We start from the raw sequence: 72,089 nt of genomic DNA, 5'->3' as shown, positions 1-72,089 counted from the left end.
ATACGTCCTTTTGCACCTGGTTTCAGTCTTTCTTCTTCCATGAATCTTATTCATACTCACTTAGTGTGAATTGCTGGTGTGGAACTTGCCCAGGACAGAAGTGAGAGTGTGGCAGGTAGGATGCACAGCCTGAATTAAGGAAAAGAGGTAGGAGTGTATGGCAGGTAAGGAGAAAAATGAGTGGGTTGGTGTGGCTGGATTATAAAGTAAAGGCTGTGAAGTGGAGAAGAAAAAGGCCAAAAGAATAATTAGGATCAGATTTTTAAGGCCATAAAAACATAATTCTTTTTTTTTGTAGCCACTCAAAGACTATAGCAGAGGAGAAACCCTATCAGATTGGTGCTTTTAGACATGTCACAGGTGGCAACAGGTAGAGGATGGACTGGATGGTGAAGGGGCAATGAAGAGAAGGAAAAGATGTTACAAAGGGACATCAGCTAAGTCAGCAGTTTAGCTAAGAGACAGCAAAGAGAGAGTCTATGTGTCCTAGGAGATAGGGAGAAAGAGCATTTCAGGTAGAAAGAACAGCAGGTACAAGTGCCTTGGGGCAGAAACCTGCTTGACATATTGGAGGAGTGCTAAGGAATCCAATGTGAATGGACCATTAAGAATGAAGTGGAGAGTGGCAAAAAGTGAGGTTAGGAAAATGGAAATGCCAGGATCATAGTATGAAGGCCCATATAAGCCTCTATAAGGATTGAATTGTACTCCCATGTATTTAAGGAAGCCATTGGAGGGTTTTGGGCAATTAATTGAGATGTTCATATTTAAGTTTTCAGAAGCATAACTGTTGTTACTATGTAGAAAACTATAGGCTGGGTGGATAGAGGGACAATTAGGGCTGTCGTGGTAGAAGTTGGAAGAAGGTCTAACAGACAGGATTTGATGATGTGTTAGATGTGGAGTGTGGAAGGAAAAGAGGAATCAAGGATGACCTCAAGAGTGAGCAATTATCATCGACACTGGATAAGGCTATGATGAAAACACCGACGGTAGTGTGAAAGCAAGACATGAGATGTTACTTGTTTGAGTGGTTGCTGAACAACTGAGTGAATGAATGAATGAATGAGTGAGCTGTATGCTTGTTGTCAACTCTACCTTAATTGTAAGAATATGTCTCATACCATTGAATGAATGAATGAATCTTTCCTTAATAGGTAGCCATAGCACCTTCTTTTCCTTGCCTCAGGTTTCCAGAGTATCACATATCTGTTGGTCCTTGAAAGAGCAGCCCCGTACCTTCTCCTTTCTGCCTTGTGCAGAATCTAGGATGATTTATTCCAATGTGCCATGTCTAGGATTCGGCTTCCTTCTGGAGAGCCCTGGACCCTAACCAGAACAAGCTGTGTTGTCTGTTTTCAACCTTAATTTTCTTAAAATAAATGGGTACAGGTGTGTTAAAAGAAGGGCTGGTTGCGTTTTAGCTTTATATTGTCACATACTTGTATTTCAGTAGGAAATGGTTTCCTGAAAGACATAGAGTCTTTTGTTACAAGTTTGAATAGATATTTATCTTTTTTCACTAGTAGATGAGAGCTCTATGTTGCAGCCCGTATCCTGCTGTGCAAGTTTTCAACAGCTGGAAGTATATTAAGCTTCATTTTATGAAAATGAGCTCATTAGTGTTTATGATGCTCAATAAAGTCATAAAGTGCTTCCCTAGGTTTGAGGAGAATTTCATAAAGTTGCATAAAGAAATTTTAAAACAAAATTTTAGGTCTGGCAATATTTTTTTATTGATTGGCTTTAGAGAGAGGAAGGGGGAGAGAGAGAGATTTGTTGTCCCACTTACTTATGCATTCACTGGTCGACTCTTGTACGTGCCGTGACTAAGGATCGAACCCACAACTTTGGCATATGGGGAATATGCTCTAACCAACTGAGCTACCTGGCCAGGTCCAGGTCTGGGAATATTAAAATCAGAACATTTTTTTCTCCCCTTTATTTTGAAGACAGATCTCAAGCTGAGCAAATTATACAGGTTAGGCTATGTGAACATGCTGAAGAAATCCTCAGCTAAATTTAGTATATTATGCATGTAACATTAAAACTAACATTTAAATTAATGTTATGTTTAAAACCAATATTATAAAATAAATCATAAAGCTGAATAATAATCACAGTAGTGATATTTTTATCACGGTAGTTATATTTTTAAGCTTGCCAGACACTGTGGTATCTATTACCTCATTCTTTAAAACATGCATCTTAAATCATGTAGAAAAGTGAGCAAAGTAATGCAATGGGACTTATTATTTTTTTCTTTTTTGCTTTCACTCTAATATTAATATTTCTGTGATGAGATCAAATCTTATCCTTAGGGCTGATTTCACCATATCTTTACAGTAAGTTTTCTTCGCACTACAATTATAGTAAATTAACTTAAAGATGTAAAGCTACTGGAAGCAGAAACAGTGAAAAATCAAATTTAAGTACATCTCAATATTTTTGGTTGAACATTTGAGCCATTTAGGAAATAAGAAGAAATAAAATAATAGAATAAACTTACTAAGTCTTACATTTGAAACTACCCACTTTGTAGTGAACATATTTTCAATCGGCCATTTTTATATTCCTTTGATGTGAATTCCAAAAAAACTCAATGGAGAGACAGCAGACAGCGGACCCCTAATTAAAACAATAATGGCTATGAAATTCAACCTCTAAACTATTTTTAGTGTGAACTTCCCATTGTGGAAACCATAGAAAATCACAAATAACACAGTTGGATTTTGATCAGCTGGGACCTGCTCTAATCAGTTCAAACTCCAATACCGTTGACCAAAGCCCAAGGATTCCACGCACTGTTAATCACCGTGTGCCTCTTTAGCAGATTTATTCACTTGAGGATGTAACCTTTAAATGAATGCCACTTTTGTAAATGCCACTTAAGAGGATCCTTCTAAAAGCCACAGTGAGATGCCACACTGGCCTTCTTGTTAAATTTTCTCAAAGCTGATTTCCTCAGAGGCCATGGGGAGTGCCGTCTGGCATCAAAACCAAAGAGATTCCTGGGGCTGCAATACCAAACTCTACCTCTGACCACATGCAACCTGTAAATTTCCTCTGTGTAAGATTTCACAACTCAGAAGAAGGCTTTATTTATGTGTGCCTTGCAGAGTATAAAGTCGCTTTGTGACAGGATAGCACCTCAGGATATGTGAAGGAAGGGGATTCTTAAATAATTTTGAGCACCATGACTAACTGGCCAGCCCCAACCCTAAGAAAAGATATTATAAATATTATGTTTTAGATTCAGTGTACATTTTATAGGAGTGATTCCTAATCTGGAATATTTTGTTCTGATTCCAGTACAGGGATGCTCTGTGATTCAAAAGAAGGAGTCTTATTATTATCACCTTATTTTACTCTTGATTTATTGAGACATCTGAGTTACTTTTGTGAAGTGAAGTAAATTTAGGCCTCCTCAGAGAAAGCAGGATATGAGAATGTTGAGTTATAAGGACAATATTCACTGTTGTTATGTTGCCTCTGAGAGTAACTTCCAGATACTTTGGGGGAAGTGGGAGAAATTCTCAGACACTGAAAACATTTCAGAACACCTGCACCGGTTTAGATTACGATAACGCAGCAGAAATTTCTTGCTAACCACCACCTGCTGAGATTACTGGCTTGCTAATCAAATCATATCTTTCATTTAGCCTATATGCAGCCATTTTAAAAAAAACTATAGAAAAATCCATTAATGTCTGGTTTAAAGGAAATTTTTCAATTTGGAATGTGAAATATATGCATTTTTCAGAATACTATACGTTATTTTTTACGATCTTCCCTGAAAATTTGGAATCCTAAATCAGCTTGGGAAGATGCTCAGAGACACAGAATTCTCAGCTAATGGTTTCCGGTCATCTGTATTCCCTGAACTTGTTTTATAACCTGGTAGCAGCCATCCTAACATGTGAAACATACAGGATATGGGGAAGAAGCCCACAATCCCCATTCCAAAAACAAAATCCAATCTTTTTGTTGAGTAACAGTAATTATTAATTAAATATGTCTTTATTGGGAACTTACTATATGCCACCAACCCTACTTACTCCAAATGTAGTGTTGAATCAAACAACTGCATTCACAGCTGTCATGGAGCTCAGGGTTCAATGGGAAACGGCGCACAGTCACTGGTTGACTATTAGTGCAACATGTGTAATGATGGAGACATACGGGGCTATGGCAAAGTGCGATGGGCTAGGAGACCTAAACTACCAAAGGGCTGGGGAAAGCAGAAGTCCCTAAGGACTCCTCTGAGGAAAGAACTCCAAGTGAGGCTGAAGCTCCAGTTAGTCAGAGGGAAGAATTGAGAGGAAGAGATGGAGCAGCTGCAGGATGATGGCGGAAGCAAAGGAAGGGGCTGGAGGAAGCCATGGAAGGGATGCACAGGGGTAGGAGGGTATGTGTGTGTATGTATGTGTATGTATATATATATTTGAAATATATACATATTTCATATATATATTTGAAAATCACACAGAAGGGGAAAATACAGGAGAGGACTGGAGTTCATTAGACACAGGACAGTCTGTGAGAAGTCTATTCCAAGAGTCTCGATGAGAAATGCTCGTGGCTTAGTCTAGATGCAAAAATTCCATTTCAAAACATTTAGAAGGGTGTGATTTTTCTCTGAAATAAATTAAATCTTGGGGAGACTAGCAGAAGCAAGAGAGCAAGGAAACAGAAATACCAGCCTACAAGCAAATTCACAAAAATCAGAAGTTGGGGTGTTAGGAAAAACCTCGTCTATTTGTTTTAGTTTCGGCTGAAGTTGGCACTGTTATTAGCACCCTAGCAAAAGAAGAGGAACTTGTTATCTTGACAAAAATTGCCACCCAACATTTTTGATTAAAGAAAGCTGCTTTTATTTTGGTAGAACTTTTCATTTTATTTGTCTTATCTTTGATCTGACTCCTGTCAGAACCTTTCTTTCACAAGAGGTCTTGAATATTACAGGAAGCAACATCTGTAATTTAAAACAAGGTGCTCAAGTTTGGGCTAGTAATTACTTCAGAGTGAATTTCCAAAAGAGGGAAACATCCATGGTAAATGCTATACCCTTGTGCCTTCCTTCCCTGCTCAGCCATCATCCAACCAGCATCCCTTCCCCACAAATTGCCTGATGCCATTCCTAACCTGTAGATGATCAGAATTACTCACAGATAGTAAACAAATTCACTAGAATATAAGCTCTGTAAGGGGTTTTTATGTTTTCTTTTCCCTGTGTATTCCAAAACCTAGACACTTAATAGTCATTGAAATAATGAGGAAAAAATGTTGACATAATTCCAAATATTCCATCTTTTATTCAATACACAAGGCTTACCTCACTTAGAAAGTACATTCTCTTTACCCTGACATTTAGATCTTCCTCAGGAGAGTCCCATTACAATTTTCTTTTACTCTCACCAAACTATATTAGTCTTGACTCTCTCCCCACAAAATAATTTTGTTTTTCTGTTTGCATACCTTTCGTATTTTGTCCCTCAACATTGAATTGGGTTTCTCCCTCCCCCTCCCTGCAGTTCTACTGTCAGTGTGTTCTCTGTCCTTTCAGGTCCGGTTCAAAGACCAGCTCTGTCAAGAAGCCTTTCCAAGTAGCTTCTCACCATACCTAGATGTGCCTGCCCCTCCTCGTAAAAGCCTGAGACACTTTGCCTTCCATTGCATCCCCTCTAGCCTGCCTTTTATTAAAAGAGTAGATGTGCTTATTCTATCCTGTTGTGTAATTCAGGATTTGCTAAGGAAAACCAAACCACTCTTGGTATTTATAATAGAGGGAGTTAAATAGAGGGGATTTATTATATATCTAATAAGAGCAGACAAAGAAGTTCCATGAGGCAGGCCAGAGATTAGCAATAGCAGAAAGCCCTTTTCACACTTGGGGCTGGCGAAACAACTGAAGGAGGTGGTCAAGGTGGCACTGCCAGGGCCCAGCTGGAACCCAGAAGCCAGAGCCCTCTGACCAGAAACATGGTGGGGGCTACCTGGCAGGATGTGGGGTGGAGGGGGGTAACTGTCTCCTGGGAGCTGTAGCAATAGAAGTGACATAGCTGCAGCCAGAATTGTCTCCCAGTTATACCCAGTTCCTCTCCCCTTGACCAAGTCTGCAAAGGCTTCCATTGGCCCAATCTACCATGGGAACCAGTTCAAGGGTCCTGAGAAATGTAGCTCCCTGCTATTCAGAGAAGAGCAGGGAAAAGGAGAGGAAAGAACATGAGAACAAACAGGCAAATAAACTGATCACTGTCTTTTGGGGGAAAAAAAGGCTGTGTGACAATAGAGATACCCTTTAATACCTAGTATTGTACAATGTCTTACACAAAACATTGATTGTGTATCCCACTGCTAAAAGGAGAGAATCATTCTGTACAAAGATGAAAATAAGAATTTATACATGAGATGTTAATTAAATACTAATTCCTTCTGCACATGCACTAACCATCAAAATAATTTTTAAAACCTATGAAGCCTATTTTTTACAATCAAAATGACTTTGGCACTCCACCTCTACTGAGTCCTGTATTTTTCTTTTTCTTCTGAAACTTCCCTAGGTTGTTTGATTCACCAAAGCAGAGGTCCTAGATCTGTTTGGGTCTTGAAACCCTGTGAAAAATCTGATGAAACTGTCAACTGCTGGGAGTGGGGTGGGTGGGGAGAGGGGTGTACATTTGCATATGCATCCAATGCTGCATACAGTTTGAGTGTTTGCATCGCCCAAAGCCTTCCCATTAGCCTCCCACATCACACACAGATGGAAGTCTTGATAGTCACCTATGAATCAAATGAAATGTATAAAATAGCACAAAGCATGCAACTAGTGAACTACTGTCGTTCTCCTCAGTGTGGTCACCTTTAAGTAACCCACACACATGACTGGAGTCTGAAAAGTCATAGTCTAGAGCCTCAGTGTGTTCTCACGGGAGGGTGTGGTGGGGATAAATTTGCCCATCAAAATACAGTAGACAATGTCTGGAGACATTTTCTAAGTTTTATGACTCAGGTGCAGGCACACTCCTGGCATCTAGTGGGTAGAGACCGCGAAGTTGGTATATGTCCTGCAGTGTGCAAGACGGCCCCTGACAAAAAATTATCCAGTCCCAAACTCCAGTAGTGCTGGGTTAAGAGACCCTAACTCTGAGCAAGAGCAATTACATTCTTCTACGGGACTCAAAAAGATGACATTAATTTATAGTGTAAGATACACTTTCCATTTCTTTAAGAAGCTATTATTCTCCAAAAATATAGGCACTTGTATCTTGCTGACATATTTAATTAATCATAGTTCACTTATGTCTCTGAGATCTAAGGTTCTTAATCTTTTATGTCAACTCTGTCACTGTACCTTTGTGACTAGTCTATGGCCTATTAGATGAATGAATTTCTATTATGCTTAGAGAAAACCACTCTCTAGACCAGGAAACCTGGCTTTCAGGGGGGGGGAAATATATATATATATATATATACACATATACACATACATACACCAAATAACATTAAAAGATATACCTAAAATCTTAACTATACAAAGATTAAGAATATGAACTCAATGTATACCCAGAGTATCGGAGTACAAGTCCACTTTGTCCTGCTCCCAGACAGGTATGCATCAAAAGCCCCAGACTAAATACTCCCGGACCTCAGGCCACACTCCAGCAATCCCACATAGACTGGAGTATGTTTCCAAAGCTGTTTCCAGGTAGGCTCCTGCAGCAGGCTGGCCCTCAGAAACCTGTCTGGCCTTCCTTTCCAAAACAGGTTTATACGTCAGGAGTAGGCTGACACTAGGGGAGTGGTTTCTGTGCATCTGATGCCCACCCCCACTGAGTCCAAACTGGGGTCTGTAGATCAGGCAAGAACCACAGGTCTGCGGTACAACCTTCCATGGGCACTTGTCCAGAAAAGAGCCTGGACTGCAACTGAGCTTCTCTTCCAGGGAAGGCCATGAAACAAGATTTCATCAGTATTATGGCAGAACTCTTCCACTTTGGTTATACTTTGGAGACCTCAGAAATTCTAGAGCTGCCAGGCCGTCACCTGCAAATCCCAGGTCCCAGCTGGGCTTCGCTCCAGACCAGTGACAGGGACCCAGGCTTTCGACTCTCTCCAGCATCTGACTGGCTCCCACAGACCCAGCCTCCAAGGCTGACCCCAAGACCCCATGTTACAGGCTCCTCCCAGTGCCAGGCTAGCCTCCGGACCTGCCAGACCAGGCTCCTAACATGTCGCAATACCAGATTGGCCCCATGGACCCAGATGTCTCCAGCACCTAGGTGGTCCCTGTGGATCGAGGGCCCAGGTCAGCACATGGAGACCCAGTCCCTGCGCCAGGCCTACCCTAGTGAACCCAGGCTCCAGGCTCACCCTTCCACTTGTAAAATCCCTTCACTATCCCTCTTGAAGTGCTTGATTGCATAGGTGGAGACCATAGCCTAGCCAAGTTGACACATCCAAAAAGTCATCGCTAAATAAAATGTGACCCCAGTTTTATAAGCAATAAATACAAAAATAAAAACAAACAGAGCTGAGAAAGAAGGCTGAAGAGAAACACCTAAAACTGGTGGAAATGTTTATTTCTGTGTACTAGTAAGATAATGGAAGATTTTATTGTTTCTTGTATCATCCTGCCTTTCTCAACAATGTTAAAGAGATACATAAAATACTGCTATTTTAGGCAGAAAAATATGGTATTTTTAAAATGTTAACAAATTAAGTAATACTCAAGGCCATAAAAGAGAAAAAAGAGACAAAGTAATTACTTAGTTAATCAATACCTCATAGTATATTTATTTAGCTATCAGCTGAATAAACAGTCAGATTGGAAAGCATCCCTCATCATCTCATAGCAATGAATCTCAACACTTGGTAAGCCTCACCCATCACAGGACAGGGCAAAGGGTGGGTTTCCAGTAGCTCCTACAGAAAGGGACATGTGAGGGGCTAGAACTCGATTTGTTTCCCCTAGATACAGGGGTGTCAAACTCATTTTCACCAGGGTCCACATCAGCCTTGCGGTTTCTTTCAAAGGGCCGAATGTAATTTTAGGACTGTATAAATGTAACTACTCCTTAACTAGGGGCAAGGAGCTCAGTGCTGTCACCAGGTAGAAACAAGGTGCCAGGCTGGATAAAACAAGGTGGAGGGCTGGCTTCGGCCCACGGGCCTTGTGTTTGCCATCTGTGCCCTGGAAGGTAACACTTCTCACTTGGTTGATCCCTTATAAACTCGGGGGATGTAAAAGTTTCCAGGTGGTATGGTCTTCAGTTGCTTAACTATTGATATTTTGACAAATTTTAGTTTAGTACCTTTAACGTTGTCCTGTTGTTAGTGTAGTGAAATAAAGGGAGAACAGATTTTCTCTAAACGAAACAAAATATTTTTCTCATAATGTAATTGACTCTCACACAAGCCAACTTCAATTCCTCAGTGAATTTAGATTATAAAAAGTCACAGCTGGACGAAATTTTAGACCAACTCCCTCTGTTGACAGATGAGAAACTGAGGGTATGAAAGGTGAGGTGACTTGCTCAAGGTCACCCAGTGGGTGGGGACAAAGGCAGGACTGTTATCTTGCCCTCTGTGTGTGTTTTTTTTTTAATTTTTTACTGTTGACACTATTACAAATGTCCCCCATTTCCCTCCCTCTCTTTGCCCACCTCCATCCAGCTCCTGCCTCCCCTCCCCTGGCCTTTACCACGCTATTGTGTGTGTCCACAGGCTATGCATATATGTTCTTTAGTTAATCCCTTACTATATCACCCTGCCTTCTTACTTAGTACTTGCTTGTGTCAAAAAAATTATTAACCATCATGAAAGCATAATAAAAAAGACACTAATAATTTTTTTAATTGTAGTCATTTTTTAAATTGTATTCATGTAATTGTATTCAGAACTGTGGCCACCAGATGCATATGGCCAATTTGCACTTCAAATGTGTCTAGTATGACTGAGGAACCACATTTTAAAAATTTAATTTTAATTCAAAATTTAAAACATACTTAATTAAAATTGGAAACTTAGATTTGGGGCAATGTGGATATATGAATCTACTTTTCTAACTGTAAGTTTTATGAAACCTAAATGAAGATCAAGTATTTCCAATGAAAATTGAAATGTACTGTAAATAAAAAATGCACACAGGATTTCAAACACAGTATAAAAACATCATTCATTAATATCTTTATTGATTATATGTTAAAGAGATAATATTTTGGCTATATTGGGTTAAATAAAATGTTATTTGAAAATCATTCATCTGTTTCTTTTTACTTTTTTCAGAGTGACTGTTAGAAAATTTTGAATTACATATGTGGCCTTCATTATGTTTCTATTGCACAGCACCGATATAGAACATCAATTTTTCCCAAGTTTGTAATAAAGTTTATCTAAATAGCTCTTCTGTGCCTTTAATTACATTGGGGTATATAGGACAGACTTCTGCTGCTACTCACACCGGATCCCTCTGTTAGTTTCTGAAACGTATCAATCAGAAATGAACACCTGCAATTTGGAATATTGGCTTTGTGATGTACTCCTGGTGAAAGAGGCACTTGTAGGAAATTTCAGGGATTTGAGAGCAAAGAAGTAGTTGAAGGAAATCATTACTATCTATGTTGCTTCCCTATTATCACACCATGTTGGAATCACTGATGTAAATCCTGAAGATACATTCTTAATAGTGTCTGAGCCCTGGATGTCATTTCACTGATAAAGATTGTGGAGACTCTGAGGCTCCCATAGGACCTTTTCCTCTAAAGCATCTCCGTTAACACCACCTTGCCTTTCCAGTCTGGGTACCTAGCAAACTCCACACATTGAACTAATATTAGGTTTCTTAGCATAATTTCATTTAGGGATCATAACTGAAACCAGTGTTTATGTTCTTGGCCCATGACGTCAGACATATGGTATGTCCCTTCTAATTGGCAGCCACCTGTTTCTCATACTAGGCTTTGGGGTCCCTTTCTGGCAAACCGCAGGCTCCCTCTGGCATGCCATCCCATGTGTACGTCATAAACCTGCATTTCAGGCGCTCCGAAGGGTGTCTTGACTCCCTCCCTTTCTTGGCACTCAGATGTTCTTTAGATTATTTGTTATGGGCTTAATTATGCCACCCCTGCCCCCCAAGTCCATTTGTTGAAGTCCTAACCCCTAGTATCTCAGAATGTGACTGTATTTGAAGATAGGGTCTTTAAAGACATAATTAAAGTAGAATGGCATTATATGGGTGGGCCCCAAGCTGATACGCCCAGTGTCCTTGTAAGGAGAGGAGATTAGGACACAGGCAGTTCACACAGAGGGAAGACCCTGTGAGGACGCAGAGAGAAGGCGGCCACCTGCAAGCCCAGGAGAGAGATCTCAGGAGAGACCAAACCTGTCAACGCCTGCTGGATCTCAGACTGTGAGAAAATAGTGTTCTGTTGTTTAAGCCAGCCAGTCTGTGGTATTGTGTTGTGACAGATTAACATAGCATCTCTTTCCTAGATAACCATCAAAAGCCTTTTTGTTGGATGTCTCTTTTATTTGCCCTTGAAAGAACGTGCGGTACTCCTCAGTTTCCCCCAAAGAAAGTCCATGTTGGCGACACGGTCTACTTTTTAAAGTCAGATCGCCCCGTATGTTCTGTCCAAATTTGATGAAAATCTCTCTAGCCAGTTTCTCATGATGTGCTAGTAAACAAACAGCAAGGTAGTTTAATTTTTATAGAATATGTCTAGAGTCTACCAATTGACCTTAGGGAATTTGGGAAGCAGTGAATGAAACAGGAGGAAGAAGCCTGAGCGGAATAACTGATCCAGGTTGAAATCTGTGTCCTATTCCCTTGGTGGCTTAGGGAAGCTTTGCCATCTTCCTGTTTGAGTCTCTGTTTCCTCATCTTTAAATTAGGGCTATCAGTTTCTACCTTAAAGGACTACTTTGAGAATTAAATGACAACATATGATGGGCCCATGACAAATAGTACCACATAATAAATATTAATCACCTGGCCCTTAAGGGAATGAAAGTTCCTTTGAAATATGACGATAGATTCTTTTTGAAAACAACCACCACCCCAACAAAAGGGCTTCATAGTTAAAGGAGGGGGAAGAAGACCATCTGTTTCTGGTGTCCTTTGGTGAAAGGACATTCGTTTATACTCTAGGGCAATGATATCGCCCTAGTTCTCCAATCACTTGAATGCAATCGGTTGGAAATGCATCATCATTTAGCTTCTCTGGAACCGAAGGGGTCTCTGGTGAGCTCTTGCAGTAAGGCTCTCCGAGCAACCGGGCCCAGATTCTGATTTCACTTTACCACGTGACTGAGCTCTGGCAGACTCGTTTGCTCCTTTTCTTTGTTTCCTGATTGAAATAATAATGGTGATGTTTGTTTTGCATAGGAGAAAATTTAGGCTTAACAATTATATACAGGAAGTTTTAAATATTATACCTAGAATACCCATATTTATGCATTTACACACACACTTACCCACATCTGCCTATCAATAAGAGGTGCCCATTGCAACGGGAAATTTTCCTTTTATATTAGATTCAATTCAACAGACGTGCAGGCACTGGCGGTAGCAAGTTTCTCTCATGCTTCTGAGTGGAGAGGAGACAAATAAATTGGACCCAGTCCTTGCCCTTCAGTCCTGGCTACAATGCCACTATTAAAAATGGAATTTGAGCTCAACACCTCACATGATTTTAAAGTTCATAGAAAGGAGCTGGGTGAACATTAAGTGGCTTGGAACAGCCGCTTGCCCCTCAATCTTGGTTTAGTTAATTGCTGCTGACAAGACTATTTAGTTCCCCCAGTTTGATTGCTCTTGGGAACCTGTCCAGGCCATGAGGACGGTCCCTCGTTAAGCTGCATTCTCCTCACTTCACACTGTGCACCCTGCTGGTGGGACGAAGCCTGGATATTAGAGCCTCCGTGGTCTGTATGTTTTTAATCCATACACTCTTCAGAAAGGAAAATAAACGAGTCTCTCCAGATGTTTTAAACAATAACACGCCAGCAAGGTGATATTCCGCCAACGCAAATGACAGGAACATCAAGTTCATTTATATGTTTTTTTTCCACCGACTTTTCCAAGATTCAAAGGAAACATGACCCCTAAAAGCACAATACCGCTAAAATATAATCCTGTTAAATGTCAATATTTTACATTTCTTCCCTAAAGACATTAGACTAAAATAAAATATTTTTATTAGAAACACCTATTAAAGGTATAACTAAGTGCTAGGGGTGATAACAGAGATATATAAAAGGATTACCGTAGTTGAATTGGTGGGATTGCTTTGTATATTGTCAGTTTGCTCGGGCCCCAATAATGGCGTGCTAAAGGCTGGGTGGCTTAGGCAACAGAAATTTATTTTCTCACCGCTCTGGAAGCCAGAAGTCCAAGATCAGGGGATCAGCAGGTGGAGTTACTTCTGAGGCCTCTCTCTGCAGCTCACCGTGTTCTCTGTGTTCTCATGTGCTCACCCCTAGGTCTCTGTGTGTGCTGCCTCTTCATGTACGAACACAAGTCATATTGGACGAGGGCCCACTCGTCTAGCCTCATTTAACTTAGTTACATCTTTAAGGCTCTGTCTTAAAATACAGTCACATTCTGAAGTACTCGGGGCTATGGTTTCAACATAGGAACTTTGGGGAGACACAATCCAGCCCATAACAAATACACGTTGTTCCCGGAGGTGTTTGTTGTAAACTACAGCATCTTGCAGTATATATTTATATACATTTTGATACAATAGCACACAATTATATGTATTATAAGTAATATATATTATGAATGGTAATATACAGGTACTGTCCTCATTATATATTACATACAGGGGGGCAAAAGCAGGTGCACTGTTGTGAGTACTGGAACAGCTTTCTTGTATTATTTATTTATTATTGTATTATTTGTTTTTTTCTTCTTCTTATTGTTATTACTTTTTATCCTTACTTATGATTTATCTTTTAGGTGATAATGGCTGGTAACTTTGCCCGCAGTATCATGTATAACATATATTACATAACACAATAATACAATTGTATTATATTGTGTATATATGTTGCATTACACATGCAGCGCCACTGCTTTGTCAGGCTCAGCTCTTGTCAGGCGCTGCCTCTTAGCCCAGTGTCTGCTTTGGCTCCTCATTAACTTCCCACCCTCCACCCCTACCAAGCTCTCTTGCTGCTCCCCTTGTAGCTCTAAGAAAACCATTCTTGGCTCCTGGTCAAGGCCTTTTATTATCCATTAATGCTTTGCATCTGTTTTCCTCTTTGCTTTTTATGTTTCCTCAGATTCTACAAATAATCTAGTTCCCGACTGATTGCCTTTACTTGAACCCCAGCCCCAGCTTCCTCTGAACTTAGATGTATTTATTCTTCTGGAGTTTCTATATTTCCCTGGGCTTCTGACCTGCAGTTTTTTCCTAAGCCTCTCTCTCTTCCTTTTGTACTGTCCTGGAAACTTGCTGTGATATAGAAGTCTGATTTGAAGCAATTTTATAATAAATCACTTCCACATATGGGAGAAAGTCAAGAATTTTTGGCTCGGGATTCTTCTCCTTCATGTTCTTCAATCTCCAGATTTTTAATCTGAGTAAAAAATCTCCAAGTCAAAAAATAAAAAATGCCCTGGCTGGTGTGGCTCAGTGGATTGAGTGCTGGCCTGTGAACCAAACAGTCACTGGTTCTATTCCCACTCAGGGCACACTCCTGGGTTGCAGGCCAGGTCCCCAGTAGGGGGCGCTCAAGAAGCAACCACAAATTGACGTTTGTCTTCCTCTCTTTCTCTTTCCCTTCCCCTTTCTAAAAATAAATAAAGAAAATCTTTTTTTAAAAAAGTAACAATATACCTTAGTTTAAGTTTTTTATACTTGGTAATTTTACTTCTTCCTTTTTCATTTAAAACACTGTCCCAGTTCCTCCCAATCCAATGGACCCAACCCAATAATTATCCTCTGGGTCCTCTGTCCTTTGGTTTTATCCATTAACCAAGTACAGGAGGGACAGCTGAGAAATGAAAACATAAAGTCACCAAATCACTGTAACACACAATCACTGCCAGCTATAAATGCCTTAATAACTTCATGGTTTATACGTCTGAAAATTCAGCTGGTTCAATCTTATGTTTTACATAGACATTATTTCCTTTTAGTCATGCTGAAAGCCAAGTTTGGTTTTAGTGCAAGCTATGTTATACTGAAATATTGGAATCATGAAACCAACCTCCAGAAGATCTAAGCGTGTGGACTTGGGGCAGGCTTAATTCAATTAGCCCCACAGTGGTAATCTATCGAAATTCCTCCATAAAAACCACGCAGACATTTGTTTGGTCATTTTTCAAGAACTGAGCTTTTGGCATGAAAAAGACATTCCAAGAATAAGAAATTCAAGTGGCTATTAAGAAAACATCTCACCCCAAACTCTCTTGTAACAGCTTTATACTTTTCCACTGATTGTGAGAAGTGGCAAGGTCCAGGCTCACGCTCAGAGTCAGCGTGCAGACTGCAGAATGGGCCTCAACATCTGGGATGCCCTCTGTCCTTGCCTAGCTGTGCTTCATCTATCCGCGAAAATTTGTGGGTGGTACTCTACTGGCTTACAGTTGAGTCAGAGGACTTTGTCTCCACTGACAAATCTACATTTAACACGGTGGGAAATGCCACTACAATGCAACAGAAGGCAACATGAGCCTTATTCACCTATTAATTTTGATTTCTTTAAAATGTTTTTAAACATTACACAACCCCATTTATATTTTCCCACAAATTACCAAGTAACCATAAAGGGGGCACCTTGTGGTGATTAAGACTGTGGTCCCTGTAGGCAGACCACCTCAGGCCAGTGCTCCTACTTACTTGCTAATTTAACTCTGTGTGTCTCAATTGTTTTCAACTGTAAAATGCAGATCATCCTAATGCTCTCTCTTTTGTTAGTGTGAGGATTAACTGACTTTACACGTGGAGAGTGCTTACAACAGTTTCTGGCACATAATATTAATTGATACAAGTAACTTAATTGACAGCCTGACATTTGAGCTTTAATGAAGAATCTCACTCTCTTATTTTCTTATTGCATTAACATGAAATTACATTCAGACAGCAAATTATCCTCCCATAAACTAAAATTCATTTAAGGGATTAAAGTAGTACATAATGGTTTAATATCCTACATCTGGCCTTCCCAATAACGTAGAACACTTTAACAAAGATACAAAAACTGCAGATTCTAGCACTTGGAGAGTTCTAGCACTTGGGTAGAGAAAGAAAGAGCCAAGGGGAATAAAGGCAATTAAGGACAGTGTTAGTCAGAGGCAACCTACAGTCTCTTGGGGTCTATTTACACAGTAACCTCAAACTACGCCTCCTCAGGTTCCAGGGTACGCTTGGTTTCTCCAAGCTGGATGTTATGAAACCAGCCACTGCAAAGGAACGGAATGACTGTTAGGAGTTGAGGCTAGCGAATAAAATACCAACCTTTGGGGAAACACATTTGGAAAAGACCCTGATTCATAAAATTAGAGAAACCACACTCTGCATATTTATTATTTTAAAGTCTATCCCAGAGGGGAATCAAATCAAAGAGGACTTATTTTTATTAACTAAGATTCCAGGAGTTGTTGCTAATCGGGGGCCTTTAAAAACCAGCCGCAGGATTGAAGGTTCAATTGAACAACTTCTTTCTTTTCTTTTTTTAACTCATTTTCCTAAGCACATGCATTTTGAACCACTCAGATTACATCAACAAGATACTGAAGAAATTTGTTCTCCTTCATCACATAGTTTTTACAGAAAGCAGTTATAATTACTTTTTCAAAATGGATTTGGTGCTGAATGTGCTGAAGGTATAAAGACTATATTGCTGAATTTTTTACAAACTGAATGTTAAGTAGATGCTGTGTAGTAATCAATTAAAAAACTTATTTTTCAGGTAGTAAGATGGTAATCGGCTTCTTCAAAATAAATCATTTTAATAACTGTTTAAATCAAAGATCTCATTGGCAAATTCACAAAGCCAAATAGCTTCCTATTTAACATCAGGCAGAATAAACACCTGGAAAAATACAATTTTTTTTTATTTTGAAATATACCACCCCTGATGCACGACCCTCCTCAGATGCCAAACCAGTGCTTCATGCTTCCCCTCGGAGCCAATCACTAGATGTTGGCATTTGAATAATTCCCTGCTACAGTTTTTTCTTGCCTAGAACAATTATTTCTGTAACCTATTTTATATAACAAAGAATAAAGCTTACAACCTGCTTTGAACTGTTTAAATTAAACAATTTCCTAAGTGCATATTGCTATCATAGAGTATTAGAACATGGAGGGACAGAGGAGGTCCTGATATTGTTTCTGGGCTATTTATCCAGCATAGTCTGTGTACTCTGGTATTTTGGGGGCTTTATTCTTTCTACTCATTCTGGGACAGGAAAATCTGTTTTTTATATAAATAAATATTTATATATTCGTATCCTTTTTTTTTCTCTCTCTAAAGGTGCTAGGATATGGTACCAGGAGAATGTGGGTAGGCAAATTTGGAGGAGCTCAGACCGAATTAAATAAATCTGCGTAACCCATAGACACAGACAACAGTGTGGTGATGGCCAGAGGGAAGGGAGGTGGGGGCTGGGTCAAGCTGGGCAAAGAGGGGGAAAATGGGGACATCTGTAATAGTGTCAACAACAAAAAACTAAAGAAAAAAGGAGAGAGATTGGGAGTTATGCTAAAGAGCTGAGAAGATGGACTGACCTTATCTGGCTGGCAGCAAGAGGGGAGAAAGGTGATTTTGGAAAATATAGGAATAAAGTACAGTGGGAAGTACAATGTAAGCCCCTCTTATCGTTCCCCATAGAAATGTTGAGTAAAGTCCCCCTGCTGAGGTGATACAGTTAGGAGTGGAGTCTTCACTGTGATTGTGAGAGAGGGTGGAGTTGGCCGCTGAGCACAAACAGGCGGTGCACACGACCTCTGCACTTGGACTATCCTAAACAGCTCTGAAGGTTAAGTATTGACCTGACTGCACAGACCAACCCGGGGCTCAGAAAGACTGTGTGATGGTCGGCCAAGTTGGAGTTTGAATCAAATTCTGTCCAGCTTCAAGGTCTGCACTCTTTCTGCTGATTATTTGCTCCCCATCGAGGGACACTGTGCACTAGACGGAGCATTTTTTAATTCCTCTTCTGCTCCCCCAAACCTAACAGCACCTGGCACAAGGTAGATGTTCAGTAAAGTACTTGTCACTGATTATAGGTGCAAGTAATGTATGGCTCCACTAGACCGAAAGCTCCCTCAGTGCTGCGTGGCCCTGCTCTTCTGCGGTCCACTAGCGGTCCGCTACATCCACAGCTCTTAGGCAAGGGCCTGACCCAGAAGAAGTGTCAAGAAGATGTGCGAAGAATGAGTTCGTGGATTACCAGTGTCTTGCCCACAAGATGGTTCAGTTCTTAACCTTTTTTTTTTTTTTTTTGGTAGTCCTTTCTCGAGGCGATAACTTTCTAATGGAATAATCTAGCATGATGACTCTTCAGATTTTTAATAATGTTGCAACTATACTTAGGTTGTAAACATTTTCACCTGCAATCTACCCTCCCTGGTTCCACACTTTGCATCTCATGACAGACCTAATGAATGTCCATGGCTGAATTTAACAGCCATCATCCCCCATCAGCATATCACACAACTTTGGGCATTCTGAGCAAGACAGGCTTAGCAATAGATTTGGAAATTTTCACAATCCAGTTCTTTCAAAAGCACACAGTTGTTTTTTTTTCATGAAGATTATACTTCTAGACCAAGATGTGTGAGTTTTTGCTGGATGCTTCATGGATTCTAACACTGGGCTCTTTCTTTGATTGCATGATTCATTTCAAAGAAAAAAATTTCTGGTTTCAGCTTGTGGCTTACAGCCCTTGATGTTATCTCCAGCATAGACATGTGGAACATCAGTGCCACTTCCAGCATTGTGTAACACAGCACGGCCACAGTACTTGCTGACAAATTAGCTTTCCTAGAAGCAAGACATGAAATGAAATCTTTCCGAACTTAAACTTAAGAGCTAGCTTTGTTTGCCCTTGAGGAGTTATGGTGAAACATCCTCTTCTATTGATTTGTCTGCTCTCATCACACCATGTCCCACTTCCAATTCAGCTTACCAAAGGTGTAATTTCACCATTATTTGTATGACGCTGTGATCAATGTCTCCCTCTCTCCGCCAGACTATCAGCACCCTGACCGTGAGCTGCCGTGTTTGGTTGCTTATTTTGTTTACTACTGTATCCCCACAGCCTGGGGCAGAGGGCTTCAGGGCTCGGTGAATATTGTTGAGTGGATAAAATGAAAGACTCTACATTTGTAAGTGGACAGGTCTTTTTTCTAAATGCAACATGAAAGTGGTAACTCTTAGCTTTGCTCCAAACATAGCTCTGAACCAACAGTATCATAATCAGAGGATGCTTGATGGAAAACAGAGTCCTGGGTTCTGAATCAGAACCTCTAGGGACTGTGGCCAACAATCTGCCCTTTTCATGTATGCTCCGGGGGATCGTAGGTACACTGAAATTTGAAAACCTGCTGCCGCCTCGTTCCTTTATTTGACAGCATAGCATATTTCAGAGGCAAGATTTTTGTTTTAAATCTGCAGTTGAGAACCCCAAATGTTATTCAGTGCCTACATATAGAAGACAAATGCCACCAGAGAAAGACAAGATGTCACTCAGCACTAATTGCCCCGTGGACTTGCTTTCACCATGTGTTACTTCTATGCATCTATTTTGCTGTAAAACAGCATGAATTTTAACCGAAAGCTGTGCTTGAGATTCTGGAATTCTCAGTCTTTGGGGACAGACATGCAATTCTTCCCATCATTCAAGAAGCACCTGAGACAAATTGTTCTGAGCCAACTATGTACATTTGATGTGAAAAACACACCTCTAATTAATCATCTTTTCCCTGGCTGGAAACACTTTTCCCAGAATCACTGCATATGACTGAAGGCCCATTCTCACCTGTTCTCCAGGCACAGAGGATTCATATAAATGACCTACTAATTTTGTCTCTGAGCTTCTGTTCCTAATATGGTTCATTTGTTTATTTTTGTCAGACTGTGAAAGAGATACTTCACAATTAGGTAGCTGTAGTGAGCAAAGTGTTGACTCATTTTGTTAGACATCTGGAGAGAGGGGAAAGGGTTTCGTTCATTGAATTTGAATTATGAAAGGTGGGGGTGTTTCAGAAAAGAAAAATAAAGATACTGCTTATAATTTGTGCTCCCGAGAAAGCTGGTTAATAGCCAGACCGAGTCAAATAGCACCCTGTTCCTACTTGCTAGCAGTGAATTTCCAGCAGAGACAGCCTTACAAGGTAAATGTAATGCCGTCTTCAATTCCCATTTACTGATTTTGCTCTATTTCAAAAGCATGTCTGCTTTTTTGGAAAAGGTTGTTTTCATCCATCATGTTCTCCCTTATTTAAAGACTAAAACAATTTTTGTACTTTCTTCTCAGCTATTAAATGAAGCAATCGATTACTATTGCATGGGAGAACTCTTTACATTTTAATGAATTCTTTATCTTAGAGTACCATATTATATTTTATATTTCAAAAGTGGTGGCAAAAAATAAAGCTCAAAGTTAAATCCATCTAAATGTCTGTTGTATTGTACTTAGGGTAGGCTTAAATATTGCCATTGATTTCAGCATTAAAGACGTCTAACCTTTTGTAAAATGTATGGCTCTGAACTATGTCTCACCATTGTCTGTCAGGCCTATTGGAATTTTGTAAGTAGCCCTTGAGGTAATTATTCCTTAGACTCTAGCAAGATCCTTTCTCATAAGAGACACAGCCTTCTTGGAACTGCCTACTTTTCCATCCCCATGAATACTTGGAATGAGGAGTCTCCTTTTTTTCTGGAGGAACTGTGCATGGTAGGGGTGCCAGACAGATTAACACTTCTCTGAAAGTGGACAGAGCCTTAGTTAAAACAACTAAGTTAATATATCTCTGCCTCCCAATCAGGTGTCGAACCTGGCAAAAGGAACTTCACTAGGATGAAGGCGTTGTCCAGCATGACCAGGCTAAGGGAAACCAGCTGTCACAGCTAAATTACCGAGTACAGATGGCAGTCATTGTCAAAACCCAAGCAGGTATCTGTAGGTAGATAGTTAATCTCTCTTAGAAAGAATGAAATGATTGGGTCAAATGTCTGCTTCTTTTCTCATAGAACAAGAGAGAAGAAGTACTTAGAATTTGTGCTACTAACATGGAATAAGAAAAGCCCATATAAACATATAAATGATTTAGTACTTTATTCTCATGACTTCAGATTCAAAAATAAAGGCACAACTTAAAATGTTGAGACAACATTAGACCCAGTTAGCACTTTACAGCTGTACATAAACCCAAAGTGAACCGACAACTTTTCCTTATGTTGTCACCTGCAGCCAATGCAAAGTACTTACTAACACCTTGATTTCCAAAAAGCACTTTCTGTGTTTCCTGCCCAGACCTTCATCCCTGGTGGCAACTTGCTAGACCAGAGGTTCTCAGCAACAGAAGCTCCTGAGAATTTGTCAGGAATATAAAATTTCAAGTCCCTTACCACCCACTAAACCAGAAACTCCGGGCTAAGGCTCAGCAATGTGTTTAAAGGACCCCCTCCAGGTGATTCTGATGTTCACTAAAATTTAAGAACTATGGTGCCAGGCCCAGTGTTGCTCTCACCTTACTTACAATTTGCTTTATCTGCATTTAGTATTTCTTATTCCATAAGTAGCATAGGGGGAGGGGGGGCACTAGCTAGGTGATCAAGAGAGGGGCTCACAACCCAACCACTTCTGGATCTTAAGGGTTCTAAAGTGTAAACATTCTGCTCTTTTTCCTCCTTATTTTCTTAATTTCTTCACAAGATTCTGATGCCATGTAGCTGCTTCCCTGAATTCACAGACTCTACATATTCCATGTGTTATAACCAGTCCTGGTAATTTCCCCTCCTCCAATTCAATAAGATTCCATCTACTTCTTTCCAGAGGTTCCCAAGGAACAAATTCTTAGACTGATATTTCTATTACGGTCTCTAAACTTTTATCCCATCACACCACACATTCATTTCATTAAATATGTATTCACAGCAACAGCTCTCAATGTTATTTTATGTTTTTGAAGATTTTTAAAATATATTTTATTGGTTAGGCTATTAGAGTTGTTCCATTCCTCTCCTTTATTACCCTCCCCCCTGCACACCCCCTCCCACCCGCATTCACCCCTTTAGTTCATGTTCATGGGTCATACATATAAGTTCTTTGGCTTCTACATTTCCTATACTATTCTTAACCTCCCACTGTATATTTTCTACCTACCATTTATGCTACTTATTCTCTGTACCTTTTCCCCTTCTCTCCCCCTCCCACTCCCTGGTTGATAACCCTCCATGTGATCTCCATTTCTGTGGTTCTGTTCCTGTTCTAGTTGTTTGCTTAGTTTGTTTTTGTTTTTGTCTTTTTTAGGTTTGGTTGGGGATCGCTGTGAGTTTGTTGTAATTTTACTGTTCATATTTTCGATCTTCTTTTTCTCAGATAAGTCCCTTTAATGTTTCATATAATAAGGGCTTGGTGATGATGAACTCCTTTAACTTGACTTTATCTTGGAAGCACTTTATCTGCCCTTCCATTCTAAATGATAGCTTTGCTGGATAGAGTAATCTTGGATGTAGGTCCTTGCCTTTCATTACTTTGAATACTTCTTTCCAGCCCCTTCTTGCCACAAGATTTCTTTTCAGAAATCATCTGGTAGTCTAATGGGAACTTCTTTGTAGGCAACTCTCTCCTTTTCTCTTGCTGCTTTTAAGATTCTCTCCTTATCTTTAATCTTGGCTAATGTAATTATGATGTGCCTTGGTGTGTTCCTCCTTGGATCCAACCTCTTTGGGACGCTGAGCTTCCTGGACTTCCTGAAAGTATTTCCTTTGCCAGATTGGGGAAGTTCTCCTTCATTATGTTTTCAAATAAGTTTTCAATTTCTTGCTTTTACACTTCACTTTCTGGTACCCCTATGGTTCAGATGTTGGAATGTTTAAAGTTGTCCTGGAGTTTCCTAAGCCTCTCCTCATTTTTCTGAATTCTTGTTTCTTTATTTTGTTCTGTATGAATGTTTCTTTCTTCCTTCTGGTCCAAACCATTGATTTGAGTCCCGGTTTCCTTCCTGTCACTATTGGTTCCCTGTGCATTTCCCTTTATTTCACTTTTCACAGCCTTCATTTTTTCCTCTAATTTGCAACCATATTCAACCAATCTGTGACCATCCTGATTACTAGTGTTCTGAACTGTGCATCTGATAGGTTGACTATCTCTTCGTCACTTAGTTGTATTTTTTCTGGAGCTTTGATCTGTTCTTTCATTTGGGCTTTTTTTTTTTTTTTTTTTTTTTTTTGTCTCAGTGCATCTGTTATGTAGTAAGGGGCAGAGCCTTAGGTGCCAGTTTGGGGCAACCCACATCACTGCATTGTGGTGCTGTATGTGGGGGAGGGGTCCGAGAGGGAACAGTGCCACTTGCACAGCTCTCTGATGGTTTTCAGTCACTCGCCCCGCTACCCACAAGCAAATTGGGCCCTTCTGGTGCTGATTCCTGGGTGGGTGGGCTTGTGTACATTCTAGGACCCTGTGGGTCTCTCCAATGAATTCTCCTGTGATGCTGGGAGTTTCTCCTGCTGCTGCCTCAACCCCCACAGGTGTTTTCAGTCAGAGGTTTGAGGCTTTATTTCCCCTGAACTGGAGCCCTGGGTTGTGCAGTCTGTCTCGCTCCCCAGTTGTTCCTCCCAGTTTATCTGCACAAAGATGTGGGACCGCCTGCTCTGCCAGCCACCACCTTGCCTCAAGTCCTCTCCACTTGGCTGCCCATCTCCACCCCTCCTACAGGTCTGGATGAACATTTCTTCTTTAACTTCTTGATTGATGGACTTCCATACAGTTTGATTTTCTGTCAGTTCTGGTTGTTTTTGTTTTTAAATTTGTTGTCCTTCTTTTGGTTGTATGAGGAGGCACAGTGTGTCTACCTATGCCTCCATCTTGGCTGGAAGTCCCAGCTCTCAATTTTAGTATATTTAAATTACCCAGGGAAGATTTTTTACAAAATCCCAATATTCCAGACTAATTAAATCAAAATACTTTGGGGTGGGATTCAGGCATCAGTATTATTGTTAATATTATTATTATTACTATTATTATTTTAAATGTAGAGCTCTTAAGTAATTACAATGTGCAGCCATGTTTCAGAAGCACCATATTATAGGATATTTGTGTATCCTATTTTAACATCTATTTTTATTAATCTTGGAAATTCAATTCAGGATCTGGTTACACAAACATCTGTGTATCAAATATTCTTTTTAACCCATTAAACATGAAATATTCATAAATTTGTTCAGGAAACAAAATGGCTAAGCAAAATGTTTTTCTTGGAATTTAATATTGACAAAACTTGATGATACTTTATCTCAATAATGGTACACTACTAAAAATATCACTTAAAAAATAAAGGTCCATATTGAAAGAGGAGGAATAAAATCTCATTAGTAGAAACAAAATTGTGGGACCTCTTGTTTCTGCAACTTGTTTCTGATGCAGATTAGCTTCAAAGGAAGTCTCATAAAGCTGAGTGCTACCATGTGAATCCATTCCTCCCAAGAAAATAGGGAGAAATAAACTACATGAGAACAGAATCTACTTGAGGTAGAAAACTGCTGCTGCTTATCTGAGAGTTGATAAATACCTACTTTCCAACAATTCTACTAAGGCTTCAGTAACTTTTAAGATATATTTTAAAAATATATAATAGAAAAGAGCTTTTGTTCTTACCAAGGCATAAACTCATGGGTAATCAAGCCCAGAGAAATTCAAATATATAAAAATGTGGAAACTTCAACCTTAATCATACAAATACAACACAGGAATAAACAAGCAAACAGAAGCATAGTCATGTCCTAAAAAGAGCAAATCTGAGTCCAGGGGATTGACATTAAGAAATTGATACATTCAAAAGAAGTGAAGGAACACAAAGCATTTTTACAGAAGTACAAAATTTATGCTTATTGAGCATACAGATACTATCATAATTGTGTAACCTGTTTGTAGTACAAAGGAGAGATGTTAAGAACCCTGGAGTCATTCACCTTTTTCCCTGACTTTCACTGTCTAGTTCAGGGGTCAGCAAGGATTCTCTGTAAAAAGGCAGATAGTAAACATTTTCTGCTTTGCTGATCATACCGTCTGTGTTGATATTACACAACTCTGCAGCTGTAGCCCAGAAGTAGTCACAGGTGATATGAGAATAGGTGCTTGTAGCTGCTGTCCCAGTAAAATAGGCAGCTGGCCATATTTGGCTCAAAGGGAGTGGTCTGCTGACCCAGGTCTAGTGGATCATTTCCATGTGGGACCGCTACAACTCATTCACCTTGCAAGTCCCTGTCTATACCCACCCTTACACTTTGGTGTGACCTTGAGTCCTATCAAGAGCCCTCTAGGTTTTTCAGACTATGCACACTCCCAAAATAATCTCATCTGTTTCACCTTCTGTGCTAATGACTCTGAAGTCAGGATCTCTAACCTAACCCAGTCTCTTGAGATACAGGCTCTTAGGGCCTGAAGGCTCGCTCATAGAACCAAATGCCTCTTTTATATAGCCACTGAAATGTTCCATTGGCTACTCATATTCAACACTAAAAACACTGTTTTCCCCATTAAACCTACTCCTCATTTTGGACTTTCTGTGTCAAGAAGGGCACTACCATCTCCCAGTTATCCAAACTGAAGACCTGGGAATTTGAATCAATCCACATGCCCAAGGCTAGGTAAATGTGGCAGATGGGCACTATCACTATTTTTCTATGCTATACATACATCAACAAGGGTAGGTCTCAAAAACACAGTATTAAATGCCACCAGTAAGAAACAAAGCTTGTTCTGTGATGTAATACCATTTATATAATTTAAAACTCATTCAATAACTAAAAAGCAATAAATCCTTTTCAAAGATATATATGAATCCTGGTTCATAAACCAAACACACTAAAAGTGAAGCCTTCTTGGAGTACCGATTGGGGAAAAAAGAAAAATAATAGTATCAATAAAATAAGGGAAGAAACTTGCCAGACAAATATGACAATAAACTATCATGATTAACTCAACTCTCTGCACTTAAAAAAAAAAGTCTTTTTAAAATAAAAAGGTGCAATGAAAAGGCTGAAAATCATACATGCCATTAAAGTAAGTAAAGCAAATGACTGCATTGCCAATATGTTTAAGTTTTGACCACGTTGAAGTTACATAATAATGGAAATTTTAACTATTTAAATCTTGATAACTTTCAGTTCTACAGCACAAGTTCTAGTTCATCTCATTAATAATTAAATTATTTTGCCTCGAACGGAATTTTCTTGTATTTACTAAAGAAGCCTGGTTCAGCCTGCTTCATGATATGAATTTCTTGAAAGCTATTTTTATAATGAGGTGTCCAGACATGGTGTGACATATATATGAAAACACACAGTACATCAAATGATGCATTATTCAACCAGACGTGTACATGACATCATTGCATAAAGCTTCTTTAGATATATTGCATAAAAGTTTATAAGCAGAAATTTGAGAGGGTTAAGTTGTCAGCTGCAATTTGGAAAATTAGTACTTGATCAAAATATAGATATACTACCTTTTATTTTCTACAAGAATAATTCAGACTGAAAATGTCACCAGTTGCTGCTAGAGGAAGCATAAGCCAATTGAAAGATGATTAAGCTGGCCAATCTTTACCATATACCTTAGGGAAACTTTTGTATATTCTGTTAAATTATACGAATTCTTGAAAACTACTTAGATAGATACTAGGGCTTTCTGATTAAAGCTGAACGTATTGGATGCAAGAATGAGCTACAGCTTTGATCAATTCAAGCATGAAAAAGCAGCAAAATGGTTGTATTTTATTTTAGAAATATTGGATAGACCTTTCAATCCTTTACTTTTCACCTTGCCATTGATTACCATGGCATCACAGAGAAGGTCAGACCTACATGTAGATTCTCACCCTGGACCTTCAAAATCACATTAATTCTGTTTTCTCTCAAAGCAATAAGCATATGCAAACTCAACATTAGAACCATTCTTGGGAAAAACTGTGATGTAGACAAACGCCATTTCAAATACTCTGTATCCCATTCCCTTCTTCCTCTTCTCACCCCCACTCCACTATCACACAGTGTCCTCAAGCTGTTCTTAACATCTGCCTGGTGTTCCATGCATTCCTCCTTTCTTTCTATTATTCAGAATATTCCTGCGCTGTGTCTCAAGAGACTGTGTGTGAAAGTGATTGACAAACTGTAAGTCATATATGCCTTTTGCATTTCTAACAGTGATCAATATTAAGTAGGCTACAACAAGTTCTATTTATTTAAAATGAATAGAAAATTTAATTTGAGTATGTAAGAATGAATTATTGATAATGGGCCCTCTGGTCTTTCATTCCAGGTAAGTTGGCAGGGATTGATAACAAGCTGATGTGTTTACTGCCTTTCCCGGCTATGTCTGAATTTTCATAGAAGGCAGGAGACACCCTGTGACATTAAAAAATATCGATGTCTAAATGGTAAAATTCCAGAGCCTGTGCAGGTATGAAAGACACTTTTGGCTGGGAGGGAAGGGCTGGAGTGGAGATCCTCCTGGAAACACCATCTAGGACTGCCTCACGCCACACCATTCTGGCTGCCACTCAGCTCAGCCCAGGTTCTATAAACATTGGCCCAGCATTCAAGAAAAAGGTTTAAAAATAAATGGTAATTTATGCTGTTAAGTTCTAATTTTAAGTGTGTTGACGAGTTCTGTGACTCTATATCCTATTTTGAACAGTCAACACTTTGTCTTAAATCCCTGACTTGTCAGATTTTATACTTTAATAATATGGGGACTTTGCTATTCAGAAAATCTCAGTGAACATAAATGATACCACAAAGAGTGTTTTAAGCAACCTGAATGTATAGTTTACATCTTTAACTGGAGGAGTTTGTTACTGTCATTTTAGATTTTTTATTGTTATTTATTGGTGAGTCTAAAATTACTCATGCTTTGAAATCTTACTGAAAATGGCAAGGTATAAACGACTGACCTTTACCCTAACGTTTGGAACAATCACACGTGTTGACTCACTGGGGTCTCGTTATATTCAGTCTGGATTTCAAACTATAAATTGAAGCCAATTTTCTCAACCTAAGGGGTTATGTCACCATATTTGGGCACGGATTGCAACGGTTCTGTTATGAGCTTCTAGACTGGGTCCACACACTAAAAAGTTGAAGCAAAAGATTTTTCTCTGTGCAATATTAAATCACCATGTTATGGGTGGTAAACACAAAATAAACAAGTTCATTTAAATGTAATCATTGGTTAGAGCTAGAGGGCTTTTTAAAAATGATGATGTTAGAATCTATATGCTGCCTTCTCTCCCCCCTACCCCTCATTGATGCTCTTGGTTAAATACCTCAAGATCTCCACTGGACCTCAGATGAAGATGGGCATATCCTTGTTTATATCAAGTTAATGGTGGGAACAATTCTATCTCTATGTTGGATACCCTTTTCATACGTGAGTCCTGACTCATAGGGCAGATGGACCGGCTCAAAGTGAAGTGGGTTTTTCTGGGAGGCAGAGGAAACACAGAAACTAAGGACCCTTGAATATCCTTAACTTAGGAATGTCCTCTCTGGGACCTTCTCTAATACAATTCCCATATGAATAGTTTTTCAGTCATTCATTCAGCAAACATGTATTGATTCCCTTCAATGTGCCATCACTGAATTGTGCATTGGGGATACAGTGGAAATCAAAATAGGTATTTTCCTTACCCTCATGGGGCTCATAGACTAGTGTCAGAGATAACACTAAACAAAGAATCACCTAAATTACAATAAAAGTCAAAGAAGGGAGGAGGAATAAAGTACTATTAAAGTGTGTAGCAGGGGAATATACTCTGGCTTGGAAGACTAGGAAAGAAATTGAATATAAGCTGCAGCTTGGTGATAACCAAAGAAGGGAAGAGAGTATCAGGTAGAGCACGTTCGCAGGCCTGAGTCAGAAATGAGCTGGAGCTTTCCGGAGACTAAAAGAAGGCCGCAGGCATGAGGAATAGTGAGTGAGGGAGAGTGGGACAAGTCGATGCTGGTGATGTAGGTAGAAGTTGGCTATTATCTTTATATATTTTTAGCAAAGCAGCCTGTTAGTGTCTCCTTTTTCTTTCCGACAAAAATGTATGATGTCAGGTCTGGCAGTGCATTCCTGTGTGTCATCTAAAATGAGTGTGTTTGCCTTCGGTTGTACACCTAAGGGTGTACAAACTGCTCTATGGAACACAAGGGCATCTGCACGTCTCATCTCATTGTTATCCGGAAATCAGTGCGGACCTGGAGGGAGGAAATGACCACCGGCCAAAGGGAATGGGTCAGCTCCCTCAGGACATTGTATGGAACTTGTAAGTTTTCAGAGCCGAGGCAGAGGTATTCCTAGCACTGTGGCTCAGATCAAAGCCTTTGAAACTGCAGCAATTGGCTTTAAACACTCAAGCACCACCGCATGTTTCTACGTATGAATTTTGCTTTCATCTAGAAAAATTAGGAAGACATAGTGATAAGTAGTGATATCTTAGTAATCTATTCCTGGAATGTTTTTGGCAATGTGCTTGGAAAATTAAACAATTTTTTTGTTGTTTAAAAACTAATTCGCTTTTAAAAAATAATTCTTCAAAATACAAAATTATTTCTTCTTAAACAAATGAATTCTTTGAGTTCCCAGGCTAGTGCTCAATGCACTGAGCCACACCAGCCAGGGCTAAAATTCTTTGTTCCTGATATTAAGTACATATAAATCATCCCTTGTAGGGCTTCTTTGGGCATAAATCCTGCTTTTTTTTTTTTCTTCCTTTCATAGGGAGGAAGACCCATGTGCTATTTATTAGATATTCACACAACATATCAGTCTTTGCAAGGCAATGGTACCTGAGAACTTGAATATATTTAGATTTCTGGGATAGCTTAATTATGATCAACATGGAAAAGAAAACATCACTAAAACATTCTCTTGACCAAAATACACACTCCACCCTCTTCATCATGCAAGCATGTGGACACAAAACTCTTCACTCCCCCTTGTCTGCTTGTTACTCGTCAACTCGTCACCATAGCTAACTACACGAATCCAGGTCTAGATTGCCCAAACATGCCTGTGTTGTTAACAGGGCTGCGGACACCTATGATAATTTTATTATCAACCTATCATCTGGAAACACCATGAAGACGAAGTCGTTTCCTTAGACATTTGCTGTTGCCACGCTGCACAATGAGAAACAACTAGGAAACACATCTACAGAACAGCTCGGGCCACATGAAAATAAAACCTATCATCAACATTAAGAGGAATTGGGAAGAAATGGAATAAAAATGGTGCTTAAAAGAGAATAAAATTCTCTCAGTTTTATGCTAGTTAATAGGGACAATAAAAACATTAAATCTTGGAGCAAGAATGAGAGTGACTTCAGTTTTGTGGATACTCAAAATTTCTGTTCTTCCTTTAAAGTCAAATAGATTGTCGATACCAATATCTCTTGAAGTCTGACATTGGTAAAAACATGGTTGCTTATTAGAGGGGAATGTGGGTGGGAAAAAGTAAGTGGGCGCAGGGTGTACTTATAATAAATATACTTTTTAAAAACATATTTCTTATAGTCAGAAAATGTATTACATCCTCAGACTGATGGTTTTAGTGGTCTTAGTGGATTCAAAGGTGTTATTATGATAGTCTGTACTTGCAATTTCCTGGTGAATGGCATATTATCTAGTCACTTAATTTTTTAAAAAATATTTTAACCTAGGCATTTTTCTTCATGAATCATTATATTAAATAAGTTCTCTCAATAAAACTCTTTTTTAGGGCCTCTCTTTATGAAACCAAACTGACAAGATTTACCAACGTTGACTAACCAAGAAAATAAACAGGAGCTCATTTCTCTAAAATGAAGAGTGGTATGAACACAATCACTGGCAAGCAGTATAGTCAATCCCTGAGAAGCATAGAAATTATTCTGGACTAGATTAAATGTCACCATGAGACATTCTTCCTGCAAAGAAAGAGAGAAGGGCCATCTCTTTGATAATAGGGGACATTGTCTAACAACATGACTTGTCAAGAAATAATCCTCACTCTAAATACTTTTTACACAAACTAGTGACTCACAGATCTGGGAGTTCTGAGAAGCTAAACAGACTTCACCTTTTACAGGTTTCTGAGCTGAACTGGTAAGCATGACACATTTTCCTAGCTGGGTATTTGATTCCATGAAAGATACTTTTGTTTTATGAGTGGAAGAAATGGTGTGTGAGAGAGAGGGGGTGGGGAGAAAGATATCTTATCACTCATGAATAGATAAGGACAATATCTTAGAATATAAATTATCTTTAAAAAGATATAATTTTAATGAGAAATAAGATGCTTATTTAGAACTATAATCATTTTTTGTACAGTCATCACCGAAGGATCATAAATGTATAAGTCCTCTCTCTTTCCAGTTGCTAAGGCTGACCGCTCTTGAAACACTGCTCCACTTCCACTGAACCACAGTTCAAGACTGTAGTCTTTAGTTGACGCCAAAAAACAGTGATTTCAAATGAGATGTAGACCTTTGTGGAGGGAAGTGATGCTCCATTAGGCCCCGAAAGAATGATTTGTCCCAATAAATTTAAGGTAGAAATACATTTCTCACAATGTTTCCCTTTCATTGTTTACTCCTCCAATACCCAGAGCTGTAGTAGACACGTCTTCTCCCACTCCCACAAACTTACATTTGCACACTCAGGCTATTTTCACGTACTCTATGCACTTCTGAGTCCTCATTCATATGGCATCCAAAGAAGTGACATCTTGATGTTTAAAAACAAGATCTGTGAGACCTACATGGCCCCCCCAAAAAAGGGGGGGAGGTATTTGTTCTAAAATTCTGTTACATTCAACAATAAAAATACCATTCCGTCACTTAAAATTGAGTGCACTATTTAATAACATGGAAATAGGTTATGATCTAGTAGTAGGTGGGAAATAAAGTAGTTACCAAATACTGTGCATAAAAAATATTTATATAATTTTAAATAGAAATACATACATATACAGCATGTCACCATTAATTGGCATATACCAGGAAAGTTATACCAAATTAATGATGATTACTTCTCAGTGGAGAAATTAATGGTAATTTTTATACTTTTTGGAAAGAATACATGTAATTTACAGAAGTAGATTTTTTTACTTATTTCAGTTCTACTTTCACTCATTTTGCCATCTAGAAATTATGACTTTGGTAACAAAATTTCACATGACCACTTTTATGATAAGACATTAACGGGCATGGCATAAACCTAGTGGTAAAGCCTTCTTTGACTTCCTACTCTGAATATTCCTTCTTTTGGAAGGTTCCTTCTTTACTTATCATTGGTAAGTAAGGGTAGAGGACCACAATTAAATAATGTAATCACAGTCTTATCTTTCCAATTAGACTCCCCACTCTCCATCACTCCCTGCCAAACACAGTCTATTGTGACTGATAATCAGAAAGAATTGGACCTGCAAGAATCTCCAAGAGAATGTCCAAGGAGAATTAACAATATTGACATGCATACTAACTATTGCAACATATTGTAATATTGTAATATATAGTATATTATAATATGTTCCAAATATTTTATATTCAGGATCTGTGGATTAGAGCTTTTAAGTAAGGTACTCAAGATTGCCTAGCTAAGTGACACAGCTTGGCTTCAAACCTAAGTCTAGTTTATTGAAAATCCCTTGTTTTTTCTCCAGTAAGTAGCAACTTCCCTAAAATATTTCTAGAATACTTACTTCCTATCAAACATTTTACATACATTCAGTTGATCCTCAAGATGAGCTTGATAGGTAGCTATTGTTATCCTCAATTTACAAATGAGGAAGCTAGTGGTGAGAGACTAACAATTTCCCTGAGGTTATACTAGTGCTTCAAGATCAACTCAGCTTTTAGCAGTTCAAAGTTGAGTTTTCCTCCTATACCATTGTATCAGTTAGGGCTGCCATAACAAATCCCACAGATTGGGAGGCTTAAAGAACAGTAATTAACCTTCTTACAAATCTGGAAGCTGGAAGTCCAAGATCAAGGTGTTGGCAAGTTTGGCTTTCTCTGAGGTCTCTCTCATTAGCTTACAAATGGCTGTCTCATAGCTGTGTCTCCATGAGCAGATCTCTCTGGGTGTTCAAATTTCCCCTTGTTAGAATGACACCCAGTCAGATTACATAAGTGCCCACTCATCTGAACTTAATTACCTCATTAAAGGCTCTATTGCCAAATACAGTAATATTTTAACTGAACGCAGGTCTGGCTGTCCACAGCTTTGCAAGCCAACAGTCAAGAGGCAGACGCTGATGTCAAGGAAGGTGGTTTTATTCAGGTGCTGGCCAAATGGAAGATGAGGGACTCTCATCTCAAAGCCCAGCTCAACGTCTCAGACGTCCTGGATAATTTACATAGGGGAACCATAGGAAGAGGGGAACTAAGGAACTTCTGGTGACATGCAGTTGCTTAGCTCTGCTCGTGGGTGGTTTCAATGCTCTCTCCTGCATACATCATCATGTAGTGTCATTGCTCCATCTGCAGTTTCATCTGCAGTTTCTGATATGTGAGAATAGGATGTGCCAGCAGCATTTCTGCTGGTTCTGATAAGAGTTGCTGATGCTTGCCCAATTTCCTGTGGTCACGGTCATTCCTTGTTTAAGTAGGAGCTGCAGCTGCTGATGCCTATAAAATACTTATAAGGAAAGTTAATATATAAATCTTCTATAAGTTTGCTAGTATAGCCTGTTCTATAATTACCACCAAATTAGTATATCATGTTTATTTCAATCACATAATCACTGAGGTACTGGGGGTTAGGCATTGAACATATGAACGTGGGAGAACTGGAGGATGGACACTCATAACAACTACCCTACAAGGTCATATAGTACAGATCTTTTCTAGACTCTCTTTAGTTCAGGTCTTCACCTGGTCCATGGACTGTAAGCTTCTCAGTGTACATGTGTACATTATTCCAACATTCTTTCCACTGCATGTGAAAGTTTAGAAATACAATCATTATTGAAAGTGTGAATAAATAGACTGACTTACAGGCAGGCGGACAGAATATTTAGCAGCAGACTATGTAGGAAAGGAAGACATTATACCCATCCTTACAGTGGTTTATTGTTTCAGCTTCTAGAGGGAATGGCAGAAATACAAGGGCCAATCCCTTCCCAGTGTGTGAGAAAATGCAGTCTATGCCCTAGGGTTGGGTGGGGAGATGCCTGAGGGATACTCATGGCCCAGGACCTACCACTTCCTCACATCCTGTGAGGGGAAAATCAGCTGAATGAGTCAGTGACTGAGTTGGAAGCCAACCCAGAGCTTCTGGAATGAACAGTAGGTTCAACATACAAAAATGAGAATCATTTTCACCTTGAACCACTTGCTTCTAAAGGTCTGATTCATTCAAGATAAAGAAAAATCCTCCACCTACATACATTTTTTAACTATTAGAGAGAAAATTATATACATACTTCACACTTGTAGGGCTTGTGCCTTTTTATAGTTTTGACAAATATAAAAGGAACACAGGAATTCAACTCAGGAGAGAGAGAAAGAGAAAAGCATATGCAAACACAAACACATCTACATCAAAACAAAGTACAGAACTCGCTGATGATCAACGCATAGATAGTATAGACACACAATTAACCTAGAAACCTGCTTTGAAATCTAAACTATCAGCACCACTTCATAAGACATTTTCCCCCATTTCCCCCTTGTTCAGCGTAGACTTCATTTGACAGTCTTCTGTTAGTTAACAATTACTAACAGTCTTCTACAACCAAAGAAGATGTCAACAAAATTATGTAGCTAATGAAAAGGTCAGCATGTTTTTTGTTTGTGTGTCCTAACACCCCACTTTAATTGCTTTTACTAAACTGTCTTACTGTTAGAATGTTTGTTAATATTATACAAATTAATTCAAAAGGATTTGGAAAAGATTTCAGGGGAAAAAGCTCAACTTGAGGCAATATAGTAAGATAATCCAAATAGCTGATGTCATTCTCCACTTTTTATTCAAGAAAAGCTTTCTTTTGTCTACTACATGATCTTATGCCAACAAACCATTCTTTTCAGTCCTGCACTCATCTTGTCTCGTGTAGACATTACAGCCACTTACTGCCTATGGAACTAGGGACATAATGAGAAGACTGGTGCTTTGGGTCATTCACAGGTTATCACATTTTAGCCTTGGATTCCAAGGTCTCCTCACTCTCTTGACTCTGGGTTTTTGATTCCTATTTCTGGGAACAACATGGAGAAAGAATCCTGTGGGTGGCCTAATACCTCCAAGGTCTTATTATCTGATAAGGTGGGGCAAAAGCCCAATAATAGAACCCTCAAACAGAGCATCCCCACCAGCTGGGGTGTGGGTTCCCTGTCCACTGCCAGCCTAGTGGTGATGATCACAGAAACTTGGAGAGAAGAGGCTTCGGCCAGGTCACCAGTATCAACAAGTTACATAATTAACATGGCTGCCTGATTATAAACTTCTAACTGTAGTGCTGAATTATATTTTTCCCTGGGTTGAATATTTAATCATATCATTTCTGTAGGCCTCCTAGACCTTGGAAGAGTTAAGGGATAAATTATAAATTACATGAGGGGGAAGGAAAGAAGTGGGAAGTGTTACCCAAAATTTGAAAATACCTACATATCTCTTTGGAACTAGAGCAAAGACAGTACATACACATGTAAGTCTGGTTGTAAGAAGTAAAATTACAAAGCTGGTTCTGAAGTTTGTCATTTGCATCATCAGCCACCCCTTTTGGCTTCTCCTTCCTCTGCTGCCATTCTCTAGGTTCCCTCACTGTTTTATAACTTACTGTTATAACAGTAAGTGGCTTGCTGTTTTATAACTCTTTCCCCCTGTTTTTTGAAGTTCGATGGCTGTCGCTCTTCACTGAGGTATCGATACAACCCAGGGCAGGGTGTGGTCAAGGCTATTTGACTGTGCTGGCTCCTATTCAGGTCAACTACTTCCAAGGTCACTCCAGTTCTGAGTCATCTGTCAGTTTCTTCCATATCCCAGCCTAATCCATGGAAAAGTAATCACTTTTTTGCTGAACAGTGGACATGTTACAGACATGAATTCTCAGTCAGAAGCCAATTGTTCAAAGTTCAGACATAAACATATATCGCTCTTTTCTATATAGGCCTCTCCTCATCCATGTGCTGCTTTACATATCCTTGCAAAAGCTGAAGGTTTTACATTCCTCTAATCTGTGAACATGCCTTCTTTATATTTTCTGCTGTGCTGAGCAGAGTTGTACAGACTTCTCCGATCCACAGTGGGGGCAAAACAACTTCCAGGCTGAAATAGTCCCTAACAACATTCGCATTTGCTCTTTGTCTAGTGGGGGAATGTGTGTTAACCTGATGTTTGCTCATTGTGTAGTATGATCTCTTACTAATATTTAGATTAAATTGTCCCCAAAAGATAAAACCAACTTTAAATAGCTGGAGGGAATTGAGCCAGCCTCTTGTCTGTACTCACACCTTTTACCTCTTATTCCTCTGTCTTAAGATACCTGGAATATAAGGACCACTTGAATTGTGTGCCCCTGGTTCACCTTGTGTGCCACCAACCTGAATCTGCTCCTCTCCTCCCCAAATCTCTTCAACCCACAAAAGTGGCCACACCATCTGCATCCCCAAGCAATCTGCTGCCATAGTGAAAGTGGAAAATTCGGCATTTGTGTAGCCACTCACTACTGGAAGTAGAGACAAGGATTGAAACTTAGAGGCACTTCATTCAGATGCTGGCAATATGAGAAGATGGTGGGTTATGTACTCTCAAAAACTGCCTTAGTACCTCATCTTGAGCTGACTTTTTATAAGGAGAAGAAAGGGCAGGCAAGGGGTTTGGAAAAAGGGTTAATAGGGTAAGAGTTGCTGTGGGAGGCAATTTTCCTAGTACTTCTTTATCTGTTGATCAACCACGCATATACCATCCCCATTGCTTGCAGACCCCCTGGGGCACAAAGGTTGACTTGCTTGTGGACCTCCTGGAGTCACGTAAGTCATGCACTCCAGTTCCTGCAAAAACAGCTTTTCACATGCTTTAATCACTAAAGCTTGTCAACTAAGGCTAAAATCTTTAACTATTGAGTTCCCCTAGCAATAAAGCCCCTAGTTCTGGAAACTTGGGGTCACGTTTGAAACAAGGAACAAATTGGGCTGGGTGGTGCACTTGAACAGATCAGAGAACTTGAATTTTGGAGAAGCTTCAGAGTCTCTGAATATGGCTGAATGTGGGTAAATGTGATGGTAACAGGAATGTATTAGACTGTCAATAGGGAAAGCCATTAACACCAATAGTGATTATAAATAATGGATAAGTGAAGAGAAAAAACTTAATATTTTGATCTGGCCAAGTCAGTACGGAGTGATTCTGCTATCTTAGAATTTCTAGAATGTTTAATATTAATTCAGTAAATATTTTCCTTCCTGAAACCTACTTCTTCACAACTCCTACTGTTTTAGTTTTTATCTGGCCTCTTCTGCTTGGTCTAATTCACTGCTTCCTTACCCTTTTCTTAGCTTAAAAATATTGGCATTTATTAGGACTCCTTTCTGGCACCTCTTTTCTGTTCGTTATATTTTCACCCCAGATGATATTTTCTATTCACATAGTTTTGAATTAATCTATAAACTCATAATTTCTAAATTTAATAGCCAAATGCCTGCTATCATCTACAGTTGGATAACTCATCCAAAATGGAATTCTTTATACTTTCTCATTCCCACTGCCCCTCCCACCCACCTGACCTGCACCTAGTAGTTCCTTCCTTAGGAGACAGCACGATCATTTTCTATCCAGTTACCAAAGTCAGAAATCTGCGGGTCATCTTGAATAAGTATAGATGGCCCTACCTATGAAATATATTTTTATTCAGCATTTCCCACCTGGATTACTGAAATATTCACTTAATCCATGTCCTTTCTTCTTCAATAGAAGTACCTCTTAAATCCATTCTCCATGCAGCTGCCAGACCATCACCGTTAATGAGAGATTATCTCCTGTTACTCTCTTGATTAAAAACTGTTCAGTGGCTTCCTATTGTATGAGAGTAAAGCCCAAACTTTTCCCCACATCTTAACAAAAATTCCTTAACAAAAAATGGCCCTGCCCCAACTACCCCCTTCACAGCATATCCCTGCCTTATCTAATTCTAGTCACACCAGCCTCTGTCACCTCTGGTTACCTGGAAGGTTTTTTACTTAATTCATCACATGGCTGACTCTTTTCATCCTTGGAGTTCCTGTTTAAGAGTCACTACTTTTACTTAATTGTGTGTTTGTTTATTATATGACTTCACCCTAAATGCAAAGGTCAGGGTCTGTTCCATTACTTGTATTCTCAATGCCGAGCATAGCACATGGTAATAAATCAATAAATATTGAATGAACGAATAAAAGAATGGGTGCTATAATTATACAATAGACTATATATAGAATATTAAAATCTAAAAATTGCAATTAAAGTCAAATTATTTACATCTATCATTTAGCTCAATTTTCAATTTGCTAGACAAACACTGTTGTTAATTTTACTTAACCACAATAGAACACTCTATACCAATGACATACATATGCTTAGTATGCTTGTCTGTATAGTCTAACTCTCAAAGTAGTTAATCATGTCTGAAAGCTGTTGGCTCCCAATTCTTAACAAGAGAAGGAACACTGCTGATTTTATTTGGGAGAGCTTTCAACAATTTTGGCAAATTTTTATATTTGCAACTTTAGCAAAAAGAGTATACTTTTCTATCTGTACAGATGAAATGCTTTATCAGAAGTATTTATTGGCATGTAAATATTAGAGCTAATTAACTTGGGGGTGGTTATGAGATCATTTCATTTCATTGTTGATACCCATTCTTTCTAGGAGTGTTACTTTCTCATCTGTGTTTTCTGTAAATTATTAGCTTGGTCCCGCTTGTCCTAGGCTGAAAGTAACCATGCAGAATTGCTTCTTCTTTTTTGTGTACTGCAGGGCCTCAGCCTGAAACAAAGAATGGACTGTTTGTAAATCCTTACAGGCCGAATGCTAAGACAGCAGCTGTAAGCAGTTAAGCAGTGAGAGATTCTCCCCTGCCCCTCCCATTGGTCATTTAAATCCTCTTTTGATGAAAGTACAAACAACCGCGTTGATAGAGATTTGAAACATTCTCTAAGTCTTATTTTGACTAATCAAATTTTCTACAAAAATATGCAACACTAGCCTAGGTTTGCTTAATTAGCATATTTTGGATTTTCTCCATAAAAATGTCTTTCTATTTGATGGATACAGGACTGATAGTAGGTGGATGATTGTAAAAGTGAGTATTTCTTACTGTTCTCTTTCTGGGAGAAATACTTTTTAAAAGTCATCCAAAAATAGCCGATTTAATAGGCTTTAGAGATATGAAATGCTTTATTTCATGTATATTGTTAAAGACAGAAATAAAAATGGCCTATACTCTTCCTAAACGGAATTTCCTACTAAGGAACATTTCACCATAACCTCTAAAATTATTCATTTGCAGGTCTAGTCATTGTGGCACTAACTTTTCCACTGGAAGAGACTTTTTAGCCAGCTTTTTATGAGTTAATATGTTTATAGGGGATGCTCATAGAAAAATACTGCAGAGTACAATTGGTGAAGTGGAGTTGAACTTAAATAAAGTACCATAAATACATTAGATTCAGGACATAATAGCAACTTCTTCAGAACCATTAGGGTAATTATACACCCACCTTTAATTTTATCTTGAATTCTAAATGAGGATATTTGTGAACAAAGATATTTTCAAAAACATTTCCGAAGATGTAATTGTGACTATTTTAGGAGAGGAAAAACCCTCTTAGGCTTGCTGGCCAGGTTTGAAAATTAAACTGACGAAGACAGATTAACTGAGAAAAGCATACAAATTTATTGAATGTGTTTATGTGACACGTGAGCCTTCCTAAGGAGATGAAGACCCAAAGAAACAGTTACACTTGTGTATTTTTAAGATAAGTTTGATGAAGAGTGGACAGTTGTGGAGCAATATAATAGGTTAAGGAGTAGGAGGTTGCGTGCTAAACTGGGGGACTCTTAGCAAGGCCTATTTGTTCGAATTCTTCTTGATGTCCCTTTTTCTTCAGAAATAAGGATGCTCCTTTCCTCTGGGTGCAAGGCAGTCACCTCTCAAATGAGGCTTTTAGAACCTGTTTCAGGAAAGATGGGTGAAGAGGGAAGGAGGTCAGAGTGACCTTGCTGCTTCTGTCATTTTCTTAAAATCCTGCAGCTTAAAATATGCCAAGGTGCTGTGTTCTCGGGGTAGTACTTATTTGAACCCCAACACTATCAAGAAGAAAATCATGTGCAGTAATATTTAAAGGGTGTCAGGTAATTGCATGTAAAGATAGGCACACACACAACAATAATGAGACATTTTCCCTTCTGTTTTTGTTCACTGGAATCAAGAAGGATGATTTGACAGTAATGCTTAATTTCTTCTCATAAACAGAGTGCTAGAGCTGGACAGAATCCTCAGTATTCATTAATCCAGGCATTTCCTGTCAAGAAACAGAGGCCGGGGAATGGAAGTGAACTATCGAGTTAGGCACATCTACCTAGCAGAGGTGTTGGGTTTGGAACTCCTGACCCCCAGCTCAGTGTTTTCTCAGTTATACCTTGCTTCCTCTTGGCAAATTTTCTGAAGGAAAGAGGACCTTGGAAAGAGGAGAGTAAAGTGAATTGCCAGATGGGTTAATGAGAACGGTTTTCCATATGTCTTCTAGGCTTTCTCCAGGGGGTTCTGTGAGAGAATGGAGCTCTACTACCCAAGGCTTCCACTGTGTGTCATGAACTGGCTCCTCCCACTCTCACCCACATATCTAGCCTGGCACCCATTAAGGGCCATTTTGGAGGAGAGAGAGAATAGTCATTGAAATCATTTCCTGTGTTCTCTAGTTCAGATGAGGGATGATGGTTGGGAAAGATTAGATCCCCTAATACAGGAAATGGATGAGCAGTAGGTAGGCAATGGCAACCAGAGGTAGAAGATTTAACAAACGAAGGAAAACAGCTTGGTGTAGGAAGGCAAGGCGAGAACATGGGCTTTGTGACCATCGGATTGAGTGTATATCCCATCTATGCCACTTACAGGCTATGCCACAGTGAAAAAATGACTTAATTTCTGTAAGACTGATTTTCTTGGTCTGTAAAATGGGAGTAACACAGCCTACCTCTCAGAACTCCTGCAAAGATTAAATAAGATAACAGATGTGGAGCACTTGGCCCAGTAGAAATGCTCCATGCATACTTTAAGGAGGAAATTTGATGAAATGGGATGAGCACATGGTCTTTGGAGTGGGATAGGCTTGAGCCCGTGTCCTGATGCCATCACTGAGTCTCCTCTTAAGGTGTCTGGGACCCTGTAGAAGCTCAGTGAAATGTCAGTTTCTTCCTCCTGGATTTACCTCTTTCCATTGACGTGTTGCTATAGAGCAATGACCCTCAGACTGCCCTGTGTACCAGCATCCCCTGAGGGGCTTAGTAAAACAGATCCCTGAGCCCCACCCCCACAGTTATTGACTGAGCGAGTCGCAGTAGGGCCCAATTTTGTGTTTCTAACGACTTCCCAGATGGGTTGTCTGTGGACTGCATTTTGACATTGATGTGGATACAGAGCAATTACTTTTGGGTGCTGGAGGACACATCTCAGCTGTTGATTTCTGACCGAAAGCAGTATTTAAATACATCAGCTGAGACAACTTACTGTGATACTAATGGTGACAACAGCTTGAGTTCTATTGTTTACTTGTTTGTTTATTTCAACAAGTATTTATTGATCATTCAAGATATGTCAGCCACTTTCTAGGTACCTGAGACACTTTGGTGAACAACAGAGAAGTTCCCTGCCCTCCTTAACGTTACATTTTAGTGGGGGAGACAATGAATAGAAAACAATCAGGAAGTTATAAAGCAAATTCTAAATAGAGAAGTACTATGGAAATATGCACACTCGCAGACATACTTACATACCTTATGTCAAGGAAGCTTCTGGTGAGAGGAGACACATCTAAAGGCAGTTCTCTGGTGAGTTCTGAGGTGGTGGTGGTGGTAGGTGGGTGACTGGCGGTAGCATCCCTAGCAGACGGAACACACATAGGGCTTCTCTCCCATGTGGGTTCTCTTCTGAGCCAGAAGGCTGGTTCTTTGGCCAAAGGACTTGGCACATGTGCTGCACCTGAAAGGCTTCTCTCCTGCATGAATCTTCTGATGCCTGTATAGGTCCGAGCCCTGGAAGAAGCCTTTGGCACACGCAGCACAAATAAAAGTCCTCTCATTATTGTGTTCTCTGATGCACTTTTAACTGAGAGAAATACCTAAAGGTCTTGGGTCACTTCTCACACTGGTATGACTTTTGGATTCCTTGGAATCTTTCTTGGAATCTCCCCAACATGTAGAGTTTCCTGCATTGCTCTGACAGGTAGCAACAGGCTCCGGGGTGACCTGGTCCTGCCTGGAAAGAAATGCTGCTCCCACCTCCAAAAGGACATCTTGATAAGATGGTCCTTTCAGGGACCCTTCCTGGGACCTGGAGGTGCTTACACTTGCTCTTATAAAACTGAGTGGATTCTCCAAAGAACTACCTCCCTCTTCAAGCCCAGGATGGTTCTCCTGGGTAATGAGTAGTGAAGGTGTTTGATGGCCTTGACTAGTAATACTGTCATTTACTCCAGTAGTTTTCAAAGAAATGCTGCCACCATTTTCTTTTCCTCTTGCAGAGAAGCACCTTGGAGAGTCCAAGAGGGTGTCCCCACATTTGCCTTTGTTGGGGATCCTACTGACAACTGTCTTGTTAGATGAACAATGACTTCTCCTAAGGGCGTGTTCTCTGAAAAGAGGACTTCCTGTCCCTGCATGTGGACACAGACCAAGTCAGAGGGCTTCCTGCAATCATCACTCTGGTCTTCCATGAATGTCTCCAGGTTTCTGCCACTTGATTCCCAGTTCTCCTTCAATGGAGACCTGTCACTGCGGTGCCTATTGATCATAAACTCTTCCAGGACCACTTGAAAAATTTCATCTTTGCTGTGTTTTTCTGGCTGCAGCCATAACTAAAATGACTTATGGAGCCTTTGCAGTTCCTGCCTTGCACATGAGTTATTGCTATTTTGAAATGAGCTAAGCTGAGTGTTCTGGAACCCAGAGACCCTCCTGCCTTTTGGAGAGCAGGTTTTTGGCTGGGTTTAAAGTCCATATTTTCTGACCCACAGTCATCCCTACATGGTTCAGATAAAAATGAGGTTCTGAGGTCTAAATCCATTCTTAGCAATATTTCTCAGAGACTCAACTTGCAGGATTCATTTCTTAAACTCCTGTGTTGATAGGGGTGGATGCTTAAAAGACCATGAGCTCCTTGAGAAGACTGAGCTTCAAACTCGGTGATCCTGGACCAAAGGCTGAGGTGCTGACTAGCTGTCTGCTCTGGGTTCATCTCCATTTCTTTATTGTTTTTTTAATTCTCTGTTCCTCTGCATAATGCTTTTGAATGTAGAGCTAAGTTCAAAGTCAAAACAAACAAGAAAATTATTAGGTCAATACTTGTTGAACCGGGTAATTCATCTCGAATGAAAAGCGCAGCAATATATTTTTCAGTTCTATAATTTTCTCAGATTTCTTATTATTTCTTTTTGCAGATGAAAACTTGGGGTAATCAGTTAAACAGTACATCAAATATTGTGATTCAAATACTGTCTTACTGACTCACAGCTTGGGAAACACAAATGTATCAGACTTAGGTCCAACCTTTTATTGTAGGCAGTTAGTTGCTATTTGTATTACAGGTCAAACAACCCCTGGTGTTCCAGTGTTAGCTTGGAGACATGTTTCATTTGTTTTGTTTTCTCTGAGTATTTTATTTGGTATATGTTATGGACTGAATAACTGCGCTCCGCCCTCCCCCCCTATGCCTCAGTGCAGAGATGGGGCCTCTTAGGAAGTAATTAAGGTTAAATGAAGTCATAAGAGTAAAGCCCTAATACTATAGGTTAAATGTCATTATATAAAAAGAAAAGAGAAAGCTCCCTTTTCCTCTCTCTCTCTCTCTCTCTCCCTCCCCCCTCCCCCCTGACATGCATGCACCAAGGAAAAATCCTGTAAAAACAACAATGAGAAGGTGGCTGACTACAAACCAGAAAGAGAGCCCTCACTAGAAATCAACCATGCCACCCCGATCTCAGACTCTCAGCCTGTAGAACCATAAGAAAATTAATTTCTGTTGTTTCATCCACTCAGTCCGTGGTATTTTGTTACGGCAGCTTAAGCAGACTAATACAATAGTCGCATGCTATTGACCCAGAGTGTTTTTTTAAAATCTGAATTAGTCATTGTGCTGGGTATCTTCCATTTGCTCCTGCAGACCCACTCTCCACCATTCTCCCTCCTCCATTTACACTAACTTGGGTGTTTCATCTGTTTTCTGTCAGAAAAGCTGATGACATGATTGTCAACATTTTTAAAATGAAGAGATTTTTGCATGAAAATAAATCTGGATTGTCGTATACTCATGAGAAATTAGAAAATCTGGCAACAGTGTTGGCAATAATAAACTGGCACTTCCCTTTTAGAGTAGGTGTTAGCTCTCAAGCTGGCCCCAGCTCCCACTTGGCATGCCTCATTCAATTACTTTAGCAGGCTGGCCTCTGTGGCCATCTGAGAATGACTATCCCTATTCCTCAGGAGATTGTATGAAGGGCTGAAAGCACAGATGCTAGAAAATCTCTTTGACTGGCTGCTGTAGGTGTTGCTGGTAACAGCTCACAATTGCGATCTGTTCTGGAGTATTGTGTTTGGGCGATCAAAGCCCCTTAGCTTGCGAGTGCCTGGAATTTGCCTCCTTTCCAAGACAAGAGTAACAATACATTTCAAGATGGACACCTCCATCCTGGATGGAACAATCATTTATCCTTACCAGGATTGATGTATCTTCCAGAGTTGGGCTTGCCTGTACTATCCACAGTGACTCAGCTAGCCCCATTGCCAGGTTCATTGACTTAGTATCCTGCCTAGCGTTACTTTAGATCAAGGGGCCCACTTTTTGGCCAACAAGGGGCAAAGGTGAGCATATGATTGTAGAATCTACAAGGCATGCCACATAGCATGTCACCTGTCATCCAGAAGTTACTGGTATGATCCAACAGAATGACCTCTAAAGGCATAGCTGAGGCACATCAGCTTGAAGATGACATTTAGTGAGGATGGAGCACTATCCTTTAAGATTCAGTGTAGAATTTTAGCCAATGGCTATTGTATTGGTCCTGTATTCCCAATAACTAGAAAATATAGGTCCAGTCCCCATAGGGTGAAAATAGAAATGACCTCATTCGCCATCACTCTTAACTTGAGAAATTTTAGTCTCTGGTTACTGAAGGACAATTCTTCCATTGGGAGGACACAGTTAAGAGTCACTTTAAATATAAATCCTTGGCTGCCACCTAGTCACACAGGAGTTCCCATACTGGAGGACTTAAGGGATTCATTAGGCCATCTCTTGGTACTCTCAGGCCCAGTTTTAATGTGGCCAGTCACCATGACCATGACCTAATAAAGGCATGGTACTCAGAAGCTCAGGAATGAGGGACTGGGTCTTTTATAGAATTCCCCTACACAAAGATCTTCATCTCTGGCTCTATGTTATCCTAACAACCAACCTAAATTACTGTCCCTTTCCCTGCCACTACATTAAAACATCCCATCTCTCAGCTAATACCTTGAGGGGTATTATGTCAATTTGTTGAGAATATAATCTTACAGGCATCTGGAGGAAAGAGTGGCCTGCTTTAGGGCATTGAGAATTTTGCCCATGAGCCCTGAGGCAACTGCATCTTTCCAATGCCCCCGAAGGCCTGTAAAGCTGTAGGAACAAAGTTACTCCTCATGCAAGCAGAATGAAGGTGGTTACGCTAATTATCCAGAGCCTGAATATATTCTAAAGAAATACCAAAGATCCAAGGTAGACATGTTTTAAAATTTAATTACTCAGATCACTTAAGTTTTCAACTCAATATAGCTTATAGAGTTCTGAAAGCAGAATCTTTTGAAATTGCGGTAACAGTCTTTATAGACTACATTTGTTTTGTTTTATTTTTTAATTGCAGAGAATGACCTAAAGAATATGAGTTTAATTTCTAAACAATAATTTCTAAGTAATAACTATCAGTATAAGTCTTTTCTTTTTTTTTTAGAAAAAGATTTATTTACTTAGAGAGAAGGGAAAATAGGAAGAAAGAGAGTGAGAGAAATATCAATGTGAGAGAGAAACACCGATTGGTTGTCACTCGCATGTGCCCCAACCAGGGACTGGGCCTGCAACCCAGGCATGTTCCCTGACCAGGGACTGAACCAGTGCCCCTTCGGTTTGTGGAATGATGCCCAACCAACTGAGTCATGCCAGCCCAGGCCATATGAGTCTTTTCTGTGCCAACTTACAAATAACTTCCAATCTGCGATATTTTTTTCTTTTCTTCACTTTCTCTCTATAGTTATTTCCCAAATCTCAATTATTTCATCGAGTGAGAGGAAACTCTGGAATGCAGAGAGAAATTCTTATCTTAAATATCTCTTTATGCTTGTGCCTGGAACTATTAAGACCTGAGGAAATGACACTTCCAGCCTTTACAAAACACACCACAAACAGTGGTATTTACAATGATGGAGAGGGAGAAAAATAAAATTTTACTTTATTGGTAATAAAAGTAATAGGTGTTGGTGTTTTTCTCCATAACAGTTACCCAAACTGCTTAGTTTTTATATCAGACTGACATTTATTTTCCTCTAAGATTCCCTCTGGGAAAAAATTCAACCCTTCCAAAAGGGTTTCTAGTTTTTCTCAAAATCATAACACATTACTTGGAAAATAAAGATATTCAATGCTTAATATTCACTCTTTTGAAAAAGTTTGTAAATTGTATTTTTAAAACTCTACAAAAGCTCTTTAAAGTTTAATTGAAAACATTAAGTATGCTTTCTCCAATTGTTTTCTTAAGTTTTAGAGGTTTTTCTCAGTTAAGTCATGGTACTCTTTAATTTCACAAGTTTCATTTTATAATATTAGCCTTCAAGGATTGTGAACTCAACTTGATTGTTGTATAATGCGATTTTTAATTGTCTTTTTCTGTGTGATATTACCCAACTTTGGAAAATTTTTTCCAAAACCCTCTCTATTTTCTTCTTCCTCTTCTCTTCCCTCTCCTCTCTTTCCTTCCTGAACTGTATCTGAACATTGTTAGGTGAGGCTGAACAAGGCAGTCATATGTTCTGAGGGAGGGGGCAGCCACAATGGGCTCCTCAAATACCCAGTTTGGGTGATAGGGGAGGCTCTGCCACTGGACCCTACGGGACACCTGCTACATAGGCCACACTACCAAGACACGGAGTCAAATCATCTCTACCTAATACATAGAAACAAACACAGGGAGGCGGCCAAAATGAGGAGATAAAGAAACATGCCCCAAATGAAAGAACAAATCAAAACTCCAGAAAAAGAGATAAATGAAATGGAGATAAGCAAACTATCAGATGCAGAGTTCAAAATGTTGGTTACAAAGATGCTCAAGGAACTTAGTGAAGACCTCAGCAGCATAAAAAAGATCCAGTCAGAAACAAAGGATATGCTAATTGAAATTAAAAAACAATTTACAGAGGAACAACCATAGAGTGGATGAAGCTGAGAATCAAACCAATGATTTGGAACATAAGGAAGCAAAAAACAACCATGAAGAACAATAAGAAAGAAGAAGGAAAAGTCCAAAAAAACAAGGATAGTACAAGCAGCTTCTGGGGCAACTTCAAGAAGTCCATCATTCACATCATGTGGGTACCAGAGGGAGAAGAGAAAGGCAAGAAATTGGAAATCTGTTTGAAAAAATAATGAAAGAAAACTTCCCTAGTTTGGTGAAGGAAATAGACATGCAAGTCTAGCAAGCACAGAGAGTCCCAAACAAGATGGATGCAGAAGCCCACTCCAAGACACATCATAATTAAAATGCCAAACATTAAGGATAAAGAGAGAATATTAAAAGCAACAAGAGAAAAGAAGTTAGTTACCTACTTTACTAGAAGGGAGTTCCCGTAAGACTGTCTGATGATTTCTCAAAAGAAACTTTGCAGGCTAGAAGGGATTGGCAAGAAATATTCAAAATCATGAAAAGTAGGGACCTACAGCCAAGGTTGCTCTACCCAGCCAAGCTATCACTTAGAATCGAAGGGCAGATAAAGATCTTCCCAGGTGAGAAAAAAAACTAAAGGAGTTTATCATCACCAAACCATTATTATATGGAATGTTAAAGGGACTTATTTAAGAAAAAGAAGATAAAAACTATGAACTATAAAATGGCAAAAAACCCCAAAACATATCTATCAACAATTAAATCTAAAAAAGAAATTAAGCAAACAAGAAGAACAGAGACAGAATCATGGATACAGAGAGCATTTTGATGGTTGCCAGATGGGAGAGGCATGTAGGGGAATGGGTGAAGAAGTGAGGGGATTAGGAAGTACAAATAGGTAGTTACAGATTAGTCATGGGGGTGTAAAATACAGTATAAGAAATGTAGTAGCCAAGGAACTTATACACATGACCCATGGACATGAACAATGGTGTGGGCATTGCCTGGGAGACTGGGGGCTGCTGGGTGGAAGGGCTCAAGGATGAAAAATTAGGACAACTGTAATAGCATAATCAATAAAATATAATTTAAAAATATACCTGCTTCATAGAATTTTTGTGATGAATAAATGTAAAATTTCATGATAAGCATATAGCATAGTTACTTGACATGTAATAATCACTCAATAACCATTAATGTATTTAACCACATGTTGCATAGGAAATGTAAATGAAGAAGAAATGAAAGAATGAACAAATGGATAGACTGACCCTGAATGTTAGATCATCTCATTACACTCCCAAAGGCTGAGGAAACTGAGCATCTGCTTTGTTCCAGGTGTGCCAGCAGCCACTCCCCTGTGCTGACTGGATTGGGGGTTAATTGGCTCTGTTGTGTCCTTTATCTTCTCGCCTTATTCATAATTTCATTGTTTCTTATTTATTTTTTTTGTAGGCTATGAATGGTTCCTCTAATCTCTACTCAAGCAGAATAATAGGCATAAGGAATTTGTGACTTAAATGGTGCCAAGAAAACACACTAAGCAAAAATCATCTAGTTGTATCTGGCTGGAGAGTTGTTCTTTGATGTGTTTTATCTGGAAGGAGGGTCTTTTGATAACCCTTGTCACTCACTCATTAATAGGCACACGCACTTAGTTTAATTAGTCACTTAACTAGTTCTTGAAAAAACAGGACAGTTAAGAATTGGCTGAGCAAAGAGAAAAGATCAAATTCTGGAGTATGGGGCATTTATTCAAAAGAAAAGGTTCTGGTGGCAGAGCCAAAAGGTGGGGTTCTTAACAACAAGAAGGCAATGCAGCTGGGTGGGTGGGACAGTCAAAAGGACAGAGAAAAGTGCAGAGGGCAAGCCTTTCTTTATCCTACTGCTGGTCCTAATGCATATTTCAGTAGAGCAATTTCTAATGACATAGCAAAACATTGTTTAAGCACTAATGAAAAATTCATCAAAAAGGGTAAAAATATGTAAAGTAGATTTTCCCTCTTCTATTAGTCCCCAAGGTCTTTTGAGTAAAATGTATAATTGTCTAACACCAAAACTTTGTGCCTTGGCACCCAATGGATTGGAAAAACTGACTAATCTTATGAAAAGGCTGAGAGATGACCACTGACTGAATTTTACTCACATGGACCCTAACAACAGCTACCAAAGCCAAGAAAGTGTTACAGAAAAGCCATCCGCATTCAAAGAGCTAAAGCTGTGTCTCAGCCGGAAACACGTGTGGCTGAGCCCACCACAGCCTCTACAGGTTGTAGTGTTTGTTTTTTAAAATGCTCAACATTTCTGATTTTTCAAAGCTTGCTCTATTATAGAATTTTTCCAATTTATTAAATTGTATCCAGGAATCAGCACAAAAGAAGTACTTCCTTTACTATAAGACATGAACAAATGAGTGACTATAAAAGTGGGTGGAGGGAGGTTATCAATAGCTGGACTTTCTCCAATACTGCTCACCTCCTGCAAACTCTGTAGAAGTGTATCTACACTGATACACAAATAAAGTTGCAGATCTGATCCGATAGCAAAATCCAGTGAGCTGATTTATACTTACCTCAGTAACTTTTGCAGTAGAAGGAAGTGATATAAATAATATGAAAAGGTAGGTAAACTAAAAATATATTTTTGTCTTACACTTGCTTGGGGTGAAGTAAACATTCCCTGATGCATGCCAGCTCAAAAGTGATGAAACTTCACTGTGGGTGGGGTACATAGTTGCAAAACCCAGATTTGGGATCAGACCGAACTAAACATGAATTCTAGCTTTACCAATACTGGCTGTGTGGTAAGTTACTTAACATCTCCCAGCCTTAGTTAGTTAGCTCAGCCTCCTTCTAGGATGAACGATAATGTTATGTTTGTTAGTAGATGGTCTGTGAAGGCAAAAAATGGTCAGTATTCTCCAGAAAGAGTTGCATCAAGTTCATCCTCCGTTTTGACCACGCCCCCCAGGCTCAGCCACTGAATGTGCCTGCTCCTTGGTTAAGGAGAACAGCATCCATCCTTGATTTCCATTTAACCACCGCCTAAGGATATTCTCTTTTCCTCATCTCACTTTCTGTCACATTCACAAGCTGTTAGAGTGTATCAGAGTCACACAGAAATTAAGGATATTAATTACTAATATCCTTAGTAATTAATTACTAATTACGAATTATTAATTACTAATAACCTTTCACTAATCATGAAAGGTCTTGATAAAGTTAAAGTATTAACAGATATAAGCCTTTATTTTTAAAGCAGCATTAAAATAAGAGGTAAATTGGTCTTTTTGTTTTCTATCTGAATTCTCTCAGACTTGAATTCCATCATAATTCCAGGTTTAGACATCAGAAATCTAAAACATTTTCATGCACATACAACCACTTTAAGGCTCCTGGCTGGAGTGGAGCTCTTCCTCAGGTCAGAAGGAAGTTTTGCTGACTCAGTAGATGTCCTTGGAGCTGGACCTCTCTCTCTCTCTTCCCACCGCTTTTTCCTGTGTCTGCCTCCTACCTCCTGTTGAAACCTCTGAGATTGGGACTGCATTTTGACCCTGGTTTTTTCTGAAATTCTTGTGAAACGCTTAAATCACTTCTTCTACTATTGCAATTTCCTGTTAAGTTTTATTTTTTTTAATTTTTGCTTATGAAATTATCTTATCTCCCAAACTGTGGCCAACCTTCCTTTCTACAAGAGAGGCCTCCCACTCTTCCTAATTTTGCATTTTATCTAAAGCCAATGTTAAATGCAGAACTGTACTTCATTTCTACATTTTTATTATACATGAGAATGTCTCTGTAACCTTAGCTATTTATTTGGTTCATTCAATAATTTTTTTTTCTGTCACTCAATACAGATCTGATTTGGAAGGTAGTCTTAAAATGAACTTGCCGTTAGTACAAAATATTTATTCCGACTACAGAGGTTTGCATAACATTAAATCTTGCCTTGAATAGTCATCTCCTTGGTTGGTGAGACACTCTGAAAATTTTCTAATGTTACTATGAGTTAAGAGTATCCTAAGGTCTATTTCAATGTGGTAATTTCCCTACTCCACATTTGCTTAACTTCATGCATGCAACCTAGTATTCTATTTAAAAAGATATTATCTGTGAATGAGATAAAACACAAGAAACAAATTACTTACTAAATCTTGAAACACTAAACAAAGAGTTTATGTCTGAGCTCTTTACCACAGATACAAATAACCCTAAACCCTTCAATCCATGTTAATAAATTTCAGAATGCCCATTCCCTCCTACACATGTCTGTTTTTTCCTAGCCTTGAAAGCAACTGTTTAACTGCTGGTATAATTCTTACCAAGTTATTATCCTTTACCATTTCAGAAAAAGTTTTCTGCTCAGTCTTCTTGTTTAGTCAGCACATTTTTTTTGGATAATTTCTTTTTCTGAGTCTCTTTTTTCCCCAGAAGACTACATTTCTTCCCACGTACAGAAGAAAGGCCACGTGATCCGTGCAGAAGAAACACAGATGTTATGACTTATGGATGGTGCAGAAATTGAGAAAGAACCTACATCTCATGTTGGTTATCTTGGTTGTTTCAAAAGCTAACCATCACTTCATTAAAAATAAAACAAACCAGGTTCATGCTATGCTTCTGTCCTGAGAAATCCACAAAGAATGCCGCCCACGTGAAAAGTAGTTCCGTAACAAATCACGCCTGCTTTGCAGAGCACCTACCCTCGTGACTTGCCATTTGGGGGACATATTGGAAATTAGTATCTTATTATTTTGCACTGATGGCATATTACTAAATATGACATCTCTTTCCAATGATACTCATTCAGGTGCCCACTGACCCCTACTTTCAACTCTTGGCTGATGACTGCCTATTTTTCTGAGGTGCCTTAGGACCCTGCAAAGTGACTTTTTTCATCTGCCACATAACTTAGGTTTCAAATCAGACCTTTCTAAAGAATATCCTACAAAGTTTATGGGAGTTTATTCAGGCATTTCACATGATACCTACAAACAGAAAACTAATTTTATAGAAAAACAAATTTAATATAATTTTAGTGTGCCTGTTTCATTATGGATTATAAACTGCCAATACATATGAACACTAGTTTTCGTTACCATTATATCTGAAAAGGGTCTACAGGCCATACCACTCTGAATGTGCCCGATCTCATCTGAAAAGGTATTTGTTGTGCAGAATTGGCTACTGTTTATTACACTCTAATAATTACAAATGCAAAGCATTAATAAACTCAATATAAATAACTAGTGATGAATAAAAGCATTTTTTTCTTGAGAGTGTTAATAAAATATCAAAATTTCATTGCTTTCCATTAAAATTACATTTTAATCAATGGGCTCACACTGAGGGTCACTACACAAATACTTCAAAGGGTCTTTGGAAGTCAGATAATGATGCAATGAATTCTTCTTTCAAATACCACCTGTCCTGTACCTTTTCCTAGGTCTCTTTGCTAGGAATTGAGAAATTGAGTGTCAACCATAGGCAGCCTGATTTCAGGTCCTATGTTCTTAACTGGTGATACATCATGATATTTCATCAACGTAAGTTTGGAAAACTTGAATGCTGTAAACCCTCCTTGTGCATGTCACAATACACAGGTATATTTCAGCCACTGGAGCCATAAACTAATAGAAACACTTACATGGCAATTTTGGTGAACTGCTGGAAGCTGAGGACACAAAATCAATGTAAAAAAAAATTCACTACATTCCTATGTACTCAATGAAATTTCAAACAATGAAATAAAAAAAAAAACAATTCTTTTGCAACTGCAACAAAAAGAATAAAGTACCTAGGAATGAACTTAATAAAATATGTGAAGGACCTATACACTGAAAACTACAAAGTGTTATAAAAAGGGATTGAAAAAGACAATGAAATGAAAAGGTATTTGGTATTCATGGATTGGAAGAATCAACACAGTTAAAGTGTACATATTACTCAAAGCAATATAGAGATATAAGGCAAACCCCATTAAAATCCCAAAGCCATTTTAAAAAATAGAACAAAAATTCATCAGATTTGTGTGGAACCACAAAAGACTCTGAATAGTCAAAGCAATCCTGAAAAAAAAGAATAAGCCAGAGAGGTATCACATGACTTGACTTCAAATTATAATACAGACTAATGATAATCAAAACAGCATGGTATTAGGAAAACACACATAGACCAATGGGACAGAACTGAGAGCCCAGAAATAAAAACAGATGTATATGGACAAATAATTTTTGACAAAGGAGCCAAAAAACACACAATGGAGAAAAGAAAGCCTCTTCAATAAATGGTGCTGGGGAAATTGGAAAGCCACATGCAAAAGGATGAAATTAGACTACATTTTGTCCCCATGTACAAAACTTAATTCAAAATGGATCAAAGACCTAAATATAAGATCTGAAGCAAAAAAATAACATAAAACATAATATAGATACTAAAATCATGGACCTTGATGTTAGAGAAGATTTTGTGAATTTGACCCCAAAGACAAGGGAAGTAAAGGCAAAAATAAATGAATGGGACTGTATCAAACTAAAAAGTTACTGTACAGCAAAAGAAACCACCAACAAAAACAAAAAGGAAATCAGCCAAATGAGAGATAATATCTGCAAGATATATAAAGAACTCAACCAACTCACCACCAAATAATACAATTAAAAAATGGGCAGACGACCTAAACAGGTACTTCTCCCAAGAAAACATACAGATGGCTAACAGACATAGGAAAAGATACTCAACTTCACTAGCTATTAGGAAAATGCAAATCAAAACTACAATTGCCCTGGCTGGTGTGGCATCGTGGGCCAAGCACCAGCCTGAGAACCGAAGGGTCGCTGGTTCGATTCCCAGTTGGGGCACATGCCTGCATTGCAGGCCGGGTCCTCTGATGGGGTTGTGGGGGAGGCAACCACACACTGATGTTTCTCTCCGTCTCTTTCTCCCTCCCCTCCCCTCTCTCTAAAAATAAATAAATAAAATCTTTTAAAAACATTAATAAAAAACAAAATACCACCTAACACCTGCTAGAATGGCTATTATCAAAAAGAAAATAATAAATAACAAGTGTTGGAGAGGTTGTAGAGAAAAAGGAACTCTCATTCACTGATGGTGGGAATGCAAATTGGTAGAGCCACTATGGGAAACAGTATGGTGGTTCCTCAGAAAATTAAGAATAAAGTTATCATATGACCCAGTAATCCCTCTTCTGGGTATCTGCCAAAAAAAACTTGAAAGCATGTCTTGCAAAGATATATGCCACCCTATGTCCATGGCAGCACTATCCATGGTGGCCAAGACATGGACACAACCAAAGTGTCTTTCAATAGATGATTAGATAAAGAAGATGTGGTCCATATGCACTATGGAACACTACTCAGCCTTAAGAAACGATTAAATACTGCCATTTGCAGCAACATGGTTGGGCCTTGAGAATATTATGCTAAGCAAAATAGGTCAGTCATCAAAAGTTAAGAACCACATGATTTCACTTATATTGAAACTCATAGACACAGACAACAGTAAGGTGGTGACTAGAGGAAAAGGGGTGGAGGGGTAGTAAAAGATAAAGGGGAGCAAATATATGCTGATGGAAGATGATTTGCCTTCAGTTTGTGAGCACACAATGCAATATACAGATCATGCATCATAGAAATTATAAAATAAAATAAGAAAAACAAATTTATGTGGTCTTAAAGTATTTTTCTAGTGGCCTGGACTCCTCCTCCATAGGCAGGGGAAGAGAACAGACCTTTCATGCACCAATACAGCATTAACTGCTCACTAATACATTATCCCAGCTTCCCCACAGCAATCTAATGAATTACACTGTTAGCCCCATTTTGCACATGAGAAATGAAGGCTCAGAGATACTAACTAGCTTAAGTGGCTGAGCTGGGGTTTCATGTAATTCTAATGCTCATGTTTCCTCCCTCTGTGACACATGCCCCTTTCAAGGAAGATGTTTCCCATTCCTTTTGGAAAAACTCTACCTAGAGCAGAAAAAAAAAAAAAAAGAGGTAAACCAATTCATCTTGAATTTTGAAGGAGGACAAAGCTATCATCTTCCCAAGCTTGAGAAAAACAAATGCAGTCAAAAGTTGCTTTTAGTGAAATATATAAGGTCGATTGCAAAACACAGTAAGTTGATGATTTTGTTTAAATGGTATGAGTGCCAAACATATAAACATTTATCACAGTCACTTTTTTATTAGAGCTCTACATGGAATTTTTAAAATGATCATTATACACATCTGCTCCACATCTGTAGTCTTTCTGTCTACAGCTTTACTGCTGGGGGCAACAATAAAGTCACATCATCACTCTCCACTGTAAGACAAATCAAGGAGGCCTCCCAGCTAAGCATAATGTTAAGGAACAAAATAGAAGGAAAATACATGTTTGGGCATATGGCATGGGGGTCTGGGGCAATCTATAGAGGAAAATTTGAGAATGCAGGGAGAAAATACCTAACATTGCAGATGGTTGAGGTATAGTAGACAACAGAGCTGTAGAAATATTCTGGGATAGAGAAATTGATAGATTGTAATGTTAAGATTCCATGAGAAGGCCCAATCTGTCCATAAGCTGTTCTATTTGTAATTGATCTGTTGCCAACCAAATGGTTGTCTTGATTGTTGTTGTAGTTAAACTCCTGTGTTCCTTCAAATTAAACAGTGAGTTAAATAATCAGTCTTCAGAATTAAAGATAGACCCAACCAATTGGATTGGCAAAATGCCTCTTTCCTACTTCTCTGTGACTATTAGATCTATATTATTTATTTAACATGAAAGACTTAAATATATATTTGCAAATCAATGTAAAATATGCCCAGTCTGAAAAGTAGAATAATGGTCTTCAAAGATGCCCATGTCCTAATGCCGGGAACTGGTGAACATACTAGGTTACATGGCAAAGGGGAATAAGGTTGCAGATAGAATCAGGCTTGCTCATCAACTGACCTTATCTGTTTTTTGCCTTAAGTGATACTATAGAGCTACAATAATCAAAATAGTGTGATGCTGTCATAAAAACAGACACATAGGCCATTGGAAGAGAAAAGTGACAGCCCAGAATAAACTGATGCATATAGTCAACTAATATTTGAACAAGTAGATTCAACAAAGACAGTCTCTTTAATAAATGATTCTGGGATAATTGGATATTCACATGTAAAGAATAAAACTAAACTCCTATCTTACACCATTCACAAAAATTAACTTGAAATAGATAAAAGATTTAAACATAAGACCAGAAGCCATGAAATTCTTAGAAGGAAAAATAAGAATAAAGCTCATTGGCATGGGTTTTGGTAATGATCTTTTGAATCTGATACCTAAAGTACAAGCAACAAATTCAAAAATTAAAAGGTAGGATTACATCAAACTAAAAAGTATCTGCACAACAGAAGAAACCATCAACAAAGTGGAAAGACAACCAAGAGAATGGAAAAATATTTGAAACTATATATCTGATAAGGGGTTAATATCCAAAGTATATAAAGAACTCATACAAGTCAACAGCAAATAAATAAATAACCCAACTGAAAAATGGGCAAAGGATTTAAAAAGACATTTTTCCAAAGGAGATATCTGAAAGGCCAACAGGAGGTAAGAAGGTGCTCCTTGTTACTAGTCATTAGGGAAATGAAAATTAAAACCACAATGAGATATAACCTCATGCTGGTTACAATGGCCACCACCAAATAGCAGGAGTTAAATGCTGGTATGGATGTGAAGAAAAGAGAACTGTGTGCTTTGGTAGAATTGTAAATCGGTACAGCCACTATGGAAAACAGTGTGGAGGATCCTCAAAAACTTAAAAATGGAATGATTTCATTTTCACTTCCAGAAATATATCAAAAGGAAATGAAAACACCAACTCGAAAAGATATATGCAACCCTACATTTTTAGCAACATTTTCAATAGCCAAGACATGGACACAACCTAAGTGATCATTGATAGTTAAATGAATTTAAAAAGTGTGCATAAATATCCACACACATATACCCAGTGAAATATTATTCAGCTAGATAAAATGAGACAATCTTACCATTTATAACAGCGTGGATGAATCTGGAAGGCTTTATACTATGTGACATAAGTCAGATGGAGAAAGACAAATACTGCATGATCTCACTTGTATGTGGAATCGAGAAAAAAGGAAAAAGAAACCTGACTTGTCGTTACCACTGATGAAGGGGGAGGGAGGGAGGAGTTGGAGGTGGTCAAAAGGTGTAAACTTCCAGTTACGAGTGCTGGGGAATGTATGTGACATACAGCATGATGACGGTAGTCAGCACTGCCATGTTACACACGGGAAAGTTAGTCGGAATAAATCCTAAGACTTCTCATCACAAGGAGAAATTTTTTTTCTCTCTCCCCCTCATTTTTTTTTGTATCTAAGTGAGATGATAAATGTTAGCTGAACCTATCGCAGTATTCATTTCACAGTATATATAAATCACACCACCCTGCTGTATGCCTTCAACTTATACCATGATGTATGTCAATTATTTCTCAATAAAACCGGGTGGGGGAAGAAAAGAAATGCTCCTAGTGATGAGAGGGGAACTGGTGAAACCAGAACACAATGGATTCATATGATAAAAAACTGAAAGAGCATAAAAATATAACATTCATCATGAAAAACATCTGATACTATATTTTATAAGTATAGTAATTAATCCCACTTTCGCTAGCATTATGTGAATATTGATATTCCATCCAAATCATGTGATACATTCTATCAGAGTTTGAAAAACCAATGAACAGTGAGACTCAGTTCCTATGATATTAATGCAACACAAAAGGGAAATGTGACAAAAAATTGGATGTTCTAGTTCTTCATTAAGGTTAATTAAATAACCAATATGACTGGCCACTATAGACTAGACAGGCATTTTAATTTTTTTATTATTGAATTGATCAGTGTATATTATAGGCTTGGGAATAGGAGGAATATTTAAATCATACTGGTTCACGCAGATACTTTTTTCACAAACACGGACCTACTTGTGGATCCACTTGGAAGAATTAACTTGGCCAATTGTAATAAAAAAAGAAAAATAGAAAAGATAAGTCTGAGATTTTGTGTGTGTGTGCCAGCATAATTCTGAGATTCTTAGTGCCTATATCATTTTAGTATCTATTGTATAATTTTTAAATCTCTACTGTCTCTTGATTTTCCCTTTCCATATGTCAATTAGCAGAGTACTTTTCTGAGAAAGTACTGTTCTAAGAGGTTTACATCTGAAGCCCTTATGGAAATCATGTCTCCTTGTCTTGATTTCACTCCTCTGGTGGAAAGTAGATCATAGATTCTGCAATTCTTGGCCTTTACATACACTTATTCTCTTAAAAGTAAGTTTCTGTTCTTATAGATTTATAAATCACAATGCAACATTAAGAACCACAACATAAATTTTATCTTCCAATTCCCAGAAAGTAGGAGACTAAAAAAGAAAAAAACCAACCATTCTATATTTAAATAACTCCAAAAAGTTTTTACAAATTCAATAGTTAGCAGTTTATCTTTTTAACACTGTTACCACCACTAGCAAGAGGCATTTCCTTATATTTGATCTATGCAGTGTGAGAACTTGGCCTCTTGTTCTTTCTGATGGAGGGGAAAAACAGCTGGTAACCATTACATATATTATATACCTTCAAACCCTGCAAGACTGTTATTAGGTTACCTTTCTTCTCCAAGATAAGCAGTTCCAATGTCTTTAACTCTTTCTTATAAGTTCCATTTTCCAACCCTCTCATCAACATTCAGAGTCTCTTCTGAATCCTCTCCAAATTTCAGAGTTCTCTTAAGATGTGGAGCCCCAAACAGGAAGGCACTTTCTTGTAAAAAATCTGACCAGTGCTGAGTAAGAGAAAGAACCATCTATTTATCCATCTGTCTATTTAAAGTTAAGTGATCACGGAAGGTCTACCACCATACACCATAGATGCTGGGTATATTTTGGTGCTAAAGTAACATGAACATCAAAATGGAGAAAGCATGTCTGTTTTTTCCTTAAGCTTTTGGCTTCAGCAAGACCACACCTAAAAGGGACCTTAACACACGTCTAAAGCCAAATATCGGATGACGTCTGGTCTAAATCAAAGAGAGACACATTCTGCCGACTCAGAATCATTATCTTTGAAATTCCTTGCTGTTACATGGTTAAATATTTATTACCAAATCTCACCTGTGTGTGTGTGAGAGAGAGAAAGACACTCACCCTACTTACTTACATCTGTTGCCAGTTTCTGGCAACACCCTACTTACTTACATCAAATGCAGTTCCTTTATTAAAAAAACTTATCGGTTTTATTTGTTTTGTTTCATGACAGAACCCAGATTGTCTATACCTAGTGAAATTTCCCATGTTTTAAAGTAGGAAATTTTTTATTGTCTTTTCCACTCATTCGCTTTGTTTCTCCTTTCTGTCCCATTGTTCTTCCTGTTCTGTCCCTTTCCCTCTCATTCATTATATCAAGTATCTACTTACGTCATCTGTGGATGCAGCAGAGGAGAATTAGTAAAAATGTAAGGGGGGAGGAGAAGAGAAGACATTTAGTTAAGGACAAAAAGTCACCACTGTTCATATCTGAAAACATCAAACAGGAATGATGAGTGTTAGGTACACCTAACTTCCAAGTTGTGACGGGAGAAGACAGGAAATAAAGTTATCAAGTAACCAGAAGTTGTCACAGCACCTCAGACTCAAACTTTCAGCGGTTCAAAATTTGAGAGGTTTTTAATTCTAAAATGAGTTGTGAGTTGTATTTCATCCAAAGTGAAGTTTAGAATAAAGCACTTCATTCTTTTACGTCCTCTCCACAGCCTTGGAGAGAAAATACCTAGACTATCCACTTCAAAAGGAAGCTGTGTTTAGTAGTGGGGCTAAATGGAGAAGTAAGCCCAAGAGTTAGAAGGGCAGAGAGGCGCATCCCTGTGTGGACAAACCACCAGCAGACTGGCACAATCACGGCCAACCTGCTTGTTAAATAGGTGTTTGAAAATAGTATGTCTTCATTTAGGACGTCTGTCGGCAGATGTGCTGTTATCAGACAAAAATCTCTGTGTACCTGGACTTCAAGTCCAAGTGTCTTCAAACCCCAGGCTTTGCACTGACTTATGTCAACATATGACTCAGAAGAGGCAGAAAGGCAAAAACAGGCACAAAGAAGGCAAAGCTGGGGAGAAAAGAGCAAATAAAAACATAAGCCAAAGTAAGCCGCCTTGGTTCTGAGGAAGACGGCTAATACTCTTTTTCTAAGCCATCAAACGGAAAAGGGAGAGACGAATCTGGGTCCTCTCATGACTAGACCTTTCTTTTCATCTCAGGGGAAGGAGGAGATAATCTGAATATGTGTAAGATTTAAAAACAGAAGTAGCATTGCCCTTTAATCCAAACCACTGCCAGGAAGCGCCAATTATTTTTATTCCAGTCTCTTGATTCCACAGAGATTTGTGTTAGGTTTCATGAACAGTTTATAAATACAGCTCACTCACTGTTATTAGAAAATGATGTTGTAAAGCAGATCAAACCCTTTCTTTGGGAGTAAATTACTAGACGTTGGTCTCTCGCGTAACTGAGTCTCAATGAGAAACACTAACCTCAAGCAGTAAGCATTGACGCTTTCCTCAAATAGCTGGTTAAAATAGTCTCAAAGTACATTCATTCAAAATGAACATATCTGTATTATAAAAACTGCTCTTGTGAAATGAGGAATCTTTTATTTATCTTATTGTACAGTCAGAATTATCACCACTAGGAAATACTGACTGAAAGTCAAAAAACTTAAATTTTTTGCCAGTATACTACAGCAAGTACATTTCAGTAAAAGTGCAGGGTTTCTTATTTTTCCTTTTAAGTACCAGAGCTAAATAAAGACTGCGAACATGACCAGCAGGAGTTTTTTGCGTAGTGCATAATTTACTGTGTGTACTCAATAAAGCCATCGAATACCTGCAGAGTGAATAAATAAATCCCCGCATCCGTCTCCTGGAAAACAGAGGGTGTAGAAACAAAAATACCTGGAGAATTTGACCTATTTTAGCAGACAATGTAGAAAATCGAGTGTTCTCTGCCTTAATGTAATATGAAGTGGCTGATTAAATAATCCCGAACACACATAATGAAGTCCAACGTCCTGAAGTCCCAACCTCCAGGCTCTGCGGGCACAACCAACCGTGTACATACAAGAATGCAGGCCAGAGACAAAAAAGACTGGACGGCATAGAGAAATGGCCAATTCCACTCAGCGAGGAAAGATTGACTTCAGCGTTGTTAACCAAGAGTTTAAAATTCTCATTAAGAACTAATAAGACATTTAAAATGTTTTCTCTGAAATATAACAACTAGTAGTTTTCATGTTTTTTGTACATTTTGTATAAGATTCCTAAATATATCACATAGGTTTCTAGTGACATTCTGTGCTCTGAAAAAAAAGAAAGGATAATATATGTGAAATGCTAATAACCCAAGGGGTTTTATGTAGTAAAATCTGTGTTGCTCTCTCTGATAACCTGAGGACAATAAATGTGACTTTTCTAATTGTAAATAGAGTGTTACAGATAAGTTGTGAATGCAAAAATGTCTTTTTTAGGACTTTTGTTCTAGACATGTGTTTTTTTAAACAGTTTGGGAACAAAGGATGCCAGTGAACTAATGTGAAAGCAGGTTCTAGCGAGTGTGGAAAGACCAAGCTTGGGTTAGCCGGAAGAGGAGACCACCAATGTCTTCTGGTGTGGCAACCTCACTGCTGCAACTACCCGGGGCAAAAATGAGCCAGCCTGACTTGCACGTGATGGCAAATTCAATGGTTCATACACTTACATTCAATGAGGCTCAACATATAGGTCTCTATATGTGTTGTGAGTAGTGGGCTGGCTATTGTCTTTTGCCTCTATGGCTGATAGCCTTTCTGAGAATTCCTAGTAGCAAGCTGCACCACTGTTAGGAGTAATTTCCTGTAGTAGACCTGCTGGGCTTTGCTTGATTTTTTTTAAATTGTTATGCCACACTTTTCAGAATGGTCAGATGGAGGGTGGTATGAGCGAAAAAAAAGGAAGGCGACAAGCAGGTAATGTAGATTTTGTTGTTGTTTTTAGTTTTTATTTTGTTATCGTAAAACTCTGCAATCCAGCTAAAGTTGGAGGAGGATAAAGAAAATACGTAACCCAAAGAACTACAATGAGAGCACGAGTATTATAGGATATTCAAGCAGGTAGGGGTGGAGAGGTGCTCTCCTAGATGCAGAAAGAATCATCTGGTGGTCAAGACAAGACCCCAGACTGGGATCTGAGTAGATCCTGTGTTTAAAATGGCTGTTGTAGAGCAAATAGAAAGACTTTCTGTCAGTGCACCAGCTCTCCAGTGTGCATGTGGAGGAAGACTTTCACCATAAAGTAGCAAATCAAAACAGAAGGCCAACAAGTGTTACACTGCAGACTTTCTGTTTCTGAAGTCTCAGTCAGTGTTTCTTAGGTGGTTCAGCGAATGGGTAGGTAGAATGAAGGTTGGAAGCAAGGAAGAAAGAAAAGGTTGCCATCACTCTGACTGTTTGGGAGTCAACATTTCCAATACTATCCAGAATAAATGCTGGCCTCTAGTCACTGAAGGGAGAAGTAGAAGGAAGGGGCCACTGTAGTTCTCCATCATCCTCTCTCTGTTTCTTCTTTACTCCCAAATGGGAAGAGGGCTGATGTGGATGGGTTGAGGATAATTTGGGATCAACAGAACTACAGAGTGTTAACAGGAAAGGGCTTGCTTGAGGTTTAGGAATTTGAGTCCCAGATATTTCCACCCACCCATCTCTACCCAAACCATGATTTTGAGTTAGATTTCTCAACACCCTCTTTTCTTAAATAATATTTGATGAATCTGTGAAATAATCAATGTACTTCTTAATACCATTTAAATATTTTAATATCATCAGTTGAATCAAAGGGCTGCTCATATTGCATAAATTTCTTATGGTGTTAAAAATGAAATCTTGTAACAACTCTTCCCTGAACCGAATTTTATCTTTTGAATTTCTAAGGAAATACTTTTGACAGTGTAAATTAATGTTACACAAACTAAATGAGTAGCTTCTTTTAAAATGTTGAGAGCTTCTAATTATACAGTTTTCTCTTTTAATACAGTTATTGGGGTAAAACTGGAAAATAAAAGGTCCAGCACAAATAATACCCCTTTTTTATTACAAAATCTTTTATTTAAAAAATCATAAGCATGTAATTCTGTAACATAACAACATCACACTCAAGCATACTGTATGATATTTTAAGTGGAATGTTCAAATAAAAACTCTAAATTATTACACCCATATTATTTTCCTACCAACCACACTCAAGGCCTTAGTTCTTGATGGACCCTGTATATAGAAATGTCAAGAAACAAAAATTATTTGTTAGATTTCCTCCCAGAGTTGAGAAAGGCCATGCTAATGCTGCCAATATTCAAGTTCCTTTTCTTCCTCCTGGGACACAGTTCCCAAAATTTTGGGAAAGTAGGTGGGGTCAGGTGACTGAGTTTTTGCGAGTGGTGTATAGATGGAAGTGGTGTCTCAATTCTAGGCCATACCTCTGAAACCTTCTTCCTTCACTTGCCTAGTGAATGCATAAAAGAACTCAGTCTCTAGAGGATGGGAAAAGCCTGGTTTCTCAAATACTTGCAAGGAGAAGAGTCACTCTCCAACCCTGTACTGGTCTGTGATATAACAAGAAATAAACTTTTATTGTTAAGCCACAGAGACTGGAGTTTATTACTGCAGATAGCCAACCTTGACTAATGTAAATAATCGATAATATTTCAGCATATTTCTTTTCAGTCTTTTTTCTTCTACATATACAGGATATTCTGTATAGTTTTGGTCATACCAAAAGTGTGCATTTGTATTCTGAATTTTTATTTAATGCTATGTCATAAGAATTTTCTGTATTATTATAGATGCTTTGTAAATATAACTTTTAATGACTATACAGTATTCTATTATATGTACATATTATAATTTATATAACTAAAACCTATTTTGGATAATTCTATCTAGTGTTTTACTATAACTATAATGAATATGTTTATACATAAATCTCATACATGTATCTTTTTCTTTCATTTTTTTCTTTTTTCTATTTAAATCGATTTTTAGAAATATAATCACTGGTTTAAATAATGTAAATATTTTTATTGTTTTAAATATATATCAATAAACTGTTTTCTTCAAAATTTGCTTTCCATAATGACATGGGAATGCTTATCGTATCTTAACCAGTAACAAGAATTATAATAATGAAGAATTTTAACTAAAATTTCTGCTTTTAACATGGAAATAACATGCCCTTGACAACTAGGTCAATGGATCATAAGAAAAAATAAATCCCCCAATATCTGCTGGGTTCTGTTATCTACTTTTTCAGTAAGGAAGCTGCAGACTATATTTGCAAATTCCAACATATAAAGAGCAGAACCTTCAAGAGTATGTGATCACTTTAACAGTATAAAGCTGTTCAAAATCTACTAGAGTGAGGCCAGCGCACTGGGAGGTAATATTTGAATAGGTACTAACAAATAAACTGGGAGCCTGCCACTCAGATAGAAGGGCAAAGACGTGACTGATGGAGAACTGTATGTGCAAATGCATGGAGGCATAAATCAGAGACCAAGTGCTGAAAAAGCCCATCTGTGTTCTCAGAACACGGGATACTCTCAGAATATGTGTTCTCAGAGAAGCTAAGACCGAAAAGGAGCTGTAGCTTGTGAAGGGCTATGTGCGCCAGGCTAGGGAGGCTGCAGTTCAACTCGTTACTAACAGGAAAGAGACATGTTCACAATTGAAGTGATTTTTTTCTAGGCCATCAAATTTATTTTTTAGTATATAATCTTTATTATACATATATAAATAATGTGTATATAAAATATATATTTTATATATAAATAAATATATATTTGTTCCCATTACCATTTGAGTTGATTTTTAAGAAATAAAAATGACTTTGTATCATGCACAAGCCACTTTTTACACATTATTATTTTTGATTCTGCAAACAACTTCACAAGGTCAGTTCTGTTATTCACATTTACAAGACGTGTCAAAACTGAGGTCAGCGTCAAGTCACTTACATGGAAGAGCTGGGATTTAAACCCAGGTCTTTGTGGCTTCAAGCCCATGAACTTTTCCATGTACTATGTTGTCTTGTATGCTACGACTAAGTGAAGGATAAATTAGAAAGGAAACACAGAAGAAGTAATGAGATAGAAGGAGCCTATCACATTGCTTGGGGAAGAGAAAGTGAGGTTCTTAATTAACTACCTCTACAATAAAGTAGTGTTCAATAAAACCAAGACTAAAGGAAAGAGATTTTGAAGAAAAGAAGACTGGATTTAACATAGCACAACACTGATGGCCTTCTCAAGACACTTCCAGTAGAGAGGTGGCAGATAGGGTCCAAGTTGAGTTGTGGCAGCCCAATGGCAGTGGCTTGCAGAGTAAATGGGGGGTGATGTCATAGAATGGTCTAAAAGTATGGCTGAGATGCTTCTGTAATATTTTCTCCAAGCCTTTTAACCTCACAACTATGAACACTCTTCATAGTTCTTCAAGAAGATTGTAATAGTCAAATAATTGATATTACCCGAAACTATGTTGTGGTTACAGACACATTTTCATTTGTCATCAAAATATACTTGAGGGGAGAATCTGTTTCATGACATTAGTAATCAATTTCCTAGATCTTCGAAATCATAGAACGTCTTGGCTTCAATAAGACAGTAACAGATTTCTCATGACAGCTCGGAAAAATTGCACTAAAAAGTGTGCCTCTGTCATTCTATCTACAGCCAGACACTGTGCTGATTTACTCCAAATTAGAAGTAAATCTTTTGTTTTGAGGAAGAATATAGAGGGGCTATTTGGGGTTTTAGTCAACTAAGCTGCCATTGAATGCCTTGTGCTTACTGTGGACGTATCTAACTATATGGTTACTAATGCTTTCTGTTAAACTCTATGGAGACTATAAAAGAACTCTGAAGAGAGACCCTAAGACGTCCCCATGTATAGCATTTGTACTTAAACTTCTCACTATCCTTACTAAGGTTAAGATCTTTGCAAAAATTGGCCTTTTCTTTGCTCAGTAGAAGCTGATCATTACTGGCATGACTATAGATGCCAAACAATCAATAATACAGGCATAATTTCAGTAACATCATTTAGAATTCTTGCTACCCTTTACATCTTTGAATTTTCTAGCACGCTCGAGTTTTCTTCCAGACATCTTACAAAGACTCTTCAGGTGTGTATCAGTCAGTGTCCTGGCAGAACACAGAAATTTTTCTAGATGTTTCCAAGAGAGGAGTTTAATACAGGAAATTTTTTACACTGGTAATGGAAGATTTGAGGAGGCAAGCAGAGGATGATGAGAAAACCAGAGATCAGCAAAAATAGAAACCACTACTACTAGAAGGAGGGAGGGAGAAGTGAGTATTATGGAAGCTCCAAAGGCAAGGCCCAATGTCAAGCAGAACCATGGTGGACAATTCAGTTGGAGCCACACAGAAGACCCACACCTTGTTGAAGATGTTGCTCAAAGCAACATCCAGTCTCTCATCTTATTGACCAAACCTCTCCAAATGCCAGAGTGCAAGGAAACCTGAGAAATGGAGTTCCCTCTAATGTCGAGAAGAGCAGGGAATGCATCTGAAAGCAAACCAGACAAATGACTAGCAAAAGTTGCTAATACTTATACACTGTTAATCATGGGCTCAATAAGAAAGGCCGAATTCTTTTAAAAACATAAAGGGAAGAATAATCTTAGCTTCACAAACAGTTTCTCATAACTGCTGATAATGGTAAAACACTCATGTCTTTTCAAAGAAGAACAAAAATGCTAAAAATCTCATAAAAACAGGACACAGTGGGCATTCTGGAAGGAGAACTTCCACTGGCACCTTCTTGGGTTACTCTATCCCTTCTATTAGCATGCAGCCAACTGAGAGAGAAGTACGTGCAATGCCAGATACGATCTAAAGCTAAGCAAGGCTACACTTTCATGGGGCTCCACACTTTTATCCTGTTTCTTCTCCACAGATCTGCCAGTGCGGGGTCACTTCATGACTTATTGAAAATATTACTCTGTTGAGCTGGTCTCAGCAAAATGTGACTATCTAGGATGTTGTATTCACTTCCCAGTCAGAATCAGTTTCTCATGTTGAGAATAAACCACAATTTCCTATCCATGATTCTTCAGTTTATGATGCGGGAGGTACACACAGAGGAAAAACAAACAAACCAGTGGTGGCTGGCTCTGAGATGTGCATTAATCAGTACCATCTACGTCATGAGTTCTTTTTAGAGTTAACCATCTTCCACTGCTCAGTTTCCACCAATATAGTAAGAACCTCACTTGAAACTCTTACCGCAGGCTTTTATCATTAATTACCATTATCACAATCCGTGCATCATTGAAGCTACGTGCTCCGTGGTCACGACGTTTTCTCTACTTGCTTAGTGTGTAATGAAAACAACGCTATGTAATCTTTTGTCCAGAGTGACTGTCACAGGAGACTCCTGGGGAGATTGTGACCCCGCCACAGAGCGTCGATGTGAAACAATGTGCTCGAAGCATATCTTCTGCCGGAACAAGTTGCTTGATTAACTGCCCAGAACCCTCAAATACTTTCTAATGATGAAATAAGGGGAAATTTTGAGTAATTGGAGACACTCAGTGGTTCACTCACAAAGAAAAAGTGATAGTTAACATTTACTGAGCACCATTGTACACACTGTGCATCTATTAACTCCTTTAAACATGACAACAACTCTATTATTTTTATTTTAGAAATGAGGGAACAGAGGCAAAGAAAGACTAATTTTGAAATGCTAGAAAATCAGAACTTTCCTAAGATCACACAACCAGTTTCAGAGTCCATGTTATTAAATATTCTACTCTCCACATTTTTCTTCTAGATATTATGTTGCCTTGGCCACTTTATCGTGGCACTTTCAGAGAGTATTTGCATGGAAGTTTGGGCTTGAAGCTTTGCCTGGTGAACTGCAATTGATTTAAATGTCACAATGGTAGATTACATCGCTGCATATAATCTGGCCCCTTCTGTTCTATAAGGATTATGTTTGCTCAATAGTCCATATGGATTTCTCAGGACTACATCAATGTGGAAACTATATTATTGACATAGAATCCTTAAAACACCTGGAAATAAGCTTTCAGCCATACTAGCTAGTTGTTGTAGATTGCTGTAAACAATTTACCTTAATCAAGTTTAAGGATTTTGTGAACTAGAATTGTATCCAAGCTGCCAGCACTGGAGAAAGTCAGTTTGAAATGGTGGTGCCGAGCTCTAAGTTAACTGAAGTGTTTATCTGAGAAGTTGGCCAACACATCTTGACAGATTTCTCCAGCTCATTCTGTGACTCTTAGATCAACCACAAGAGCCATCCTCTCAGGTTACAAATGGGGAAATAACCTTAAGCTTTCTATAACCATGTTTCCAGACTACCTGGGGACTCACACAATAAGTAAGACTATAACTTATTTACTCTGTCTGTAGTTACTGCTTACTCATCTGCACCTTAACAATTATTTTGTTAGACTTACAGGGAGGGATCTGGATCATTTTTGCTTCAGACTAGGGACACAGGGGTGGCATCGTCAAGTTGCTAGCTATGGAGAAGCTCCCATAAGAGCACAACTAATGGAAGCATTTTACTGCAAGCCAATTAATTTTTTTTCTAGTTCTAAGGACTCACAAAAACCATAAAGCAACAAAGCCCGGCCACTTCCTATTGTGAAATGGTCTCACTTTTTTTTCTCTTCTCAAGGCAATCACAAAAGGGGAAGTCTATAGTCAGTAAAAGGGGAGATCTACTAAGTAAGCCAGGCACTGCTATGGTTCAGCAGTAGTTTTTGAGATGCAATGGAACTCAAATTATTTGAGCCAAATAATTTTCACAGTGTCCCAAAACTATCTTGTTGAAGGTTGTTCTAGGTAACTATGGCGACATATTAAATTATTCCAAAATTTAGAGGCTTAAAATAATGCCAACATTTATTTTTGCTCACAAATCTGTAATTTAGGCAAAGCTCAATGAGGACAGCCATCTCCAGCCCACTTGACCTCAGCCAGGGTAGCTCAAAGGCTAGGGGCTGGAATCCTCTCAAGATTCACTCATTTACATAAATGATGGTTGATGTCAGCTGTCAACCTAGCTATTAAAAGGAGTTTTAGCCAGAACACCTGTATTTGGCCTTTTTATGTGATCTGGCTTCCTCAAAATATGGTTGCTCATTCCAGAGGGGTGTGCTTAGAGCAAGGAAGAGAATGCCAGGCAGAAGTTGGATGTTCTTCTTTGTTCTAGCCTTGAAAGTCATGCAACGTGGCATCCATCACATTCTATTGGTTGAGAAAGTCAGAAACATCTACGCAGGTTCTGGGAAAGAAAACAGACCCCACCTCTAGATGGAGGTATGTTGATACCAACTGTAAAATCATGTGGGACATGGTATATGTTGGTGCAGCAACCTATGGAAAACACAACCCGGCACAAAGGCCTGCTATTTCTTTGCATATTTCAAACGCAGCCCAATCAGGGCAATGCCACTCTCAGGGAGGCTTGTCTTACAGCCTCTGTTTCTTTGAGAATGCCCATTAGTCTATGGCCTTACCTGCCTAACACTGGCCTGATCTGGTCTGAGAAGGTCCATTAAAGTGTTGTTTGTTTGTTTTTTACCTTTCTGGATGCAAAGAGATTCTTTTTCTCTTACTCTAAGATTGACAAAATTCCATATAAAGTATATGAGAGGCTGTATTGTAGACAGAATCTCCTTTATGTCTGTGGTCTTTGAAATAATTTCTGTAATAAACTAAGGAAAAAATAGAAAATGTATATAGACTAAATTTTAATATTTATGAATAGCTTTATAATATTGAGTAAATTATATTACAAAACACTATTTATTGCTAAAGACCTATTGCTTTCTTGTTTCTGGTATTAGCATTTTTCTCAAACCCTTGGGCTGTTATAAAGTCAAGTTAATGAGTGTAATGTGTTTGCAGTGCTGAAATAAATAAGTAAATAATTAAATATGCAACCAGAGTATAATCATTTCATCTTTGAATTTGCAGGTAACAAATCACAGATCCACAGCCAGCATTTGTCAGCAATCCACGTGATTAAGATGATTTGGTGAAATTCAGTGAATTGATAACATATTCCCAAAGAGAGCAAATACTAAAGCAATATTTCAAATCAGCACTGTGTGTTCATTTGAGGATAAGATGATGATGAAGCCTGCATGCCTTTTGTGAACATTTTGCTTTGGTCTTGATTTTGTTGATTGTGTTGTATCGCATTCTATCCAATATACTGAATTAAGGGAAAAAATTATGAAAGATGTTTAAAACACCAGATCTCTGTGACCAACACAATGACAAATACCAAAGAAGAAACTGATGGCCGTACCTTAAACATTGCCTAGTGGGAGAAAAATGTTTTATCAGACGAGATTGGGCGCGTTCAGGGTGGTATGGCCGTAGACAAAGAAAAATGTTTTATCAAAGAAGGAGAATTATTGATTTTAATATCTAATCGGTGCCTTAAAAACAAGAAGAAAGGCAGTGTCTTAAAAACAGTATCTTAAAAACTTAGAAAGCTCTTGGATTTATGGGCAAAATTCTGCATAACTGCTGACAATAGTAAAATTCTATATTTTTAAGTGGATAATTTTATAAAGAAAGAAATAGCAAAAAGGGGAAACGTACTGCATTTGTTTTAGGGAAAATATGCTGGAACACTGTTTTGAAAAGGAGACATGTTCTGAACATTTGCTAACAAGAACCAAAGGAGTTTTTGTGGAGGTTATTTTGTTTGTGTTTTGTCTTTGTAGTGTCTGCAGTTTTAAAAAATTCCCGTAGGAACTGAATTTTAAAGACTATTGGTTAAAACTAGTAGATTTGAGGCAAATTATTTATGAAAGTGTGGTAAAAAAAAAAAAAAGGAAGCCAAACAAACAAAACTTGAATAAGACCATCTTCAAAATTAGCAGCTGTGAATCAGAATGCTTGGAAAGTTTTTTAAAATTACTTTCAGCAATGCTAAAATTGTTTAGTGAGTCAAGATGAATTTCTCAAATAGGTGTCTGGAATTTGCAATACGGGGTAAAAGAATAAACAACTGAGGGGCCAAATATTACAAGTTAATGCAAAATAAATAGCACAACTGGAATAACCATCGCCCACCCGCATACTTGCACATATT

This window comes from Desmodus rotundus, chromosome 2, assembly GCF_022682495.2.
Source record: "Desmodus rotundus isolate HL8 chromosome 2, HLdesRot8A.1, whole genome shotgun sequence".
NCBI classification, from domain to species: Eukaryota; Metazoa; Chordata; class Mammalia; order Chiroptera; family Phyllostomidae; genus Desmodus; species Desmodus rotundus.
This window is presented reverse-complemented; position numbering follows the sequence as displayed.